This window comes from Camarhynchus parvulus, chromosome 10 (assembly GCF_901933205.1).
Source record: "Camarhynchus parvulus chromosome 10, STF_HiC, whole genome shotgun sequence".
NCBI classification, from domain to species: Eukaryota; Metazoa; Chordata; class Aves; order Passeriformes; family Thraupidae; genus Camarhynchus; species Camarhynchus parvulus.
In genome coordinates, this window is record NC_044580.1 from 6812122 (window position 1) to 6881788 (window position 69667).

At 40.4% G+C, this 69667-nt stretch overlaps 1 protein-coding gene across 4 annotated transcripts; it reads right to left on the reverse strand.

Annotated features, from left to right (window-relative positions):
• Positions 1–6632: 6632 nt before the first annotated feature.
• MYZAP (myocardial zonula adherens protein) lies at positions 6633–59615 on the reverse strand. 4 transcript variants are annotated; one of them, XM_030955494.1, is made up of 15 exons: positions 56255–56379; positions 50433–50522; positions 41839–41997; positions 39424–39516; positions 36955–37068; positions 35949–36101; positions 33088–33213; positions 32098–32226; positions 30246–30331; positions 28014–28119; positions 17730–17813; positions 17207–17307; positions 8572–9249; positions 7693–7915; positions 6633–6912 (listed from the first exon to the last, which is right to left on the reverse strand). In XM_030955494.1, exons 1-15 carry the CDS (start codon positions 56336–56338, stop codon positions 6775–6777), a joined length of 2364 nt encoding a protein of 787 aa, XP_030811354.1. In that variant the 5' UTR covers positions 56339–56379; the 3' UTR covers positions 6633–6774. The 4 variants fall into 4 exon arrangements, with proteins under 4 accessions (XP_030811354.1, XP_030811351.1, XP_030811352.1 ...); XM_030955491.1 differs by lacking the exons at positions 6633–6912; positions 7693–7915; positions 8572–9249 and adding an exon at positions 12912–15477 and having other exon boundaries at positions 56255–56338; XM_030955492.1 differs by lacking the exons at positions 6633–6912; positions 7693–7915; positions 8572–9249; positions 56255–56379 and adding exons at positions 15375–15477; positions 59536–59615.
• Between the last annotated feature and the right edge of the window lie 10052 nt (positions 59616–69667).

A 69667-nucleotide genomic window follows, 5' to 3' on the forward strand; every position in this document is an offset into this window, starting at 1 on the left:
ATAATATTTATCATCAGCTATCATTTAAGCAGTCCTATAATCAGTACAATGCCAACTGAAAGCAGTTCTGAGAAAGACACATGAAACCAAGGCTTAGGAACTTCTAATCAATATAAAATAACCTGGGTCAGTAAAGAAAATATTATTACATATAAGAAAGGCTTTATGAATCTGTGTGGCTTTGGTTTAGTTTTTTTTTTCCCCATAAGGAAGAAGCAGGGAGAAAGCCAATGACAAAATAATTTCACACATAATTACAAATGGAATTGATGGATCTGTAACTCTGGAAACCAGAATTACATCAAGACTTTTATAGTAACCAGGAGACAACACAGACCACTCGTAACAGTGACTTAAACAGAAAGAGCTTATCACACAGTCCCTGAAGGTTTCATACATTCAAATACAAATAATGGCCAAAGAGCCCTGCTTACGTATATACATTATCTGTTACCCAAAATCAGAGGGTTCATTTTGTTGTAGGCAAATTCTGGAAGATTCATTTTTAAAGATTTGTAAGAAAACAGAATAAAATCAATGTTAATTTAATATAAGTGGCACTAGAGCTATAAGGTGGCTGAAGGAAAGAGTACGAATGCCATTTCATGTTTTTAAGTTAGTACCCAGGTACTAATACCAGGTTCCTCTCTTGGTGAGGAATTTTAATTCTCATTGATCTATAAGAGACAGGCACCTGACAACTTCAATGGAAAACTGCTTAAATTACTTGGGAATGTAAATCTCATTGACTGTGTAATTTACTCTCCTTACAGTGTCAGTTTGGGAAGGTGTATCCACCTACCAGGCAAAGCCCTAACAGCTGAGCATTCAGCCTTGCAGAGTCTCCCTCACAAGATCTCCTACAGATGGTGTCACTGCACCTCCAGACTCAGTTGTGACTCAGCAGGACAAGGTTTGTCACAGTATTTGGGCCCAGGGCAGCACAGGCTGGGCAGGGCAGATGACAGCTTCAATTCAGAAATGGGTGCAGAAGATCTTGTGCTGTTAAGCCAGAGCTGCAGTACTCCCGCCACTGTCTGACTACTCTCTGAGTAAATTTAATGTGTGTGTTACTGTCATCAAGTAACAATTGAGAAAACTTTTTTTCAGGAAAAAAAAGAAGAAAAAAAAATGTACAGAAATTTTACAACTGAATTTTCTATTTAGAAGTGTGTAAAGAATATCTTCTATCAAGTACTCAGCTTCAGAGACTTAGCAAACCTTGGACTGCAACCACTTGCCACATTATATCACTGTCTTGATCTAATAAGCAAGTACATTAATACCAGCTGTGTGGAGAGAGGGAGGAAATAGGAATATGTTCATTAAGCATTATGGCTCCACTTATATCCCTCAAGATTTCAGTGGAGATCTGCCAATTCATGCATGACACAATTACAGTCTACAATATAAACCTGAAAGAAAAGCAGAGAGGGTGTCAATACAAATTCCTACAAATTTTCCTGTCAAGAAACCACTCTTAAACTTACTGCTGCAGGACACATTCACTCATATTTAGGTGATTAGAAGTGAAATGCTTAGTTCAATGATTTTAGCAAGTTGAAAATCAATTTGCTTCCCACACACGTTTCACTGGGTTCATTTGTGTCTCCTCACATCCAGTAACTGGTTCACAACTCTTATTCACAAATTGCCTTGCACACAGAGATTAAACAATACACAGAGCCAACATCCCAGTTCAACAGAGCACTTGCACATAAACGTTCCTAAAGGAATCCAGCTTTGACTTCAATTCAGTATTACAGTGAAGCTTTCATGCTTCACCAAATCAAAGGGCAATTCAGTGAAAGCTTAATAACCAAGTGATCTGAACAGTTGCTTTAAACAAGAGATTACTAAATGCCTCTAAAGCTTTGCATACATAATAATAATAATTACAGTGGATTTACAAAGGAGTCAAATGCTGTTGTGCATCCATATCCCATGAAAAGTGTGACTGGAAAATGTTTGGGCTGTAGTCAGCTAACATTTGCCCACCACAGTGGCAGCAGTGACACAGCACTGCAGAGAATGAGAACAAAACACAGTTATTAGCTGACTGAAAAACAAACAATACCACAACAAAACAAATGTATTCACACAGCTGTCTTTTCTACTTCCCTTTCCCTCCCAGAACGTGGGAGTTCATAACCTAAACCCAAACATTAGGAGACCAGGAAATCTCAGTGGTGATCTCCACACATATCACCTAAAAGCAGTGAATTTGCAAAAAAAACTGTAAACCACAAACTAAGGGAAACTAAGGATCAGTTAGCACCTCCCTGAAACAAGGCCACAACATGCAACACCTACACCCTGAAAATTTTGTCCTTATAAAATACTTTGGAGAAATTATGCTTCTTTCTTATCCTGCTCTGGAAAAGAAGCAGGGCCGGGAAAGCTGAGAAAAGCTGTCTTTTCCAACAGGAGAGTCCACAGGACAGGACACAGCTTTGTTCCAACACAGTACTCCCTCTGCTTGTCCTCTCAAAGCCATTCATTTTCATTTGTATAAAAGGCCAGTTGCAATTCCCCTGGCCCAAGTACACTCCTTGCTGGCACTACCTTGCCAAAGGCAGAGGAGGAGCCAGACACCCCCCAAACCGTGCCAGAGCTGGGTCCTACTACATTTCATTTTCACTTGCAAAACCCAGCACGACAATGACTGAGGCTGCAGGCTGCTGGAGGCCGAGCTGGCTCTGCAGTGGAGCTGCAGAGGAGCAGAGCAGCAGCCACAGGCACAGTCACAGCTGGGGCTGCTCAGGGAGGCCACGGGGAGGCTGCTGAAGGCTGCCAGCTTGTGGTGTGCCTGCAGATCCACACTGAAACCCCACACTGCTGCCCGGGGCTGCTCAGGGACCACATAGCTCTTGCTATGGCTTCTGATTCTTCAGTCAGTAGTGTCTGGGTATTGTTCTCCCTGACTCCTGATACTGTGTCCCTGTGGCAGATTCAGAAATTCCACGGTTTCCAAGTTCTGTCAATTTACCAGCCCTGTTTCCTCCACACAGGAGCTCACGCTCACTGTCACCGACTTTTTTTGATCACATGGCCCTTAGTAGTCCACAAGCCAGAGCACCATCAACATAACTCTAAAAAACAGGAAAAGCAACTGTGTCTTTTCTACACTTAGTGATTCTCAAGTTTGCCAAAAATAATTAAAGTCTAGCAGTATTTAGGCTTTTCTTCAAATGTTATTTTCTAAACTCCTAGCATAAATTTCTAGGTGGCTAAATCCTCTAGATGATGTTATCACCATAGCAGGCAAACCAGACTACATGTTCTCTCCCTTAGGAAAGGTCAAAGCTGCTGCACAGAAAATCTGTTACAGGGCTTTTCTTCTGAGCAGTTTGGGAACCCGGTGCCCCAGCAATGCAGAAACCAAGGGCCTACAGCTGGTGCTGCACAGATCCTGCCTCACCTGCTACAGCTCTCTGACCCACAGGCCACATTTAAGCTGTGTCTCTGTACCATCTCTCAGACCTGCAAGATTGGCCAGTTTTAGGTCTCTCAGGTCTTTCCTCATCCATTTGCATCCCTAGGTTTTTTTTCCCATATAGCAATAGCTTCCTAGCTCCATCTCCATGTTTTCCTTGTAAAGCACTGAAGCAAAAGAGTTTCCATTCTCTTCTAAATTTTACATAGTCAAAACAAAACATTATTCACATGAACAACTTCAAAATATATTATCCATTCTTTATTTTTACTGTGTTAACAGCCCATTCCAATATAGCAGTCCATTCTCAAAACAGAGAACAAGCTCCTCAGCTCTCAAGATACATTTGGACATGATCTGGAACAGGGAAACAATGAAATACACAACAGCAATACCATACTCAAACAGAAATTTTTTTTCAATGTGACTAAACCATTTAATGATTCATCCTTTCATTATCCAGCAAATCCTTTCATGATCCTCTTGTGCTCTAACCTTTCATAGACTTCAGGATTGCACATCCTCAACACAGGACTCTTTCAACCTGACTTTGCTTTCTTATCATTCACAGAATCTTAATTCAAAGTGCACACCTCTGCTCAAAAGCAACAGCCCCCAGGAAAGCTTCTAGGTTTTGCAAACATTAAAATAATAAATTAAAATTCATACCTTTAGCTTCATTTGGTATTCACACAAGACTCCACAAGAGCTCCCCAAAACAGCTCTGACCAGCTGCTGATTGTTTAATGAGCACATAATGAACTTCACCTGTTACCACAGTGATTGCCACCCCACCCTACCTCCCCTTAAAGGGGAAGTTTGCCCATTCAGGGATCATTTTGGCAAAAACCCAACATGTTGAATGCTATCAAAATAAAGGTCAAGAAAACTGCCTCTAATTTACCAAGTTTAGAGAGCAAAAGTATGTGTTAATAGCACAAAAAAAAAAAGAGTTGGTTTAGTTAGCAGAAGTCTGTGCTCAGCAGAAGCCTAGGTAGAGGTAAATCTGAGTACTCTAGAAAACAAGTCCCTAACTGCATAGCTTTGTTTGAATTCCTTCAGTAAAGAAAAGCCAGCAGAGAGAAAACACACACACAGCACCTCACAGAGGTGTGACAGCACAGTCAGTACAGGATAAGGGCAAGGATGCCAACCAGGGGAAGAGATGCAAACAGCATGGAAGTGGTGATTTATGTTTCATGAAACAGCAGGGGGAAAGCCAATACAATTGTGAGGCTGCTTGTCCTTGAGCAGTACAAACTGCAGTCATGGGAGGGCTGATGACAAGATGCAGCTGGACAAGCAGGTGGCAGCATGGAAAGCATTGATCTGAGAGATGAGCTGCACCCACAAGATCACTCCTCTGGCCTGTGAGTCAGAGCCACGTGCTGAACAGAAATAGACACAACTGAGATCCACTGGGTCATCAACAGGGATGCTGAGGGATCAATGTGAATGGCTGAAAACAAGCCAAAGAACTGTGCTGACAAAGGCAAGTGATGGTGAGAAGCTGGGAGGATGAAGAAGGAGCATAGACAAGAGAGGAGGGAAAAAACCACAAGTATGAAAAGAAGGTAGAAAGGTGAGAAGGCCTGAAAATGACAAACACCTGACATCAAATCAGGAAATAAGGAAAGCCTCAGGAGAGCAGTCATGGCAAAACTACAAAGATATTGAGGTCTCTGTGAGGTATTCAGGGGACTGAGGCACGGTAGGAGGTGCACAGCTGGTATTTAGATGGAGTTCCAGAAAGCAAAGTAAGATAGCAGTGGCAGGAGTCAAACACAGACACACACAGCAGCATGTCATTGGAAAGGGAATGGGTGGTGCAGGGAGGCAGAATATGGACTGGGTTCAGTGACAGCAGGTAAGCCTAATAAGAAAAAGGGAAGAGCATGATGAGAAGCCAATGAACAATGAGAACCAGAAGGCTGCAAGAGGAAAGGGTTCAGCAAAGAGCAAGAGATGACCTAATCAAAAAATATCACAAGTAGCTTAGCAGCAGTTCCACCTGTCCAGCTGCAGTGCCAGGGTATGGACTGTGCCACAGGGACTGCCCAGGAGGGCTTGTGGAGCACTTGGGAGAGTTCCTGCCTGCTAGGGAAGTGCTGGCTGCCCTCAAGAAGTGGCTGAGACCTTCCTCCCACATTTTCATCCCATGCAGCTTTTTCAATGACTTGCAGCTGGAGCAGCCTTGGTTTCCAAAGACATCATTCCTGCAGGAACATCCAGGAACAGCACTGCACACACAGCTGTGGCAACATCTTGGAAAACAGGCTGCCAGGCAATACAAGGGATCTCTGAGGTTTGTTTTAAGGAACTGAGCTCAAACTAGGCTCAGAAAATCCTAGTCCACAGTGAAAATACCATTGTGAAATACTTGTCAGGTGTGTTCCTTATCTTTCAAAATTCGTATTATTATTCATGGTCATGTAAGGAAGGTTGTTTTTTTGTCTTCAAATAACAGTCAAAACTTAAAAATACACACAACACTTCCTCCAAGAAAACCAGAGGGTGGATCTCTTAATTTACAGTATTGGACTATGAAAAATAGTACATCCAAAGTATGAAAGCAGTGTACAAAAATATAGAAAAACATAAAAATCTTTAATAAAAACAGTGAAGTTTCAGATGAACTTGATCTCTTGATGTGCTTTGCCATAATAACTAAAAACCAAACAGCAGAGTCCCTTAAAGCCCAAACAGAATTTGAGTAACAAAATAACTTTAAATTCTTAGTTATTTACAAGGTAAGGGCAGCAAGTGTTATTTTAAGGTGCAGGCAGAGAAACAAGTTCTCTTGTGGTAAGAAGTTACCTTACAAAGATCAGGTATTTATTCTAACTCTCTGGGCAGGTATTTTCACCATACCATGAAAGGTAATATTAAATAGCTAAAAGAAGTAGCTCACATTTATACAGGACAAGAGCTTTCATACACGTGAGCAGTTCACAGGCACCTCAGCTTTCTTTAAGGACATTTTGTGCCAAAGCCCTTTGCAATCACATTTCTGCACAGAAGAAACTTTCTCTTATAGCTGACCCATCCTAGCCTGCAAAACTGTATTAGAGAGCTTACTTTGCTAAAGCTGAGAATGATGGGGCATTCCACAAGAATTAACTGCCCCAAGTCCTCAAAAACAGTCCCCAAAGAAGACTGATAAATAATTGTGAATGTATATTTATGATGTCTATACTGAACCCTTCCTGGAGCTCTCATATGAAAATTTTAAGGAAAAACTGACAAGATGAAGCATTCTCAATATTCAGGTTTGGGTTTTAAGAAGTACTGCATAAAGATCAGTTACACAGCTCATCCACAGACACCCTTCCATGCATTCAGTCTTCTGCTGAAAAATAATCTTCATCTCTCACTTCTCTGTATTGCATTGAGGCCTCCCCCTCTGGTTCAAACCTGAGCATTTTTATATTCAGTCTCTCTGCAAGCTTCTGTGCTGCAAGCTTGGCTTGCATTTCCTATGTCAGACAAAAAAAGACAAGGTTAGAAAAAGTGTTCATTTGTCATTCCCATGAATAAACTAATATACTAAAATATAAACTTGACATCATCATAAGAATAAGAATAGTAGTAGTAGTAGTAGCATCATCAGTAATTCCAAAGTGGGCTTAATTAAAAGTTTTAGCAACTAGCAAAGAAATTCCAGTTTTCTTTTCACACTTGTACATAACTATGCTATTAATATTTGACTCTTTTTAATAGGAGTTGAAATTCTCCGTGTGGTAGCCCTCACCTGAGATACAGTAGTGTCAGTTTTAACAGAACACTTCTACAATAGTGTCTAATTTAAACATTAGCCTGACACTACCTGGAAAGTCAAAATCCATTATAACAGAATTTAGAAACTCAGAACCTGGATTCTTCAGACACAGAATAAATAAAGGCAAATGTAGATACTTGCATATTATAATACTGCTAGGCCTTCATTTATGCAAGGACAAAAGCTCTGTCATCACTAATAGGGAAAGTGTACATTTAAATTTCTAGTTAGAGGTGAAGTGAGTGCAATAAGGTCAGCATATTAACCCACATAGATTTTATTTAATGTAGGACTAACACTTTCAGAGAGCAATAATAGATTCTTTAATTGTATCACGAAAAGAATCAAATACAAGACAAAGTGCTTTTCCTCTAAGTCTTACCACCTCGATTCACCTTTATGCAAAGATCCCTTCATCTATTCTGTTTTGGGAGTGATCCTGGTTATATAATTTTCAGACCAGATTGTAAATTCATACCTCATAAGCTTCTTTTTGCTGTATCTGAATTGCTATGGATTCCTCTATGGATAACAGCTTGGCAGGGGAGTGGTGAAGTGGTGGCAGTCGAGCTGCTGTGATGTCATCCAAATGTTTCTTATCTCTGAGTCTCCTCTCCTCTGGAGGAACTGGAGAGCCCAACCCCCCGGGTGATCGACTGGAAGAGGAACCATGAGATGATCCACTCTGCTCTCCTGATAGTCTGGAAGACATAAAACACCTGTGCTGTGATCCAAAGTTGCATCACAAGGTTGAACAACTCCAGTTTCAAAACTTACTTTTAACACCTAAGAGTTGAAAATAAATCTGAAGTGCTATGAAAACACAGACAAATAAAAAGTAAACAGCACTCAGAGAAAACAGAATTATTTCTCCACAGAGAGACAGTATCAAAAGTTGCTTCTGACAATGAACCAAACTGGTTTGCTGATTTATTAGCAAACTGAAGTAGCAATGCTGTGGGAGTCACACAAGGTACCAACTGTTACTGCTACCAGAACAGACAACATAGACTGCAATTCTCCCAAAAGTGCAGAAAAAGCAAAACACTTCCAGCTATTAAAGTTCTACATGCTCCAGAACTGATCCAAAAGTTTTACAACTGCTTAGTAACTTTGCACCTTAGCTATGAAATTCTATGAAGATTCATGACAATTGTTTCAGATGGGTGGAATGAAACCACTGCTCAGCACTGAGATTCTGTGGCATTTAAAGCTACAGAGCCAACATATGAACCTTGTGTGTCATGAGACTTTAAATCTCTTTAATCATCACTAGAAAACAAAGCCATCATGCTTGTTCTGTACCATTTCCCATTTTATGCACATACAAAAGGTTTTTCTATGTCCCAATACTCACGCATTTGTTTTAAATTTGGGTTTTTTTATTATTGGATTCTTGGCTCTGGCCTCTAGGACTTCAATATAATGTGGTGTCTTGGGATGCTGACTTCCAAACACATTGCCCTTGTGTTTTGCCACATCCTGCTCTTTTTCCAATATTTTTTCACTGTTTTCCCCATCTGCAATTGTAACTCTTTGAAAGGCATCAACCAAGGCTTCTTTACTATTGTCCAAAGCAGCTGTACTTTCTGTCCCATCCTCAGTGTTGCTCTGGGACACTTGCTGATCACTGTTCAGGTGATTGCTTGTGGCTGACTTGGAGACATCTTCACAAAAACTATTCTGATGTTTTGTAACAGTCTTTACTTTATTATTTTTCCTCTGAGTCCTCTGATTTGTGGCATCTTCTTCTGCCTTCTTCTCCTCCTTTTCAGCAGAAGTGTCAGAAATGTCCTTAATGTTAGCGTTTTCATTAATGACTGAGGAATCTGCACTCTTCACTGTGTCCTCAGTTAGGACAACTTTCTGTTTGCTTGTGTTAATCTCCTCCTGTTTTGCTTGAAACTCCAACCTGACAGCAGATAACAGCTCAGCTGTCCTGGCTACTTCTTCCTCTTGGGAAATGGCAAGCCTCAGCTTTTCAGCAAAATCAGAGATCTTCTTACCCTTATCTGGAAGCCTAGCAATGAACTTCCTAAAACAAACAAACAAACAAACAAACAAACAATATTATAAACAATCCTATTTCAACCTGAGATACAGAAGTTTTATTAGAATAGCTCACGGGGCAGGTTTCACATTGCCACATCAGCTTTTTTACATACTAAACTTCTGAAACACAGCAAGATGCAAAGCACTTGCAGCACAGCACGACCTACCTGCTGTCAGTGAAATACACGAGCCATGAAATGGTTTGGGTGGGAAGGCACCTTGGAAATGATCTCGTTCCACCCCGTGCCACAGGCAGGGACACCTTCCCGCAGGCCAGGCTGCCCAGAGCCCCACAAAACCCTGAACTCTTGCAGGGACAGGGCAGCCACAGCTTCTGTTCCAGTGCCTCCCCACCCTCACAGGGCATAACTTCTTCCTTCTGTATCTAATCTAAACCTACTTTCTTTCATTTGAACGCGTTCCCTGCCTCGTCCCTCACGACATACTCCTGCAAATGGTTTTGCCCCATCGTTCCTGTACGCTCCCCTCAGGTTCTGCAAGGCCGCAATTAGGATACCCCAAAGCCTTCCCTTTTCCAGGCTGAACAATCCCAATCCTCCCAGTCTCTCTTCACAGGACAGGTGTCCAACCCGGTGCCCGCGGGCAGCAGAGCCACACGGCCACGTACAGCTGAGCGCTGCCCGCAGCCGCAGCGGCTGGAGCCCGGGGCTACCCGCGCCCTCCCCGGCCCCGCAGACGCCGAACGGGAGCGGGCGGTTCGTCCTCTGCCGCCTGCAAGGGGACGGGCGAATTCGGCGGGAAGCCCGGCCCGCTCCTCAGCACCCGCGCTCCGGCTGCCCTCACCGGTCGGCCAGCAGCCGCTCCTGCCGCCTCAGCATCTCGCGGAGCTCGGGCAGCGCCCGCCCGCGCAGCCCCGGAGTCCCCGCCATGGGCACCCGGCACAGCCCCGCGGGCCGACATCTTGCCGGAAGTGACGGCGCGGCGTTGGGGCCCGACCTGCTCGGAAGGCGAAGGACGGCGCGGCCCTGGGAGAGCGCTGAGGGCTGCGGCACCGCGACAGCGCTGAGGGAGGCGCTGGGGGCTGCGGCACCACGGGCCGCTCTGCCCCGCGCTGGGGACCCGCCTTCATCCTACGAGAATCGCATCAGCAGCTGGGAAAGCTGCGATGTGTGCCCTGCACGGCATGTGTGACACGTGCGGAGCAGCGGTGAAAGCCTGTGGGTTTGAGTTTGAGAGCAATCTGACACCTCTTAGCAATTTTTTGGGTCAGCTCTGCAGCAGACTCTGACTTTTCCCCCTCCCCAGAGACCAGTCTGATATTCTGTCGAAGTTTCTCGACGTCTTTTATCTGTTGCGCACTGCCTGGATCATCCGTGGAAAACCCCCTGGGGTTTTGCCTAAGATTAAGGGAAATCCCTGAGTTTTTCTCAGCGGGAGATCCCCCGCAGTTGCAGGACACAAGTTCATTGAATCGCTGCCTCTTTTAGGCAGGTTTAAGTCACGCACCTATGTTACATTTGTGCATCGTGCAAGAAGGAACACTTGGTCCTGCAGGTAGGAGAGAGTGGGGAACACGGCACGGAAACTGCTCCTGCCAGCAGGGAAATGAGAATCTAGAAGGAATAAACTCATTAGACCACTGCTCTCACAAAATGTTCAGCTGCTTTGTGACATGTACAGAAAAGCCATTTACAGAGGGTTCAATTTATGTGCTAAACTGCATAAACACAGAAAAAAAGTAAAGCAAAAAAATGAAGAGAATAAAGTGTTAATAACATGGCTTCTGGGAATCACACCTGCTCATTCTGTACTTCACTTTTAATACTGTTCACTAAGTCTGTATTTGTCCAAGTTCACTGGGAAGGAATATTGTTCATCTGTACAGTTTGGGAGTGTTAAATTTTGGAATAACATTGTCTGTTTATAGGTAGCCCACAGCTCCAGAATGATGAACAAGTAGCTGAAATTTGGAAGGTGCTGGAACAAATACATTGGTTGTGAGCAGGTTGGCAATATCTAGACACCATGCAACTGAGACAGCATCAACTTCAGTACAAACTTGAAGAAAGAAACATAGGTTTAGTATTGTAAAAGTTGTTATTTTCTGCTTTCTTCAACCTTATAAAATGTTACTTCTTTTCACCAGGAAAAGGAGCAAGAGAAACTTTTGATTGTAGGGGTTTTTTTTGGGGGCAGGAACTTCCTTTACAGTTTCTCTGCTCAGGAATATTGAGGAGGAGGAGGAGAAGAAACAAGTTACTCATACAGTGTAAATCATCCCCAAAATAACAAGAAAAATGGTATGAGTATTTAGAATTTAACTGAATAATTTTTATTGCATTTTGGGAAAAAAATAATTTCTTATCAGCATGATGCAGCTTTGTAATAATTCATTTTATTTGCCTTAAAAAACAACTCCTCCCTTAAACTTATTAAAAAAAAGAAAAAGAAAAAAGCCCCAAACACTTCAAAAGCAAATCTATATGTATTTATACCTGTCAACATACTGGGAAGCAACCATCAGATCATTGCATTGCCTACATACCACATGCCTTTACAGAATATTGTAACCTCACAGATGTTCACTTCTATGTATTTTCTCTTTAAATCAACAAGTCCATTTTTATTTTTAAAATATTCACATACCTTGAGTTGTAAATGGCTCCTGTGTCCTTCTTTTCTTGTGCTCCTTCCATGTTGTGCTTGAGGCAGGGCTGGAAGGGCCTTAACTCAGGTCTCTCTGCACTCTTCTTCTTTTACACATGCAAATAGCCCCAGGGGCTGAACAAGAATGAAGTAAAATGTAAGTGGAATGAAACTCTCAGCATGTCCATCTCCATTCTGTGGAGCAGGGAGTTCCTGTGCAGAATTACACACTTCATGCACAGAGAACTTACTTCTCATCTGTCCATATGCAGAAATGTTCAGATGTCAGATATTTAAAGCTCTCTGAAAAGCATCCGTGTCCAGCTCCCAGAATCCCATGCTGTAGGTTCAGCACCAAGCACTGCCCATCTCAACAAGATTTTATCAGGGCTTGTTGGCAATCTGAGCTGAATAAATAGGAAAGCATTATTTGAGTTAAAAACTTGACATTCTTCCTGTGAGCATTACAAACCTGTAACACTGTGACTATCGTGTTTGCACAACCTCTTCTTTAGTTGACATGTAGATTGCTTTATTTTTATAGTCTTAAAAATAAATCTCTATTATCAGTAACTGGATATAAACTGTAAATCAAGATGTGCCACAACCATCCCAGTCTCATCCTGCTGAAGCCTGGAGAGCATCATCTCAGATGGATTCAGATGTTATCTGGATGATCTGAAGCTGTTGAGATTTTTCCAAGAGCTGTGCTGCCCAGTTTTTGTTTATCCTGTGCAAGTCAACAGTTTTTTATTTCATGAAAGAGTTCATCTACTTTTGTGACTCGGCTTTGGGAGTCTTTAGCCAGGGAGTGCCTTCCTGTTCTCAGGAGCCCGTGTGCCAAAGGAAACACCGACAGGAACATCGAGGCTCCGCAGGAGCTGCTCTCCAGTCCCACATGTTTGGAACAAACAAGGTTGTGAACAGCAAGAGTCTGCAACCTTTTAAGGTAGGTTTATTTCCAAAAGACTGTTGACACAACAGAACAACAAGTTTAAATACAGTGTTTATTGCAATTTATCCTTTTCATGTCCTACATACCGGATGTATTAAAAGCATACAATGTAATACATTATTTGTACAGCATATATGAAAAGTGTATCCCAAAATACTTTCCAGAGTATCTGGAATAAATCACAAAAGAATACTTATCGTGGTACAAATGCAGTCATACAATTGACTTACATTTAGTGTACTTTCTGGGACCTTCCTATATGGCTTTTATTGCTTTTTACAGAAATTTTACTAGTTTCTAACGTGATAGTACTAATTAACTCAGTCTCAAATTGAGAAAATTTATCCAGAAGTGTTACAGTCTTTTCAGTCAGGTTTGTTATTATCTATGCTACTTTACATTACTGCTCATTTGACTGGAAAGCTCTACATTTTCATGTAACACAATGATATAAATACAGTTCCTCTCCTGTTCTTCAGTTACCAAATCTACACCAGTAGTCCAATCAAGTGATAGTCATCCGGCTCACTACATGTCAAAATGCTCTTAAAATACAGTTTTGACTTTAGTCCTTATTTGGTTTAGAAAAAAATACTGTATTTCATCAAACAGTCAAGACAAAATTTACACAGAACGCCTTTACAGTAAAAGCTTAAGGCCTTGCTGCATTCCTCGTAAAGTCTTGAGCAGATTATCATAATGTTGCCAGTCTCAGAGTTAAAAATAGCTTGCAGCATTTTCAGGAGATCCTCAGGAGTATATTAAAAGTAGAATGAACTTCCTTTGAGTCTGTGTCAAAACAGCATTTTGATACTTACCCTGCCCTCTACTACCATTCACTGAGCACCTCACAGTCATCAGGCTCTGTTTCCTGACTTCTGGCCAAAATCAGAGGGGTAAAGGATTTTCACTTTTTAAAACTTGTCAGTTAATGTCTTTTACAGCAACATGCATTTCCTTTTATCTAAAACTACCACCTTCATCCATTCATCTTAAGTTTGAAAGTAATTTTCACAAAACATGGTCCAGAATTCAAGTCCTGAATTACAGAGGGACACAGAAATGCTAAAAAACATTCTGTAAGACCTAAAGTTGTATCCCTAATGGACATTAATATACCTGTTGGGATTAGTTTTTAGTGTCTTTTTCTTCAAAAACAGATACTGTCCAAATATTTGCTGTTATCAGCCACTAGATGGAGATAAGATTTCATGGGTACAAAGCTTATCCCTGAAATCAGTTACTATTCATCTTCTTGTGTGTTCAACATTATTATTTTAAATACAGCTTTAGTAAGTGTACTTGATTTGAATAGACAGGACTGAATTGCATTAGGCTGGAGATAAAAGCAATCCCTTTGTGAAGCTCTGTGGCAAGGTGAGCACCTCCTGGGATTGACACTGCATGAAATATTGATCATACAGAACCTAAGTTGTTTGTTTTCTGTTGCAGGTACTGTAATTAGAAAGAAAAAAAATTCCTTCATTCATGTTAACAGAATTTAAATAATACATTCCTACTTCATTTTAAACTCATTAAGAGTGGAAGATGAAAACAAGATGTAAATAATACCCTATATATATATTTAAATTAGTTCAGTACTAGATACAGTCCCTCCTGCTGCTACTTTGAAGCCAAAGATAAGATTTTAAGTGGTCTGGAAAAAAAAAAAAAAATTAGTACTCAAAACCCCAAATCCTGATTCAGGATTGCTATTGTTGTTGGAATTGCAAGGACTGCTGCAGGTTGCAGTAGGCAAACTTTTGTTTAATGAAAACTCCTTCTTTGAATGGAAAAGTAAATAAATAAAGTGTCAGGGATTTTCTTACATAATTGCTACTGAAAGTGTCACCCATGGTCACTCTGTCCTGTGACTGAAGAAGTGCCAACCAGTGCCTCCGTCCAGCAAAGCAAATTCCATTATAATCTGCTCTATCCCTTACTGGTTTGAGCAGCAAACACAATATTCATCTGCCATGTGTTGAGGGAATTGTTTTAAACAGCCCAGTTCGTCTCTCCCTCCCAGACAAAGAGTGCTGGGTACAAAAGAGCTGCTCCCAGGGCAAGAGAGCCCTCAACTGCCCCAGGTCTCTGGGACAGGTGTGAGCCACCTTCACTTTGGGCAGATTTGGAGCTTCCACACAAATTCCCTGTGCAGCACAGCTACCGCTCCAGTAGTACTGACAGCAGAATGCATTAGATCTTCATTACTCAAACAGAATTACAACACAATTGAAGAAAAACAACCCAACAACTGTACAGCTATACAAGTCCTTACAGGCATTTGAAATGACACACTGCACTAGACAGCTTCTAAAGAAGCAATATTGCCTGACTGCTGCTTCGCTCAGCCTGCTGCTTCCCCATTCCCTCACAGTTAACAGCAGTAGTAACTTCAGGTACAAAGTTACCAAAGAGCTGCTTTCAGGATAAATTTAGCAAGACTCCATGCTGCTGCTCTCCTCTAAACTGATACAAACTTATCTAACCAAGCTGCAAAGGCGCAAAGATCTGCTCATATTTGGAAAGCTGGCTGAGCTGGGCTCTCAGGATGTGCTGCTCCTTGTGCTGAATTCCAGCACTCTCTTGAACGGCGTGTACGTCCTCACCGGCCTCGGGCTTTCAGGAGCTCTGTTCTCAGAGCTTGTGCTGTTCAGGAGACAAGAGAAAGCTTACAAGAGAAAGATTACAGTGTAAAGGTCAGAGTATCACACAGCTGTAATGCCATGGCAGTGAACTTGTGCCCTTGTGTTGATATTGACTGGCTAAAATTAAACTTATCAGTGCATTTGGTATGTTCCATATTTCTTTTCTACAATATTCTATAAAATTCTATATAATATTCAATAAAATTTCTTTTCTATAATTTCTTTTCTATAAATTCTTTTCTATAATATTCTTGCCACAAAGAGTATTTGATAAAAACCATGCCAGATACTGACGTGTTTACAGACCAGCATTTGCTGGTCCTCACAGTGGAATGCCCAGCAATAAAGTTATTAGGATTAAGAGTCCTGCAACAAGAAAAGATAGTGGTATTGCATTTAAGAACAAAATCATTAAGAGTAATTCCATGAAATCTAAACTGCACAGAAGTGCATTTCTTCATAGAGATAAATCTCAAAAAGAGGAAAAATATCAGATAAGTAGGGGCTGTGCTTACATATGGAGAGGCCCGAGAGAGGGCAACAAAGATAGGTTTCTATTGACAATCTGAGTGAAAAAAGTGTATTTAAGGTTCCAAAACACATGCCATTAAAATACACTCTAGGCTGAACTCCAAAATGAGTGTATTTTTAAATTATGAAGTAAATTTTAGTTTGTCTGCTGATTTCATAAGCTAATTTACATTCCTCAAACTAAACAATTCAATTTGCAGAGCGGTTACAATGAACAAGTTTAATTATTGGTAATAAAAGTAAAGTGAAGTGGTCCTCTTTATTTTACTGGTTTGCTTCCTGTTTTGCCCTTCCCCGTGGGGCCTTGTGGGGAACACTGAAGTGCAAGTGCAGAGCCCTGCTCCCAGAGCTCAGTGCCCTGCTGCAGGCTCAGGGCAGAGAAAGCAGGGGAGAAGGGGAGGCACTTTCACCCAAGCTTCCCAAAGCCAGGCTCAGAGCCACTGGCACCACACCCGGGCTTTCCAAAGCCAGGCTCAGAGCCACTGGCACCACACCCGGGCTTTCCAAAGCCAGGCTCAGAGCCACTGGCACCACACCCGGGCTTTCCAAAGCCAGGCTCAGAGCCCTGGCACCACACCGGGCTTCAAAGCCAGGCTCAGAGCCCTGGCATCACACCCGGGCTTTCCAAAGCCAGGCTCAGAGCCACTGGCACCACACCCGGGCTTTCCAAAGCCAGGCTCAGAGCCCTGGCATCACGGAGCAGCCGCAGCGTTCCGGGGCAGCCGCGGCGATGTCAGGGCGCTGTTACCCGGCAATCCTCCACCCCGGGCCTGGAATCTCCAGATTGCCGCAGCCCTTTCCTGTGGGTGTTCCCTGCTCTCCAGTGCTCCCGGTCACACCTCCGGGCACAGAGTGAAGTGTGCACGAAGCCAGGGCTGAGCAGCCCTGGGCAGAGCTGTCCCGTGTTCGCAGCGCTGCCGGCGGCCACTGCACCAGAACGTGCCACACCTCACTGTCCCCTCTCTGGCTTCTCGACTTAAATTGCATTACTGGCAATAACTATGCCCCACGAGTTTGCAGTATGCTTGCATCTTTAAGAAAAAAATAAATCCTAAACCATTAGGATTTAATGGTTAACTGCACCTAGGAGTGAAGTGCTCTTTTAAATTCCACAGTCCACTCAAAATGGTTCACTAATACAACACTGATAAGGAACATTATGAGGAATTTCCCTACAAACAAGCAGAAAAAGTAAATACCTGTATGGAAGATCACATTCTACACCAGTATCTCTGGTCTCTATATTGGTCTTTTGTTGGTTTTCCATTAAGTAGTCCAGTTTATCTTGCAATTCTTTATTCTGGGAAACAGTAATTTTCATCACATGTTTATTTTATTTATGGTAATTAAACAAGGAAATAAAATTGCACATTGCTCTCTCCCTACAAGAAACAGTGTAAAAGTATGTATTGATAAAATAAAGGAATCCTTAGTTCTGGAAAGAATATGAATTAAACCAACAGTTTTATTCATTAGCTTGTGGTCTAAGTCATTATAAAACCATTAGAAAATTGTAAGCTAAGAAACTTAGAGTGAATATTGAGACTTTATTGCACACACTTCTGACTGTATGACTGGTGTCATATGTTTGATTTCCATTTGAAGAACAGCAAATACATATAGTAATTGTACATCCAGATAGCACTGGATGACATTGGTTCAAATTAAATTGGGTTTCATAAAATAATCACAATAATGTAAATTTAAAATGTAATGCCTTACCTCACATTCTAAGAAAGAGATTTTGTCTAAAAGCTGTATTATAAATAATTCCTTTTCTTTTACTTTCTTCCTTAGCATTTCAATCTATGAAGAAAAACAAAAACATTTAGTCTGATGGGGATGGGAAAAGGAAGAGAAGGATCTAGGTATCACAGGAAGAAAACTTATTTAATATTATTGTTCAGAAACAACTGAATACCTGTAAGTATTCACAAACTGCTTTAATCCCTGGATTAGCTACCAAATTTAGTGGACTTTTACTAAAGTGAATTCATTTTGCAGAACAGCTAAACTGAAATCAAGGAACACTCAGAACAGATTCATTTTTTTCTGGCAGTCATTGCAAGAATGACCATTTCTGAATACTTTGGTCAAATCTTCCATGCATTCTCACCAGTCACTTTTTAACTCTGTATATTAAAATCAAAGCTGTGAACAAACACTAACATCCTCTTCACCAGTGTAAAATTTTTCAGCATATCTGGAAACCAATGATTAATATAAATATTCCCATCCTGCTAAAGGAGAAGGATAAAACACTCAAGGCACAATAATGAAAACAATACTCTCCCAAAAATTTACTGCTAGAAATTATAAAATATTTAAACAAAAACATACAAAACTGTGAAAAAAAAGAAGCAAAACAAATACACATATTGAACTGAAAAATGAAAAGCTGTAACACCAACTGAACTTTAATTTAGTCTCCATGAGTTTCAAGTATCACATGTCACTGACACAATGATCAGTTGTTACTTGGAAAAGCTAAAACATAAACACCATACAGTGTTTTCAGCTGAACAGTTACAGAATACAGGAGTGCTGTCATCATCCATCTTTCTCAAAATCAGGTCTTTCCTTTTTTCCCCCTTTTAAAGTCCACAGAAAAACTACACATGTCAACTTGTAGCATTTTCAGAAAATCTTAGAACATACCTCAACCTTCATATTTAATCATAACTTTGTTTAATAGTATGACTGAATTAAGTCAGTTATGTCTTCCCTGGTTCAGTAGCTTCAGTCCTGCCAATAAACTCCACTTTAGAAAAGATAAACTGTTCTCTTAGGACTTTCAAGTGGTTCTTCTCTATTAATATTCTCCTACTATGCATATAAGGAAATATTACTAACACCAATAATCAGCACCACACAAAGAAGCCCAAAGCCAAGCACAGCTGTGTGATCACACTGGCACACAGCCATTCTTGCTTGTTATTGAAAATAATCAACTCCATCCGCTGCCTAGGCTGGTTTTTATATCAAACACAAAACATTTCTGTTCCAAATAAGTGATCAAACTATCTGTCATCCAAAAGCAAGACAACTCTTGTGTTTCACATACATTTACCTTAACTTATATTCATTCTATGATAGAAAGATCCTAAGATGTGAAATAAACTGACAGTAACCATTATGTTCACCAGTATGATGTACAAATAGATTTTGCGTAAGTTAAAATTAAAGTTCTGCTTATTTTTCACATTGGCCACAGAAAGACAGCTCCCTGTGGATATTTTTGAATTATTTTAATTAGAATAGTCGGAAGGCGAAGATGAGCATGGACACCTTAAAATCTAACAGAGAATACAAAAAGGAAGACTTTGAGAAACAGCTTCCTCCCCTTCCCAAACACAGAACTGAACTGCAAAGCGACATTTTGTATTTTGGTGAGGATGCTCCAGGGAGCAGCAGACTGAAGCATACACAACAGTACCTCCAGGCTCTCTGTAACATGTTTACATAGTACCAGCCAGAACCCATTAAAACCATGCCCTTGCCCCAGAATTACACCAGATTTTTAAAATCTGCTTTTTTTTTTTTTTCTCCAGAGAATATTGTAGTATATCATCACAAGCTCTGTGTCTCAGTCTAGCAGCCAGACAGAATGGTGTGGTTAGACCATGCAGGTTACAGAATGATCAGGCTGTGAATTGTGTAACCTATATAAAACCCTTTGGTGGATCTTTAAACATTAGGAACTCAGACACAGCCACACATCCCAAATACATTTCAGGAGAAATAAATGCAGCAGTGAGGCTGCATTTGAGGTGCTAAAATGAGAGGCTGTTGGAGCACCAGGAAAAATGTCCTGCAGTCCTGCTCCCTAGACACAGCAGAGCTCCCTGTGAGGCCACTGCAGAAGGAAAGCAGGAATTCTGCACCCCCAGACACATGGCCAAACAGCTGCCTCAGCAGCCACTGCAGGCCAAGGGCTGAAACAAGTGTCCTGACACAGATGACACATTCCAGCACAGTAATTTACTATAAAAATAAGTTTATTTACTGGATAAGGACTTGAGTACACATCATCTTATGCCATTAACATCAGGAACGAAAAAGCTGATTTGATTAATCCTTGAGAGGGTATGTCACAGGGAACCAGGAAAAACAGGAATAACTCTAAGAGATTATATTAATATATTAATATATTATTATATTAATTTTTAAAACCCCACAAATCCACATCTTGAGAATTTCTTTGTTTCTAGAAGCTGCATAAAGCAAGAGAACATCTAGCAGGTGTCAGAGTAACAGATTTTGACTTTGGGTTGAATACAAGATAAGAAGGAGAAGAGGAGAAGCAAGATGGGTCAAACACAGCACTCAACTCCAGGCCTGAGTGGTGGCCAGAACAGTCAGAAACAAGTCAAAGACTCTCAAATTCCATGGACTGACTCTTGTATCCAAGCAATTCCTGGACTGATTTCAGTATAAAATTATCATCAAGATGTTCCTATGTTTTCTTTGGTCAATGCTCATGGTCTATAATCCGCCTCACCATTGCTGCTGTGTCTGCAGACTTCAAGAGTTTCTGCTCACTGAACTCAGCAACTTTATCCCAAACCTGGCTTTTGCACAACTACCCTCTCAAATTTCTTCATAATTTTCTACAAGCACTATTCAGGCTCTCTCTGCCAACCTTCTCCAGAAATGTCCAGACAGACTTTCCCTAGCCCTTAATTCTTGACCTGACATTGTTAGAACTCCACATTCCTACCTGTATTTCTGTAAGCTTCCTGTCTACATTAAGCACTCAAACAAAACTGGCAACCTACTCAGAAATATCAGTTACACTTATGACCTGCTCATTCCTTTCAAAACAGTTCTGCCAACAGTACTAGTGTGACTTTAGCAACTCTGGGCCACACAGTCACCCTTCTTCCTACTACTGCATTCTCTCTTACCTCCCCAACCCACTGTATCCATCGTTCCTGCTTTCCCTTCTCCAGCTGGGAGACATCTGACTATTCCAAAGCTGGGGAGAGAAAAGCTACAAGGCCCAAGCTGCAGTTTGTAATTTATCTGGTGTGCCAGCAATGCTGTGCTCTCAGCCCTTCAGCCACCCCACCTCAATCCCTGGCACTTCCCTGCTGGGCAGAGAAGGGGCACTGAATCTCTCCCCATCCTGGCACAATCCATGAAGTTCCTGCCAGTGGTGCTGGGTGTGCAGCTTGCATTTCACATACCCACTGCAATTTCCAGTGATCTGAATCAGCATGCAAGGTCCAACATGGAATGTGAATCATCCTGAATTTATCCACTGACTCAGGATTAATATGGTGGCTGACTTCTTTTTTAGATCTCTCATCCTTGTTTCTGCCCTACTGCTGTCACCACCTCTATGCTTTTGCCTCCTTCAGAAAACCTGAGGTCATTTCTCAAACTGCCTCAGTCTTCAGATTGTCACTTTTTCTTGCTGCATCTCCCAGAAAATTCAATTCTTCTTGTCCATCCCATTGATGAAGATCTCTTTATTTCTCATTTCTGCTTCTTATAGATTCTCCAAATACCAAACAATTGTCAAGGTACTTGAATGGGCTGTGTAAATACTAAACTTTGCTTCCCTAAGATGCAAAGTGAGATAAAAGAGTCAACAGCATTAAACTGATCTCATGGACAGAATACCTAAGAAGAACAGTCAAGAGAAGAGTCGGAGAACTGCAAGACCTAAACGAAAGAGTCTGTAAAGAAATGCTGGATATGTGACCAATGGTATTAGAATGAAAAGTCAACAGAATTACAAAGCTATTAAAGCAGAAGGAAAAAGCATCTTGAGAGAAAAGCAAAATTGTTTTTAAATGTAGAGCCTTTATAAAGAAGGCCTGAAATAGGAAACTATTTTATTCTATGTAACTCAGATACAGATTTGGAGGCATTAAACTATACAGTGATCTGCTTGATTGGAACAGATCCATCTATTAGGTAAACTCAGTCACCATTTACCACTTAACAGTATTATCCATTAGTTTAAAATATTTACCAGCATATAGTTTTAATATATATAAGTATCGTATTATTCAAGTATACCTTTATTTTCCTTATTCATCCACTATTAATGTACTGGGCATCAGTAACACCAATACAGAGAAACGAACAAATTAGTCAGAAATATGACTGCACAGGACAAACAGATGCTACACAGCATGCACAAAACAAGACAGACAAGACATTGCAACATCAGCCTGAGCTCGCAGAGGTAAGTTCTGTACAAGGAGAACAGGATTTTCCTCAGTCCTGTATTTCACTGGACCTTAACTGGTATTTATGAGAGGCTAGACAAGAGCTGAAACTTTTTCAGGGAGCATAATACAGTGAATAGGAATGAGCACCTTTGCCTTTTAATCCTCCTTAAATCACATGAACAACTTACCCACTTAAACTTACACTTCGTATTTTAAACCTCACATTGCATTTACAGAAGAAGTAACTGACTGATTTAGGTTAATGCACCAACGTAGAGACCTTCCTAAATGAATGAGCTCCATGAACACATTATCCAGGGGTTGATGTCCATGTACTGCTAAAGCAGGGGCTGACATGTCCTAATGAGTTACAGACATTGGCTCATTGTGTGCACATCAACCCACCTCGTTAAGCATTACCTTAGCAATGGGCAAGTTTCTAATTTGTGACTTGGCCTGGCAATTCCCAGCTGAAAGTGCTGATGTTGTGCATATATAAACCCTCTCACCAAATACCAGCAGTGATTCTACTTCTGCCAACAGATAAGCATTGTACTGCTTGCTCAAGTCCACTGAGGAATGCCAAACACTTGTACTGGGGAAGGGGGGAGGAGGGTGTGGGAAGTTATTCATGTTCTGTCCTTTATCTTCTTCCTCCAAGATCACAAGGTGTGTTTCTCTTTCTACATTTCTTGTTCTGCATTTTTGTTGTTGTTTCATTTTTATGGCAGGTACTGTGGAATGCAGATCTTGGTTAATGAAAGTTTGGCATCTGTTGTTGGTAATTCCATCTTCTCCTCCTTCTCTGTGGTTTCTCTTACATGACCTTGAAACTGTTCTTCCATATTAAAAGAGGGAAATTTCACCATATATCTGAAGTTGGAGTGTCTTGATACAGATGTTTAAGTCTTTTTTGGAAAAATTTCTTCTTTTTATACCCCATTTGTGCAATACAAAGTCTCTTCTGTATTTGGGATATCATTTGCTCATTAGCACTGTGTCCATTCATGCAAGTATCCTCCCCGACAGAACAGGAGACAGCTTCTCCCTGGTGTCTGGTCACCATTTATTATCCAAGGAATCTGAGACTAAAGTTGGAGAACAGCTCATGGGCCATGACCTAGAGACAGTTCAATTCAGTTGTTAGGGGAATTTCGTGTGAAATCTAAGTTTTGTAGGTAATTTCTTGGCATGAGATCAAATATCCTTTTTTCTTCAGATCCCTTCAGAACAGCTTCCTATATCTGCATCAACCCCCTTGCCTTGCTTATAAAATGTAAATGCTAATTTCCTTCCCTCCTCTGCTTCTCAACAATGAAACAACATTACATATAAAATAAGCTTACTGTGCAATGAAATTGCAATGCATTTCAAAGTGAATTGCATAAATCTCAAAACTAAACCTCTCTTAAATCTCTCCAGGTTTGAAATTGAGATCAAGCTACAAAATAATTATATTGCTAATTTAAAATCTATGTTTTGTATTTCATTTTTCTTACATGAAAGTCTCATTTCCTACAGTGGCACAGACAGGATGAACTGGTTGACCCATCAGATAGATACTTAGAAGAGAAGCTTTTACCCCTCTCACAGAACAAGAGCAATTTCAGCCCTGAAGGGAACAGTGTGGTAGCAGCTTCCCATGCCCTCCCATGGTGCCTCTGTGCCTGCATCTGCCTGCCCAGCCCCATCTCTGCAGGGAAACTCCTCAGTGGAAGGGCCTGAAGTCTGTGTGCCTCTGCCTTTCACCTGTGAGTCTCCCTGCAAATTCTTCCTCTCATCAAACTGTCTTTTACCTGGATTGCCTTTGGTCTATCCAGCCATACTTTAAGACAGCTACAAAGGCAAGGGCTAAAAAATCTGAGCCTTGGGTGACCCACTCTGGCCATCTGTCTCTCCTCACTTGTTTTTTGAAAGCCTGTGATATAAAAATAGTATGACAAAAGGGCTGGGTTTTCTAAACACCTGCAAAATGCAAGTCCTGCACTTTTAACTGCCAGCACTGCATTTAAAGCATACTACACTAAGCTGTGAACAAATAGATTTGTTTAACAAACAAGTTCAACACAGGGATAAATCTGTCAGCCATAAATCATCTGCAATCTCTCTCTAATGAGAACATGAGGCTTTAAGACTATGCAGGATAACTTTCTGCTCAGCTGGTGGACTAATGAGCAGCAATTTTTGCTCTCACAGAAAAGAATCCCAATGAGGATGAAAAATGTGTGTGCATGAGAGCTAACACACAGAGGTGTTGAAGGTCACCAACTCCAGAAAATTTCCATTTTATTTCTTGCGTTTATTTTTCTTCTGAAAGGTATTTTCTAGGCTTCTATTTAATTTATGACTGCTTTGACTGGATCAAGTTGGAAAAGATTCTATTAATGCCTGAGATGGAAGGATTTCTTTTCAGAGGAAAAAAAATAGAAGCAATTTTTTTTTTTTTGCTAAGGAGTATGAGCACACTGAATTGTGAGTGTCCTCCTCTGCCTGGGCTCAATTCCCTGGATCACATAACCATTGCATTCAGTACCAACATGATGAGATCTATGAAGAGGAAGGTGTTAATGCTCTTTACCTCCATGGCCTCCTACATCTGATGCTTCTCTGGCAGCATCCCCTTTCATGCCTAAGTTAGAACTGACCACCACCTCCTAACACATTTTTAAATGCCATCAAAATAGCACCAGAGGTGTTAAGAGTTGCCTACTGCATCACAAAACTCCATTCTAAAGCTTCTCTTTCACTCCCTCCTGGCTGCTTGCTGTTCTTTTCCAGAATGCCCTGCATCTGTGATTTGCAAACGATCCGTCCTCTTTCCCAGAAACGGTTTAAGAGCAATCTACTCCATGATTTTTTCCAGCCACGAGATTCATCTCAGTACTTGTCCAATTTTGACAGCTCTCCGTACGAGTTTGAAGCAGTATATCTTGTTTGTTCAGCATCCCTTTGAAGTGATGTTCATTTCTCCAATTTCTCTGAATTGGAGATGGTAACAGCATAAACTTGTTGTGATTTACACTGGAAGAGTAAAGCCCTTATTTATACTTCAAACTGGTGTCCAATATATGAAGATTAATTGTAAATTAAGCTCATCCTGTAGTCAAGCAAGTTTAGGCTTTGTCACCTAGCAGCTCAAACTGTAGCCCTGTTTCAGCTTCAATTTCTGCTGATAATTTTAACTACTTCCTTTCCTTCCACTTCTCTGCTGAGTTTCCCAGGTTAGCCTGTTCTCACTCTATTGACTGCCACAGAGAAGCCAAGTGTTTTAGAAAGAAGCTTTCTAGCTTTTGAATCATTTGGTTATTCTTTCTCAATTATTTAAATGCAAGTTATCAATATCATTATAATACCTTCATAAAACCTAAGATGGCAAGTTACTTCACAGATACCAGCCATGAAAATAGTGCAATGAGTAACAGGGCAGGTTTTCATTACACTTTTCTTGATATTCCTTGCCATTACATTCTGCAATCAGTTAAATTTAGTGTAGGGAGGATGTGTGTTTAAATATACCCTGATGAACATGTCTTCCGGGACTTAAATAGTAGTGCAATCTTCCATATTTGCTCTAGCAGATATTTTTAGTGCTGCTGCTCACTAGTTTTCAACCTAACTTCAGAACAGACTCTTCAGATAGCATTCCTTTTCAATATTTTTGTTGCCAACTTTTTAGCTTCTATGGCATAGTTAGCAAGTGTTTGCTTAAAATGAGCCAAAAAATACTTCTCTAATATTATGAAAAGCACAAAATCATGAAAAGCACCACATGCTTGGATAGTTGAGGACATATATATCTGCTTGGATAGTTGAGGACATACATATCTGCAATGTTTTTTCTCTTGCCCCATGGTGAACAGCTACGCCTCTCTACATTATTAAAACTGCTATTTTTAGGCCTTTAATTAAGAGTCTAGTTTAAAACAGGGCATGCCAACTATATTTTGGATATTTTCTCAAACACAGTACAAACACAAGCAACAAATAGCACAAAATTAAGAAACAAAGCCCCAGACATTAAATGCCTGATGTATTTGGTATCACCTGACCTGATCAAACTTCTGGTAGAGGAGTCTTTAGCTAGCTCACTAGTGAAAATATAGATGTAGCTACACAGGTGTTCATGCAGAAGGAAGCTGAATTAAAATAAAAATTAAAACACACAGGGTCTAAAGGAAAGAGCAAAAATATCTCCCCTATGGCTAGGTGGCAGTAAAGACTCATAGAGGTTTAACTGAATCTGAAAAGCAGGCAGTCAGACAGCAGTTAAAAGCAGACATGTTTGACAATTAATAGTGACTTGGTCACCTAACATTCGTTAAATAGGATAATCAGATGGTCTAGAAGGGCTTTCTGTGTATATGAAGGCACCAGCAGAGATACATTACAAGTAATTAGCAAGCTAAACTTACCCATTAAATCTAATATTAATGGAATCATAATCATTGGCTCAAGAATTATATGTGGTTTTATTCCAAAATAAAACATAGAGCTGAAAGGACTTGTTATACCGATGCAGCCCACTAGAGGTCAAGTTACAACCAGAAGTTTAAAATATATTTAGTAATAAAGGGCAAAATTTAGGCCACCATCCTCATGTATTACTAGATTCATTCAGGGTGCCACATATATTATAAATCCTTCAGAAAAATCTCTGGTGTACAGAGATACAAAGCAGATTAAATAATTGTTCCCATAATCAATTATATCATTGTTCTCATAATCCATTAATTAGATGGATTGGATTATTGGACTGGAGAAACTTTCTTTATTAAAATACCATGGTATGAAGACTGTAAATTCTGTTTTAGACCAGCTAGGATGCTTAAACACAGTGATAATGGTGAACTAAACTAAAACCAAAACCTCAAGACTTGATATGTCTGATACAACAGAAGAACTTCAATCCCTCTGTGTAAAAGACACTAGCATCACACATCTGATCATACAGAAGGGCTGTATCAGAACCTTATAAAACTAAGCATATGTAAATACATGTAAATACAAATGCAGAAAGAATGCCTTAGATTTGAGTGGTTTCTAAACATTTGATATCTTGAGTGTATATGTCCAGATACAAATCAAAAGTATCTCATGAGCACCCATCGTCTGTGCAGTAGGAGGCTCATCTAATAGAGCTGTCGGCTTCGTAAAGCTCCAATTTAAACTTATCTATTTCCTATGTCATTCTTCCCACTTGGACAAACAGAAATGTTTGCAATTACAGCCTTCTGACCACAGAGCAGTTTCCTGACACATAGGTAGCCTGTAACCTAAAGCATCTATCCAGCAAAATTCCACTTAAAATTTTACAGGAAATGGCAGTAGCTAAGACAATGTCCCCATACCAGGGTAAGAAGAGATGAGCAGTGAAAACCTGTACTTGTTCACCTATTTCTGTGAGGAATCATATTAAACAAACAAAAAAAAGCCCTAAGCAAAACCTCCCAAAACCAGAAGAACAAAGCACTAAAGGTCAGCTTTTGCCTTCCATTTCTGTACAGGAAGGGGACCGTTAATGACTACACTGCATCATATCAGAGGTACCCTCTGAGCTGGAAGTTGTGTTGCATTTCCTGAACACCCATGAAGAGGTACAGAACTAGTGTCAGCCTAAAGATCACAGTATATAACCCACAGCCACTGCATTAAACTGCTTTCATCTACTCTTTCTGCTTCACTGGCTCCAGATGCTTAACTCAACTTCCACTGGAACAAAGGTGGCAGAAGGCAACTACACAAAGAACACAGTTCTCTTTGGATTATGTACTAAAAGAATCAGTGCTCCCCAAAGACTCTGGGTTGTTTTACTACATCTCACCTCCTCAACCATATGCTTGACTTTCTTCTGCTGGCAGTGGACCATGTCATCCAGATGCTTGATCCGCTCTCTCAAGCTGGCTGCTACCTCCTCCAAATGCTGTGACCTGGCAAAACATGCAAGGATCAAGCCTGTAAGTGGGGAGCTATGCAGTATAAGCAGAACAAGAACAACCCTTACAATCCACCATAAATCAGGACAGGCAAGTCAAATTGCACTGACAGATGTCAAATTGTCCAAAGTACATTTTAATGTGATCTTAGTCCAAGTGGCTGTCCCCACCCAAGTTATCTCACCTTTGTCTTGCATACTGACATGCTTACTCAGAGCCTGAAGTGCTGACAATTAAACAATGTGACAAAACGCATCTCAAGGTGTGTTTCCCTTTAGTGAAAGGCTTTTACACAACTAGACCTTCAGCTTCAGAGAGACACATTTAGCCTGACTTACTACTACCTGCAAATATTTTGGAAATGTGAGCTAAACAAAAGCCAGGAAGCAGGTTTGCTTTCAAAGCTGTCTTACTGCAGGGGAGCCTTGAGTCAAGAATTTGGCAGAGCTGCCAACAGCAGTAGAATGCTAACTGGAATAGTATTAACTCCTCAGCAGTCAGCAGGAATGCTATGAATGGTTTAAATTTGTCCATACAACTCTTCAGACAGATTCTCCATTTCTTCAAATCTGTTTAATACAGAAAGTGAACTCCCACAGAACTCCTGCCACAAGTTGGTTTGGCAGCTTGTCAGAAAAGTAGCTGTAGAATATGCAAGGAAACCAGAGTGAAGCTTTTCTGTAAGTTTTTGTCTCTTTGGCCATGGGAGTCTCCATTTTTATCTGCATGTCCAATTCTTAAATTTTGTCAAAGAAAGCAATTTCTTGCTTACAAAATAAACTGCTGTACTCCTAGGTTCAGGACTGGACAGAATCTGAGAATGGAGGAAGGAAATCAAAAACATAAAGCCTTTTTTCATCTTGGTCTGTGCACAGCAGAAAATAAAACTGTTAAAGCTGCAAATAGAAAAACCATTCTAAGACAAAGCAGCAGATGGCAAACTGTAAGACGTGATTCCAGTGAATGACTGAATTGTATCCTGTTTCCCACAAAAGAGTCTCTATTAACAGTGAAGTACTCTGCAGAAATGTAACTGCAGCACTTTGACAAGGACTCAAAAAATTCAAAGCATTGCTGCAGGTTTTTCAGTTGTGTGTATTAACATCTCATAAAACTTTATATTTTAATTGCAATTGTAGCACATATTTTGTATCTCATTGGAAGACTCAGGATCTTAAGCATTGACAGCAACGGAGAAATGGAACAGACGTCCTTCCGAAGGTGGAGCTTGAGCGTCTGATAAGGTTCAGACAGGTAAAGACAACTTAAGAATAAACCAGCATCATCTGAACACAGATTCATCGCTTGCATGGCATAGATTGCAACTGTGAGCTTGCCTGCATTGCACAAATTCCTGCCTGAACACTGCCTTTACCCTTTTACTGCAGAGTAACTTTTCACACTGAAAAGGATTCACTGAAGCAAGAAGTGTCTGTGTTATTCAGAGGTAAAGGAAAACAGCAATTATCTTTCATCTCCATATTCTATGTTGTATGTGAGCGACATCTGTTCATTTGAAGTTATTATTTTAACAGGCTGCTGTGAAAAGCCATTCTTACTCTGAAACCAGAGAAGCTGATCACAGATCAATACAAGGCACTGAGAAGCTCTCAGTAGGGACCTCCTTTCATGTTTATGCTTCCCAAAGAACAGCAGGAAGCCCAAAACCTTAACACTTAATTTCTGGGTGCCACAGAACCATAAGTAGTAATCAAGTACTATAATTCAGTCTCTGGTTATAATTCATCTTTACCCACTGAAGCAGTGTCATACAAATCTTTGAGTTTAGCTAGTGAAAGTATTCATAGTCAGGATCATACTCTTCTGAATTTGGGAATGCACATTTAAGAAAAATGACAGATATGTCATAGCTTGTTCCACCTACAATGGACTCCACACATTTGCACACAACTTTTCAGAAAACATGCATGAAGGTGGTCATTCTTGCAAAAAATAATTGTCTTGATATTTTACATGTCAATAAACCTACATTCAGATGGACAATCCCCACCAGACTGCAGTTTTAAAGTTAGAAAAGGCAAAATTCAGATGTCCACAAAAACAAAAAAACCCACGTTTCCTAGCAATAGCAGAAGTTCCACAGGCAAGTTATATCTCACCTTTCACTGTCAGAGCTGTTTTCAGATTTTGCTCCAGATATTTGTAGTTCATTTAATTCAAGTTGTTTTTTCAGCTGGTGACGTTCCTAAACAAGAAAAGTTATCATTCAGTTCTCCATGTATCAAAATGTAAAGGCTTCACAAAGCATATTTCATTGCAATTCAAAACATCATTTGTGAAATTAAAATAGAAACTGATTAAACAAAATTCATGCATTTCCTATAGCCAAGGAGGACAGAATACATAATAATAAAATCATTTTCCCAGTGATGCATGGAAACAAGATTGGTTTTCAATTTCCTATATGAAGATGTAGAGCTGTACTTGAAACTGATTTTTTTTTCAATAAAAAGATGAGTCATCAAAATATTTAATTACATAAAGTCAAATTGTTCACATCATCACTCCAAAAAGATCTCCCAATCCAAGGCTGAGCTAAAAGATACTTCTGCATTTTCTTCCCCCAGAGTATCCCTGTTTATTTTTAAGTGCCCACCAGTACAGTGCTTGTGAAGATCTGTGAGGAGTTAAGGTCTGAGTCAAACAAGTTAACAGAGAAGTGTGTGTTATCCACCTTGATGGGATTCAGCCTCACTGGGTGAGTATGAGCCAGGTAAGAGCAGATTAAAGAACTAAAGTGAAGGAACTCCTCTGTACTTGTGAACTGTATGCAATCCTACATTCACTGCATAATACTTAAAAGCTGTAGGCTGAAGCCCAGATGAAGTTAATGGAGCCACTAGAGGGGCTATTATTAGGTTGAGTAATTTCTCAGTGTAATCATTAATTCTACTAATGGATTTGCAAGCATTAGACAAAAGGGACTCAATGCACATTAGACTAACCACTCAAGCCAAAAAGACTGGCTTATAAAAATCTATTTCTCAGTAGATACTGATATTTAATATGTACTACAATAAAGTGAAATTAGTGAAAAAATCCACTTCATTGGAAAGAGCAGAGGATTGTACTCCCTCCCCTGACTAAAACACTCTCTGCTCCTGTATTAGAGATAGTGAGGCATGAATCTTTAAAGATGAGATGCCAGCTATTGAATGAAAGGAGAAATGCCAAAGTACATCCAAGACCATTTCACAGTCACTGCAGCCAAGGCTGCCCTTGAGCTTCACATTCCCCAGCAGCCCCTCCTTGTTGGTGAGAACAAGGTCTAGAACAGCACCTCTCCTCACTGGCTCCTCTATCAACTGGAGAAGGAAGTTATCATCAACACATTCCAGGAACCTGGATTGCTTCTGCTCTGCTTTGTTGTCCCTCCAAATGATGTCAGGGTGGTTGAAAATCCCCATGAGGACCAGGGCTTGTGAACAAGAGGCTGCTCCCATTGTCTGTAAAGGGCCTCATCCTTCCAGTCTTCCTGGCTGGTAGCCCCCCACTCTGATGTCACCTGTCCCTGCCCTCCCTTTAATTCTGACCCTGTAGGTTCTTCATCAGCTTCTAACCCATCCCCAGACAGAGCTCTGTGCACTCCATGGACCTACCACAGCAACACTGCTAAGAGACTCTGGGTCATTTATGATTATTACTTGATTAGGCTTAAGACACCTTGCACACTGAAGAGACACTGAATGGTTTTTAAATTCTCTCTTTAAAATAATGGTTCATTTCCTATATAAATGCTGCCCTGTAAGAACCACCAGGAAGAGAGAACCACCTCCTCATCACAGGGTGTCTATGGCAGTCCAGGTGCATTTACTGATCGAATACAGTAACAAGATGCAAACAGCAATGGTATGTCACTGAGCAGAGAGCTGAGCAGCAGAACAATAACATCTGGAATTTCCTCCATGCACTTGGTGCATTTCCTGTCAAGGCAGCAGTCAGCTCTCCTACCTCTTCCATGCGTTCAATCAGCCGGTCCAGCTCACCAATTCTCTGGTCTTTCTCCTGTATGCTTGTTTCTGTAATCTGCATCTTCTTGTTTGCCTCTTCAATAGCCTTCAGAAGCCGATTTGTTTCCTCCTAAAACAAGAACATTTACAGTCACATTAGAATCTAAGGTATTAATGAGGAATAGTTCTTCTTCTTTTTGGCTCTAGGGCCAGGCTAACAGCTCTTAAAGAGCTCAAAGCTTTTCACTACACCTGCTCAGAAATCTGGAAGAGTTATGACTCTGAGAGTGAATTATATACAGCAAAAGATTGGGGGTACTTTGAAATACACAGGTATTACTAAAGCATCATTGTGACAATCCAAGAGAAACTTTTACCCATTTCTTAGATAGCTTATTTCCCTTCCCTTTCCTCAAGGATGCTGTTAAATAACAGCATGAAAAAAATATGCTGCTGCAAAAGACAGCTTGGCCACCATAGCTGGCCATGTTCAACTTTGTACTTTCCTTACATGTAAAGCAATATGAATAAAAAGGAGCATCTATCTTCAATCTCCATCATTATCTGACTCTAGAATTTTAAAAAATGCAACAACTGACTGCTCATAGAAAGGTTTAACTTGGGGGTGGAGGGAAATTTTGGGACAGGAGAGTTCTTGCTCCAGTAGCATCCAGTGAAGTTGTTCCCTTTCCCCTTCTTAAACTGTCACTTGTTAAAACTGGACATTATGTTTTCCTTTTTTAGAGAATTGGAAGTTTAAAAAGCCTACTTACCCTAGTTCAGATTTTGAAATCTAGATTATCATTGATATTATTATGTTTGAACACATGTTTTTCTTAGTCCTACAACCCCAAATGTTTGGAAAGCTTAGTAACTATGGCAGACTAATCCCAGAGACAGGAGTGAAGGAACTTGCATCAACTCTGGAGTATGAAGTGATTGAAAAATGGCATCCAAGCTAACTCTGCTCTTACAGACTGGCTCTACATACCAGGAGCATTTCTTTCTCAGCCTTGTGTTTCTGTTCCTCCTCTCGCATTTTTTCCTCATACTGACTATACAGCTTTCTGGTCATCTCTCTCATGACTTCAGCATTGGCTTCCTGTGATGATTCCACCTATGAGAGAGGAAGGTTGCCCCATCAGTAAGTACAGTACTGCTGGCAGCAGGAGAAAGAGAGTTCACATGATGAGAAAATAGGAGTTTGAGGTTAAGCTCCCCCTTGTTATAAAGCTGACATTGCAAAAGTAGATTTCCATTTGCATCAAGACCATTTACCCCATTCTGCCAGAATCCACATAATTTGAATCTGTAGAAGCTACTGTTCCATGAAGTTCCATGTAGTCTGAAATTAGCTCATTTAGTCATTGCTGATCCAAGATCAGGCCATGCCTCGTTGCTGATCCATTCCATAACAGCCTCCAAGTCACTTGGTTTGTTTCACCATTGAAATGACATTGTATCCCCCAGCTCTACTGAAGCATAGACTAGACTCAACTCCTCTTTCTAAATGACCATGAACACTCAAAGCAATACTTTACAGCAGTGACCTCCTGCAATCAAACTGAAAATTAAAATTCTCAGGTGTTTGGAAGGGTTAATTTTTAACAACAGAACCAGAAACTACTAGAGCTATGGGGAAGAGGGCAGAATGGTCATTCAGAGACAGGATTTCCTGTGTTGGCTGAAAACACTGACTTAACCACACCCTCAGTAATTAAACACCAGATAGGATCTTCACATCTTAGGTCCATCTACTATGTAAACCACAATAAAAGTGAAGTAAAACAGCTAGTACAGAATTTAGTTCTCCTCCTAGAGATGCTGTGAATCAGCCAAGATTATAGTGAAATGCTGGGGATGCTACAAAAGTGACAGGAAGAGGAGGAATAAAGTGCTCCCTGCTGATCACCACACTTAACACAGCTACAAAATACACAGTTCTGGTGATTAAGGTTTTGAGTTGGATTTTTTTTCTATTTCATTGGGTATATCTCGCATGGCAGAAACAAGCTTGTTTAGTACCCTGTAGGAAAACAACAGTGTGTTTCATTCTTTGAAAAGGGATGAGCCCTGAAGAACTCCACTTGTACTGCAATTGTCCCCTCTGTCATCTCGCCTAGGCCAACCCTGGGGCACAGGTAGTGACCTGCACTTCATGAGAGGGTGTGGAGTTAAATGAACCTTCCACATTTCAGGAAGCCTGAAAGAATTGTATCATTTAGAGAAGGCCAATCATCAAACCCCAGATTCCTTAAGATACACTGAACTGGATCATGATCTCTGGCTTTATCTCCATCATTCCTTCCCTTACACCTTGAGCAACAAGGACAGTAAAAAGAAGCATTAAAAAAAAGTAGATGCATCAGGGCATCTGTTATAATACACTTAAGCAACATCTCCACTCTAAGTTACTACAGATTTATGAATAAACCAAACCTCTTTAATAAGCCCCACAGGTACGTTCTCCACCCAGACTGTAATCATAGTACACAGTAGTTACTGCTTTCCAACACTAACCTCCCAGATGCCACACCATCCCCTTACATTCACTCCTGGAATGAATTCCCAGAACTCTTAGCACCTTTTGAGACACAATTTTATATTTAACTGTCAAAGGCAGTAATGAAGTATATTATTCACTAACTTGGTACTAAACCTGAAAGTGTGAGGGCAAAATTTACACTTTTGCTTTGTAAATGCAGGATGCAGAGCATGTATTCTGCAGAGCTTGACATGCTTGAAGATAAACAAATCCTTACGCATTCAGTTGAACTGAGATGAGCTGAGCTGCAGTTCCTTGCTCTTAGAAGCAGACATACCTTTTCCTGACTTGCTGGGGCATGTCCTTAATATTATAGTGAAGTCCAAATTTCTGTTTTAAAATCTTAATTGCATCATCTTTGCATCTGTTACTGGTTTTTCCCTCTTTTTTTCTGCTGACAACAACAGGGGCAAAACACAGCTACTTTTACAGCCTATAGAGCTTCACTGTGAGAGGAAAGGAGAACATGAAATGCACTTATGTTTTCTTGTTTAACCATTCACCATTAAGCAGGAGTGCTAGTCACTAGCAAAACAGCCAGAAAGAAACACCTTCTCTAACAAGATTAAACATGAATATAGCTGCAGTCACCTTTATTTCAGAAACTTCATCAAAAATAGAAAGAAATTTTTCAAAATTTGACAAATTCTGATGCAGTACTATATCCCGATTGGTCTACTTTGAGCAATTTTAACAGAGACGAAGGTTTTTGGGGGGAGAGGGTATTGTTTGTTTTATTTGGGTTTTTTGTGGGCTTGGTTTTTTTGAGATTAAAGGAATACATTTGGCTGATGAGGGGAAAACATGGTCAAGCTTTCTGTCATATTAAACCTTGCAGTTTGAGTTTTATTCCCTCGCATTTCTCTGAAAGAAATGGCTTAATTCTCTTTTGAAGATGCTTGCTGTTACCTGCTGACCACATGCTCATAAGACTTAACAGACTACCTATTAAAAATGGTGCAATACCAAAGAAATTCAATGCCAAGAAATTCAGGTAGCAATGTGCAGAGTTGTAATATTCTTTCACTTAATAATTATGGACACTAATAACCATTTAATGGTTTGAATTTTCACCTGCCAGCATCTCTGACTCTTATGTTCCATCCCATGTTACGGGAAGACTGCCTGTCGCCAGCTGAGATTCTCTGTTATTAAACCAGTATTGATTCACAGGAACAAGGGAGCTCGAGGGCATGACAAGGGCATGAAGGACGAAGAACCCCTTACAGATAAGGCCAAGGAATTTATTTTAAATCCATCTAATGCCCTTACTGTGCAGTATTTTTAGGGGAGTTTGTATACCTCACCTTTAACTTCAGTAACTGATTTTCAATTTGTGCTGTTTCCAGTTGCTTTTGCTTCTCTCTCAGCTTTTCCATAGATTGCTCATGTGTATGTTTTAAATTCCTTATTTGTTCCCTTATGTCTGTGTTCTCCAATGTAACATCCACTAGAGTTTTCTAGAAGAAAGAGGCAAAGCACATATTAAAAATCAGAAACAATTTGATGAATTAATATAGGCAAGATATTATGAAAGAGCACATTTAAAGAGCTTTCTGACATTAATGCAATGTGAACTGTTCTGCAAGTTTTAACATTTAAAATTATGGCTTTTGGTTTTGCTAGAAGGTGTTTCTGTGAGGAGCATACTCAGTGAAATTGACTCCTGGAACACTATTAAAAAAAAAAAAGAACACGGATACATTTCAGCATGAATAATCTTCCCTTCTCTCTGAGGCCCATGCCATACATACAAAATGCAGTGGACTGAAAACATGAAAGTAATGTACAAGAACATAACATTCTTGTTACATACAAGAAAGCAGGGACATTAAGTTGTTCAGCTCAGATATATGGGAATTTAGAAGTCTTTAAAAATTAAAATTCATTCCCACCTCATCCCTCCCCCTGCATTTCACAGGTATGTAAAATCTCACAATTGTCTGGCACCCAAACATGCCACTTCATTTCTGTTACCAACTGAAGGCAGAACTAAGTCAGGAGATGCACCATTTTGCACTATACAGACCAAATCACATTTTCACCTTAGAGCCTTCATAGAGACATGACTTGTGGTATTAGTCTGCTGCATATCAATATCACATTTTTGCACATTATTTTTAAATTTTTTAAACACAAGAACTTCTGGAACATTTTTCTTTGGTTCCTAAATTAGATGCTTTAGATATCCAAGACAGTACTTTATGGTGTTCTTAGTGTTAGAATCTGTATCTGTCATCCATATTTTCTGTATGCTTTGAAATCCATGTTAGCAAAGGCAGCTGTGAGCTGGGAGCAGCTGTGAAGATGTACCTGCAAGTCTATTGATGCTGATGTCAAGGAGCTGTTCATTTCGCTAAAGCTATCTAAGGCTGCAGCCTGCACTCGCACATGATTCTCTAAGGATTCCTGATGAGCATTTGTCACCTGAGCAGAGAAAAAAAAAAAAGTTGTATATAGTTTATGATCAAGTTTACCTATTCCTTTTAAGAGAGCTACCGAAGAAAAAGATGCCAAGGTCGTTTTCACAGTACTAGGATGCTTAAAATATACAGGCCTCAAAGTATAATCTTCCAAACAAACAAACAAACAAAACTTAAAATTCAAATAATCTAACAGAAATAAGGCATGAGTATCTAAGTTTACTGTTAGTCTGAAGTCACTGTATAAGCTGTTCTTTTTGAAAGGACAAGAGGACAACTGGCAGCTGTCTATTCAGACAGATTATATACACAGAGTGGGCAGATTGTAAAAATTCAGAGTGAAAAGCAGAAGAATGCAAGAAATAAGGAAATCTAGAACTGTGAATTGTAGAAGAGCCTTAATTAAGAAGGAAGTGACTAATCAGGTACATAGAGAAGCAACATCAAGAAGACATAAGGAACGAAGCAGTACAAAGCAGGAAGGGGAAGCCAGAGGGCTTTGTTGTGTGAAAATTAGTCATTTTCGATAGGTACTCACACACATGCTTAAAAACTGAGAGGAGGGAGGGGAAAGACACAAAATTACATCATCCAAGAAGAGACCAAAACTCAAACAGTGTAAATAATTGTGAATGATCCAATAATAAAGAGGAAAAGATTGTTACTAACGAAAGCCAGCCAGGTCACATTCTTAGGTGGACCAGATTTGCTTCTTGAGAAAAAGAGAAGAACACCAGCGACTGATACAGGGGACAAGTGTGCAGTAACCAAGCCATACACAGATTAGGTCAGCACAGGGAGTAGAGGACAAGTAGTCACTGTTAACCTTCCATAAATGTGTGCTCATGTAAAACAGATGAAAGCAGAAATGCTTTGGATGGATTAAGAAAATTACAAGGGAAGAACTTGTGAGAAGAAGCCCAGGGCAGGATACTGGAAGAGCAAATTTCAAACAAACTTTATGAACAAAAAGTTGTCCAGGAAATTGGAAAGATAAAAGCACAGTGATTGAAAGCTGAAGCAAAGAGTACAGAAAGGATTTTAAACAGGATTCAGAAATAGCACAAAAGACAACAGTCATGTAAAACCAAAATCAGCTCCCAAATAACCAACCAAACAAAAAGCTCACATTATTAGGAAGAACAACACTTGTGTTTCCTTTCAGGCAGTCCAGAGTACTAAAAAAAAGGGAAGGATGTCTCCTAATGTGCCATTTATGTCAGAAGGAAGCTTCATGAACTGTTAATTTGCTGGAGAACTAGATATTCTGTCAGAGCTGGTCAGAAACCCTTAATTAAAGAAGCATTTCTGACTCATGCAGGATTTCTACTGGTCTGACAGAAGTTCTGGAAGTGCAGGATATCGTCACTGCTATTCAGTAAAGATCAGCAGCAAAGACGACAAAGCTGCACCTGAATCAGCATTTACCATGCTGGGGGGAGAGTGAGTCTTGTTGGCAGCATTATGACTATTTAACACACTTTGCAGAAATTGAGTTTTTTCTCTCTCTTCCCCTCAAGTCAGGGCGATTTTTTTTTTCTATTTTTTGAGACCAGTTGCACAGAATGAAGGTACCAGTTTACAGCAAGTTCTGATTTTTGTACCTAATACAGCATGCAGGGAAGTGACAGCCTCCAAATGAGGATGGCAGAAGGGCACAAGTCAAGGTCCCAGTCCCTTGAAGTTAGAATACTTTTAATTGCCAAAGCTTCCTCTGAACCAGGGCTGTGAAAATCAATGCTGAACATAAATTCAAAGCAAGTTTTCAGGGAGATTTTTTGGATCAAACAACTCAGCAGTTTAACATGAAGGCTATTTACAGAGTGCAACAGCTTTTATTGCTAAAGCAGCATATCAGAAAACAGACAGGTCATTGAATGACCATTGAAATGTTTCCTTAAAAACCAAAAGGTTGTCATTTTTAGCACTTTAATACCAATGAATATTGCTACTTCTTTTACTTAGTGTTTAAACAACAGAGTCAGCAAAACAGAGCAAAGTATTGAAATAACTCCAAGTTTCTCCTAATTATCTATGTCATTTATTTGATTCACCTGCAAGCTGTTACATCCATCTCCATTAATTACCAATACACACTGGCAATGGTATCAAAATCATTCTTTTATTTCCAATAATTTCCAGCCAGTTAGTAATTTCATATGAAAAAGCATCCCTGTCCTGCTTTACCTTCCTGGATGGAAAAATAAATAACAAAAGGAAACTACAGATATCACATAAACCAGTGAATTGGAGTGGTTTAGGAGATTAGTTCTGCTCTGCTAAAGCAAAAGAAAAGTTTCTAGATAACACTGGGACAGTTATTCCCATATGCTTTCCCTGCAAATGAATGGGTACTTACTTTCAGTTCATTTGTAAGCTGCTGTATTTTTCGTTTCATTTCATCATATTCACCATACATTTTCTTTCTTACTTTTTCCAGAGTTGCTCTCACCTGGTGTCAGAAAAATCAAACGCCTTTATCAAAATTTTGGATTATACTTTTCATATAGTAGGACATGATTTTTTTCTCTATGTTCTTGTTACTTTCTGTAATTTCCATTGTTAATCTACCACTGCATAACAGCAATTTGTTCTCAAGAAAATGACAAAAACTTAAGTCTGAAGACTTGTCTACGTAGGGATGATACAAATAACTGTCACTATGAGTAATTCCAAACCTCTCTGTTCATGCTTAAGCACTTGTAAATTAATAATTTAGATAAATTAATTTCAATTAAATACCCGTAATTTATTCTAACCTGATTACTAAATGAATTAAAGGTAATTTGATCATATATTGTTTTATTTCTGAAAAAAGGCACAGACTTAGTGTACTTCCATACTTTAAAAGTGGTTGGTTTCCCCTGGGTATCCTTTGCAGACAAACACTTTTAATTTCTTTTACACTTGTATCTAACTAAACAACAAACTAGCTTACATTTACCAATGCAATTTCAAATCTGAAGAATGGAGAACTTTATTTCAAGAACTATGGATGCAAATTATTCTTTGCCTTTCTAGGAAAAAAAAACCCACTCAAAAACCCCCCAAGTTGGCTTCCAGCTTGGCTTTACATGCCACTGCAGTCATGTTTGCCTACAGCTTATGTAATTCAACCTCTTTTTTTCCCTTCCTCACCTCTACCAAGCACAGGCTGATTGCAGATCATTTAGGTCAGTGAGTTTCCTGTGTCTGCACAGCGGGGTGAGGGCAAACCTTCAGCAGGAGATGTTTTTAGCAGCTCTGCACAGAATCCCCCCACGGCCTCCCAGAAAGAGGGGCACTGGCCACCAGAGCTATGCAGGGAGTGCTCCCTACCCACGGGCTCCCTTTGGGATGGGGAGGAGGGGAGGGAGCTGACTCCTGCCCGGCACTTCAGGAAAGCACCACTCACCCTGTGCCTCCCCATGCACAAGCACAGGTACACACCCTCCTGCAAGATGCAAATTTGACTCAGGCAGAGGAAGCTGTCAGCAGCTCTGACATGGCCCATCATTTTTGGTCTATCTGAGTCAGCAAATACATGGCACAAGCTGAGGACTCTTGTTTAAAACTCTGCTTTTAAAGACAACACTACTCTAGCAGACCAAAGATCAAAAAGTAGCAGAGCTGAACACCAGAAGACAGAAGAGCAAAAGCCAGCACGTCTCCTCCCCTGTCTTTCCCACTTTTTCCTGAAACCATCATTACCCTGAATGCACAAGCAAGACATGTAGTTCACCTGGTGTGATGTGTCCCTCCATAAAGGACAGACAAGGGCAGGGAGATGGTCCCAGCCCAAGCAATCCCCAGGTACCACAGACAGTGCAGTTTGGGGAGCTGGCCCTGCTGTGTGCCTATTCACCTGTCCCTTGACACCACCCCAGCAGGCCACAGAAAATACCTAGGCAGGAAAACAGCAGCCAAGGCAGCTTGTGTGCCTCAGCAGCACCGCAGCACTGACAGACCCTGCCGGTCCCTAACCTCAGCTTGAGAGTGGTGAACACCGGGAGTGGCAAACTGGGAGTACCCAGGGAGAGAAGCAACTGCTGATAGCCACAGAGCAGGCAGGCAAGGAGCACACCTGATACAGTGCTTTACACTGCTCCCTTGACTCAGGGCTCCTCCCTTCTCTATCAACTCAGTTTGCACTTGAATCAGTGTGACACAATAAGCTCGGACCAACAGCCTCCTGGGCGGTGAAGGTGGATGGAAAGAGGTCAGATGATTTGCCCTGAGGTAATTAGGGTGTTACTGCCACAGCCTGAGAGCCAAAGACCAATGGGCAAAGAGATGCTGAGTTTCAAGAAGGGAAAAATTTCAAGCAGGATCAGAAATGCATTTTTTGTTTTTCAGGTGATCTTCTGCCAACTGTGATAAATGAGCAGGCACAAAGAAAGTAGTACAAGACATCCTTATTAGGCTGACTATTTTGAGGCCGCCCCAAAATATACCCAAGTGACTTTACTATGTCACCTAATTTAGAAGCCTTTTCAAAGCTGTGGATTTTGGGGTTGGGGGAAGCAGAGGAAGAGAGAGACTTTATCCTTTCAGGTGTCTCCTTACATAGCTTCTTCCATCAGCAAGCACAGTTCCCAGGGATAGAGCATGCTTTTTTCCCAACTCAGATACTACCAAGGCCAGCCTCTAGCTTCAGAGCAGGTTCCCAGTTCAAACTGAGATGTTGGGCTAGACATCAGTCATCCCATTATACTCTCACAGCTCCACATATATGGAAAGATATGGATATATGGAAAGGGTATTTAACAAATTTTGAGGTGAAAGTGTAACTCACTTCTTTAATGTAATTCATCTCCTCTTTCAGCTGATCAGCTGACCAGCCATAAACCACCATTTCTCTCTTATGGTTGTTGTCAGTTCGGTGCACAACACCATACACCATCCCATGAGAGAGCTTCCCTGGAGACATCCCATTTGGTACATGGTAGAGCTCCTAAAAATGTAAAAAAAAAAATCAGTACTAGAATAAAAAGAAAAACAAATAAAACCACAGTAATTTAGGGCCAGGAGAGACACCAATTATAGTGAAAGCACAACAGTACATATGAACACTAACTCCCAAACATCTTGGAGTCAACCTGTCAGCCTTCATGTTTTAGGAAAGAACAATGACCAACTTACAATTGATAAAGAATACAGAGATGTCTAATTACCACTGCCTTCAATAGAAGTCATGTAGGCACAGCTAGAGACAACAGGCTATTTGTACAAGGAGAGGTAGAGGAATGTAAGAAAAGGTTAAACTGGCTTATTTTCATTCACCACCCGATGCTACTTTTCTGCATTCTTGCAGAACACCGTCAGGTCTCTAGTTCTCTCTAAACTCTTGCAACCACAGAAGTATCCCTCATTTCCCAAACTCCCTGCTGCAGGAAACAAAAATTCACAAGTTTACTCAAAAAACATGGAAAGTTCTAAGAAACTGAAATTAAAACATTTAGGCAGTGCTCTTTAAAAGAGAAAATAGCTGTTTCTCTTGAAGATAAAGCAGAATTTGGAAACACAGCTGTTACTGATAAGCTTTGCACATTGCGTTTGAAAGGTCAGTTCCAGAGAAAAATGAGGCATAGATTGTTTTACTGAACTTACTTCTTATGCTGGATATACCAGACACAGGTCCACTTGAGGATATTTATTACATTGACTTTAGAATATGTTTTGTTTGGTTTTTTTATTCTAAGCATCGTCTAAATACCCTCTTTGACACCAAACAGAGGCTTAAACAGACAAAGCTCAGCATCTTATATCCATCTCCATCCTAGAGACCTCCAGTCCTTACCATGACAGTGAAGAGAGGACACCATCTGCAGCCTAAAGCAGCAGCACTCTCAATTTTTAGGAGCCAAACCAACACAACTATGCTGGCAATATAAGAATAAATACTACTTTAGGTAGGGGGAAAGTTAACAGGAAAACTTATTTGTATTAAGAAAAATTGACAGACATTTGTTTTATATTGTGTCCTTCCCACATGGCACTGACTGATTTTCCTCAACACTGTAAATCCTACACCCTCTTCTTTATCACATCATTAATAGTTTAAGCATGTTGCTGAAGTTCTGGGTGTGTGTGTGCAGGGCTGGGCAGGGAACAATCACAGAGCAGACACCCAATAAAGAATATTTCAGGCATAGACCAACAAAGCTGTAAGCCTTCATTTGAAAAGAAAGCTTTAAAACCACTTAATGAAGAAAACATTGGGCAACCAGCCCTACCTATACATTATGTAATTTTGCACTTTGAAAACATTATATGCAAAACTTCATATCCTCAAAATGAGATGTTTCATAATTATGTATTATTGGGGGTTTTGTTTTGCTGTTTGGATGTGCACAAACAGAAGTTCTACACCTCATACTTAGAAATAGAGAAATACAGAAACCAGATGGGGACATGACTCAAAATTATTTTGTGTTTGTTTGCTTCCAGGGTTGTACAGTTTCTTTCATAGTTCATTGCAGCTCCTCCCTTGCATCTGGAAAAAGGGATTACACACAAGTTTCCATCTTCCTGATAACAGAATGAATAATCACTTTGATTGTTTAGAGGTTACCAAGGCACCAGACGCAGAATTCATAAATCCATACCCTTTGCCCATGATCACCCATTTTTAATGAGGTGAACAGCTGAATACCAGCAATACCAAGGTCCTTTGTGCCTCTGAAACATTAGCAGAATTGTCTAGAGTGCTGTTTGCAGAGCTCTGGCATAAAAATTCTGACCAAGATCCTTATTTTTAGAATATTATGAACATTCCTAAGGAATGCTTTGAAGGACGCCCCCTCTCCCAGCCCCCCCACCCCCCAAGAAAGACCTACAAATTCAGCCCAATGGGTTTGCAGCTGGAGAATCACCCATGGCACTTACATATGTATTTCAGAGATGAACAGACACTTAAATTTCCATTATAATGGACAGTACATGCAGGATTAGGTACACACAAAGGCAGACTGGTTACATGTCTCTTGCAACAATGCTAAACTTGCCTGTTATCTGTATGTGCACAAGCCTCCTAAGATGCCTTTGTTACTTCTCTTTCATAGGATTAAAGGACTCTCCATCATCTGTTGACTGTTCCAGTTCTATGAGCTACTTAAAATACAGGATATTGTTTTTACCCTGTCCTTATTCTTCCTTTGTATCACAATCCCCAGACAAGTGCCTGTTAAAATTTCAGCTCTTGCTTGTTTTAAAGATGTGTGAGCCAATAGCTACAAAGGAACTGTTCTCATGTTTCCTTAACCTTTTTCATTGCTGTTCCATTCTAGCCATGCTTATCTTCTACTCACCCTTTTCTGTTTAGTGACTCTGAATTTCTTCTCAGTGACCAGTAGTTTCAGAGTTCTGTATAAAAAGCCCCAAAAATCGGCTCACCTGATGCAGTCTTCTCTTAGAAGAAAGGTTACAATCAGAAAACTCCTCTGAATGCAGGGCTGAGATGGTTGCTTTGTTTGTTGACTACTTTTTCAACACAGCTTTGCCTCCAAACGAGGCCTTGCTGAGTAGCTCAGTTCTCAAATATCTCCACAGAGCTGCAGCAGTAAGCATGCACTGAGTATACTTCTGCAGTCTGCCTCCTCTCAAGCTACTTTATCCACCTTTGTCTGTTATTTTCCCTTCGCTGTTTTTCCATTTCTGCCTTGTTCTCTCTTCTTCCTCTGATACATCCTCTCTGCCATGCTTCCTTTCACAAATCCTGCATTTGCCACATGCTCAAGAACTATGTAACAGTATTTTAAAGTCAAATACTTCCCATTATTTTCCTCTGTGTCCCATACATACCCACTCTCAGAACTCAGATATTTTTCCAAGCAGGTCCTCAATGGTCTCCACTCTTATCTGCAGTGAGGCATCTCAGTGAAGATAACAGTGTAAGTAAATACATGGAAGAATTTAGGAGCAAGTAAATACTGTAAAGCTAACCAGAATAGCATTTTCAGATGGAAGGGTTCATTAGATTAATCAACCATTGCTGTTTAAGGTCAAAATATCAGCCAAATCCCTTCTAATGTGAGCTCATGATCTGAAAAGGCAGAGTTAGCTTAACCAGTTTGTGAATATTTCTTTAGCTTAACCAGTTTGTGACTATTTCTTTGCGCCTACAGTCAGTTCTACGAGAGCCCAAGGTGACAGCAAGGACACGTGGTGAGGATGATCAGCCTGCAGGAACATGTCCTGTCTGTGCTGCAGCCACAGACAGCTGCACTCGGTGTGATCACACAGTATGCACCAAAGAAACACAGACTGTCTTTACCTAATAAATATTTAAAACAGAAGCCTACACCCCAAGGTTGCAAAAGTCTTGATAATTACCATGCATCCTGTTTATGTCTCTGTCCAAGGAGGCAGCACAAGTAGCATGAAAGAGGTGAAGACGTTACAAACCTAAACCCTAAATTTAAGTTTTTAGCTGTTTTTTCTATGGCCCATGGTTTTATTTGCATTACATAAATAACACTGGGGGATCATCTGCTTCCTAATCTACCAGTTTTAGAAATGAAAGTCAGATAGGCTTATATATTGTACTCCCTGCCCCAAAATTGAAAGCAAAAGCACAGAAGACACATATTTTTGAGAAAAAAGGACATCTAATGTATTGCTTAACTCAAGTCTGTGTTAAGTATCCCTATGGCCTTAAAATTTTCCTGACTCATGATCTTCTGTTTACCTACACCATCAAAAAACTGTAAACAAGAATTATATCAGTCAAGCAAAGCTTTATCTTTCCATTAACCGCCACATTCCAGACGTTTCTAAAACATCCAGTTATCTTTTACCTGTTCACTAGTTACACAAGGAACAAGAATATTCCTGCTGTTACTGAGGTTACATATTTTCTATTCAGTAAAATGACATGTTTATAACATTGAGCTCACCAAGAAAAGTTACTGTGCTCTGACAAAAGTTAGCTCTGTTTTTATGTCCTTTCATATTCCTCTACAGGCCATAAAAATCATGTTACATTTAGGAATGTTTTACATTAAACTAGTATCACAATAGGGAAAACATGCCACAACAGACATGAGTGTTCTTTAATTCATGAAGAATGCAAGAAGCATCACTGAACACTTTCCAGCTTTGAAGCTCCTTGAGTGTTGAATTTAGGTGTCCATCTCAAAAGAGAAGTGCCAGACATTATACAAAGTGATATCTAACCCCTGAAATCTGTACACAGAATGCCAGTGTTTACATACTGGGAAACTAAGATACCACAAATACAGCAGTAACCTCAGAATTCAGTAGAATTCTTTCTGTATTTTTTATGTAGTGCTGGTTTTAACAAAGGTGTTGCTTAAATAGTCTGAGTCAAAAATCAAGAGACCAGTGCTGGAGAGGCTGAGAAACAGTAACATCACCTGTAGCAGATGAACCACATTTTTTCAGGTACAAGTTCTGCTCTGCTGACAGGAGTGGGATGGCAGCAGCAGAGAAAATAGCTGTCCTAGATTCCATGTGCACCACAGCCCCACACTCACTGTACTCATATTCTTGAACCAGGCCTGACAAAAGTTTCTGCTTGATTCTCACCATGATGTACAGAAGCAAATTCCCCTTCTGGCTTCTTTACAGCCCACTTTTTTTTGCTGGGGGGAAAAAAAGTTTGCTATGCTTCTGTATTCTTGCTTAGGAAGTAAAAAGAATTCCACTTCTTAGTTGTGATGCTTAAACCAAGAACATTAACGTGTTTGAGGATACATGCAGCCAAAGTACCAACCTGAGTTTAAGACTAAACACTGCTCAAACTTGGCTGAAAGCCACAGACAGTAAATGACACAAATTTCCAGAGTGTTATCTCATTTTCATTCTCTTGTCCACATATCCAAATGAAAAAGAAATGTCTGTCTATACATATCTTCACATTCTGCCCTCAAAACCTTAGCTACAGCTTCCAATGACACTTTCAAATTTAACCATGACAGTGAAGAAAGAGACTGATGGATAAAAACAAGCCCAATCCCAAACAGGGACAATACAATTGTCTGGTAGCCCTTTATTATGCAAGACAAGAGAGGCTTCAGGATATGCAGATTTTGCATACAATCTGCCAAGCACAACATTCCTTTGTACTTCATGGTGAAGTAAACAGCCTCACACTACTGTCACCCATTGTCTATCATGGACAGAAATAATGGAACAGAATCAGAATAGTTTGTGATTCTCCCTGCCTAAAGTACTAACAATTCAAACAACCCAACCAACCAGCCTCTACCTGTGGGTTAAATTCTCATATGCTTCTTTCAGGGTCTCATATCCTAAATATGAGTATAAAAAATTCAACCTGACACAAAATCACTCCCCCTTCAGTTTCTGAGATCAGTTTTTAACTCTGTACCATCTGCCAGCCTGTCACAAAAGGCAGGGAAAGGCCACCCTAGTACAGTATTGCCTGCAGCAATTTTCTTGCAACAAAACCACCCAGATCCATAATTTCATTTTTAGTCTCTTACACGAGTTCATTTTTATTCAATGGATGCATAGCAGTAAAAAAGTTAATCTAGAAACTTACTGCACTGATACAGATTGAATGAAATACAGCATAAATTTCTTGCCAAGGTTGGACTCCAATGAAAAAGGCTAAGGCAAGAGCTACCAACAGAATTGATAAAGAATCCCTTCTGGTCTGACATCAAGCAGCAAAACAAGTTATTGGGAGGATCAGCACTAGCAAGAGCTGCTGTGTAGTTCCTGATTCTCAACTGAAACACCTCTTAGTGGTACTGAGCCTGAGAGATGCAGAAAAGTAACAAACACAGTGAGCCAGCACCATGTCACATTAGGGCAGCTCAAAATCACCTCCTTCTAATGAAAGATTTCAAAGAGGAGATTACAACCAAATGTCACGCCATGGTGTATTTATAGTTTTCTGGCATTCCCTCTGACACTGCAAGGTCTTTTCTCTCCTCCCTCAGCAGCAGAGGCAGAGACTTGTCCTGCCCAAACAGGAGAGCACCTGCAGCCAGACTCTGACCACCTGACTTGGCTGAGAACTCCAGCAAAAACTGTGCAATCCCACAGATTAACCCTGCAGTTCATTCCTGTAAGTCACATTAATGTATTGTAAATACTAAAAGCATTTTTCATGTTCCCATTTTCTTAGGAGTCAGCAATTAAAGTCAGCACAGAACACTAGATTCCAACAAGGGATCTGATGTTAAATTTGATTCTTGCTGAAGCTGGATTTTTTGACCTTAAATTGTGAAGTGCAAGGTAGAATACAGAGCAGTTCTCTGATTTTTATTATCCCTATTTCCAAAAAGGGGCACAGTTCTCACAGGACTGTGTAAGGATTATCTAACATTTGTAAAACTTGTTCTCAAAGTGCTTTAAGCAATTTCATTAACATGAAGTCAGCTGAAAACAAGTGATCAGCAGATACATGATTACTGTTTTTAGGAGGTTTTTTAAATTAAACTGTGCAGTAAAAGCATCACAGCATGACTAATCATGAGGCATATGTGCACTGTAAGTTACTGTATAACTAATTCAAATACATAAAGCAATTGATTACACAGACAATAAAAATCTACAGGTAACACACTGCTGTCTGACTTTAGTGACATGAGGAAAAACCAGCTCACGAGCAGTGATTTCTTTTGTAGCTGCTTCCATACACAATGGCTATACTATCTGTGGGGTGTTTATCACTCAGAAATTATAAAACACAAGTAGTTGTCACAATTCCTCTGTGTTTTTTAATTGCTATGAAAATGGCTGAGTAGATCCCATCTACCTCTGAAGCCTGAGTTTTAAGTCTTTCAATTGTCTCAAAGTACTGAACCTTAGAAACTACTCAGAACATACAGTATTTAAATTGGATATGGTTTTTTCTGGTCTCAGCTTATAAGGACCCATCTCTTAAACATCACATAGAATCAAATAATGTATTTATTATCTTCATATCCTCTCCTTAACATTCTCTGATATAAAGCCCACTTGCCTTTACTTGTATTATGGGGGAAATAACAGCTCATTAAATACAGGTCCCACAGAGAAAAACATTGCTTACATAAGAAAGTCACTACAAATTGTCCAGCCCTAATCCTTAACAATTCTTTCTCATTGTCACATTACTCAGAACCATAAAGTGAATAAGGCATGAGTAAATATCTATCCTCCTCAAAAGCAAACTTGGATTCCTCTTAGGGCAATGGGCCCATAAACTTAGGCCAGTCTGAGGATTGCTGCAATCAGACACAAGCTGACAAGAGACTGACAGAGAAGCTACTTTAAGTGCTACAACTAAACACCTCTGTACAAAATGAATTATTACTATTTAATCGTGGCCCAAATGCAGTTTGCATTAAGGTCTATTTAAACTATTCTGTAAGTAGCATTTCTAGATCCTAAAGAACCAATTACTCTGCTAGACCAGTACATGAAAACCTGAGTGTATAAAAGATTCCAGGACAAAAACAACTGATAAGGAATCCTTATCTTGAGAATTTTACTTTGCAATTATTTTTATTGCTTAGAATGCCTTTCACAGTAATTTTTGCCTTTAAGTATCTCCAAGAAATTATTTCTAGTAAACCCTATTGTTGTTTTTCTTTCTCTTGTCATACTTCCTATTGTCAGACTTTGAGTCTAGCAAACTTCATCCAACTTGTTTAATTTTGGTTTATCAAAGTATAAATGTGATGAAGTTGTGGAGCCTGTCCAGCTTCCCTTTTTAGTCTTCATCCTTAAGACTAATTAAACATCATCTCTTGCAGTGAACAGTTCTCATAGAACAAGTTCTGCACCAAAGCAGATTGTAAATTTTTTTTCTGTGTGCACACTACTCACTTCTGCAAAACAAATTGCCTTCTGAACTCTTTTAAGCACATGACCTTCAAAATCCCTTTCACTTCAGAACAATCTTGAATTCTTTTATTTCTTATTTGCACATCACCATTTACTGAAATTAGCTGGCACACACAAAAATCAAGGGTCCCCAGCACACCAACTACATTAATGCTCAAATCTTGGACACGAAATCTGAGCCTACATGAAATACAAAATGCTCTTTTAGGATCAAGAGGATCCTGATCAAGATCCTGTTTAATACAGGACTGTGTTCCCAGCAGCAGTTTCCTGCTCTTTGATACATAAATATGAAATAATCAAGTTGTAAAGGTACCTCAGTCACAAATCACCTACAATCACTGTTGTTCCTCTACCACTGTTCTATTTTGCATGCAGTTTTGCCATCCCTAACTCCAAGGCTTAGACTCAAAGCTCACACCCAACTTGATGACCTTCCACATGTTCTTAAATCTTCTAAGATGACTGGGCTTTGGGCTGCCAAAACAACAAATATCAACATCTATGGAGGGCAATGCTTACTTCTTATTTATAGAGAATTTAACTTTGATTTTTAAAACTTACACTTTTCTTTCTCTCAGTTTCCTTTGGTCCCTGTTCAGGCTGTGACACTTCATCAGGTGGCACTGTTAAACGTAGCCTACACACATTCATCTGAAAGAAGAACAAGATTTAGGTGTTACAAAAATGATTTTAATTTTTTTTTTTTAAGGTTAAAGGGGTTTTTAGCTGGCAAAAAATAATTCAAGGGCATTCCCATAATTACATACCTAAAATAGCAAACATCTATTTCAATCAACAAATTGTTCTTAGGTACTCATAAATGACACTGAGAGCTAACAGAACAATGAACATAATTTTCTACTTTCTGAATTTTGTTTGCTGATGATTTGGCGTACTTTTGATCTTCAAAAGGAAACACAGAGTGTATTTTAGAGAAAATGCTTATTTTCTGCTCAGCATATAGCCAAGTATTTGATCCAAGGATACCTCAGTACTGCAACTGCACTAAATGTGAAATAGGAGCATTCTTGAAATCTGGTACACACAAATTGTTTGTAAAGCTTCAAAACACTTCAGAAAAAAAGTTCTGATTTTAGAACAGCCATTTTCTTGCCAGCAGGCATGGTACTGTTCTGTACACAGCTGCAGTTTGCCTTGCTTTGGGTTGAGACATCTTTAGTTTAATGGTGTTTTCCAAGCAATGCATTTCATACAAGAAACTTGGTTAAAAGTCCTATTCATGAGATCTTAGGTCTTCGGTCTTAGTCCTATTCATGAGACATTTTTGTGGAAGACAATCCTAAGTCCTAAGCAGAGCATAGCAAATGATGAAATGAGAAATTTGGCTGTCCAAATTCAAAGCTATCCAATACCTTCCTGTAAAATCCCAGCTGTCTGCTGGCAACAGAGAGAGCTCTTAAAGCTCTTCCTCAAAACTTCTTAAGTATCTCTTTCATTGGTAACTGTGGGCCAACATCACTGTTCTTCTACAGCCCAGCATCTCACTGATCTGGATCTCTCCAGTTTCTCCTGGACTCATGCTGAATGTGCGTCTCTCTTTCACACCCACCTTCCCACTGCACTTGTCCCAGCTAACAGCTCACATCTTGGTCATTACAGCACCTCCTTTTGCCTTGAAAATGGCAATAAATTCTGCTTACTGCATTCAGAGCACTGCAGCAAAGCCCTTCCCATACACTCCAAATGTTACCATTTCCCAATTTATTGCTTCCAGCCATCTTTCAAATCATTTAAACTGCCTTGACTGCATTTTCAAGCCTCTCTACAATACAACTTCCTCAGAGACCACTATTCAGCATCACAACTATTAGCATCACAACATCACATCCCTGTTTTCCATTGCCAGACAAAAGACTTTTTTCAACTTTTCAAACAGACTTTAATTTTTTCTTCTTCCCAAGCAAAAACAACCGGAAGAACTACCTGCAACTTCACAATTTTTTTTCTGGCATTTCTTTAAATCTGTTGAGAGGACAAATCAATAGCATTTTAGACTACTGGTATGTTCTGAACTGTATTTTAGAAATATTAGGTACTGCCTTCCATCTTCCTCTCAGTATGGTCTTTCAGGTCTGCAAGGCCAGTAAGAAACAGTGTCCTGAGATAGATAAAGTTCTTATAAAATATGTGAGATGTGTCTGTATTATAAAGAATAAAAAAGGGGGAAAGTCCATAAGAAGATCAAGGTGAAATATAACCTTTTCTGTAGACATATCTGTAAAATCAATGTTTTGTGCAGTGGCCTCATCCCTGTTAATTTATCATTCATTCATGTGCTAGAAAATCTAGAACAAGAAGCCATAAAGCCCCCAAAACTTAAAAGCAATTTATGCTTTCATACTTGCTAAAGAATACTGAAACAATGAAATGCATTTTAAAATTATGAAACTTGGTACATTGGCTTTTGATACTGATTGGCTGCTATGTTTGTTCTAAGAACACCAGACTGTTACAGAAACTGGTGATACTTCCTACTTACAGATTAGTTATCCAGATAATAATAATAATAAATTCCTCATTTTTAGAACTTATTGATTCATAAGGTAATTAACTTCACCTTTCCTCATCTATTTCCTTGTGCCCTTTCCTCCCATTAGCTTATTAAGGCTCTTTCCTCTTAAAACATTCCTGTTTACAATGAGAAGGGAAACACAGACTGGCATTCCTCCATGTAGGCAAACAAAGGCCAGAGCCATAAATACGAAATAGAAGTGAATTTGTGCTGTGCAGGAGGTGATAGATGAGGCCACCTTTTTCTTACAGTGATTTTGAACAAAGGACAACTGGACAAAAAGGAATGAACATATTGCTAGGATGAAACATTAAAAATGGCTGAAATAACTAGAAATAGATAATGACTGGCAAATCGAAGTTAGGAGAATGAGGCTGTGTATGAATCTCTGAAGCAAATAACTTGCCTATTAATCAGTATGAGGCTAATTATAGCCAACAGAGATGCAGAGTGAAGTGATTGTAAATAAGTAATTATCCCTGGACCTGTACACCAGTGAGTGAACACGACTGCCCCTCACATCACAGGTGTCACAGGACTGCTATGAAGGAAATCACAGAAGTCCAATACAGATAGCAGTCAAGTCATCACAACTACACTGGAAATATAAATTAACAACAGTCATTTGTTGAGACCAAAACCACTGTACAACAAAAGGTTGTCATCATTTAAGCTGTTTTTTCTTGCCCTTTTCACTTTGCCTTATCTATTACCCCCAAATCACTCACCCCACCCCACTCCAACTGGCAATCATAAGGATTCCAGCCTTGAAGTTGTGCCCAGCAAGGCTTGTACAGCAGTGGCACAGAACCACCCAGTTCCTTGCTAGAACAAAATTACACTGGCTGTACTCTGCCATTGTTTACAACAATAGGACTTCCTCCGCATCCCTGGGGAAACAGCACAAATGTATGAAGTAGCCATGCAGACCAGCTCTCCTAGGCACCAGATGATGCATTCTACCTAAGGACAGCACTACAGACCCATCTGATAAAATTCAGAAACGCTATGGAGATTGGAAAGGAAAACCAACAGGCACTGCTTTTTCCTCCAGCCCCCAGAAGCAGTTCTGAACACTGTACATGCACTGTTCTTGCTCTGCAGGGCTTCCTGAAGGAACAACACACTGTGCCATTTGTCGGTGAGTTTCCTTACCAAATCAATGAGCAGGCTCACATGGAAATCACAGCAAGCCCTCCTCCCACAGCAAACACTGCTGTAGTGATGCCTTAAAATGGAAATGAAATCCTAACAGGAAGAGCCTCGACTCAGTGCCAAACAGTGGCAGGACAACATGCAACTGAGGATGAAAAAGTAATTTCCAGAAACAAACTGGGCAATGCAGAAAGAAAATGGGGAGGAGAATGAGAACTACTCCAATAAGGAAAGAGCTGCAATCCAATTTCCTTCATCTGCTTACTGACAGTAAGAAAAAGTGAGAGAAAACAGGGACAGACGTGACTTCCACCTTACCTTAATGTCATTAACATTGTAACTTTGTTAGCATAAATTTTAAAAAGAAATACTGGGTAGAAGAAGAACGAGGTATCTTTCTAACAATCCTACAAGACTGCCTGACTTTTGTTTAATTTGCAGCATCTGCAGGTTTGGCAAGTCAACATTATAAATAATCTTAATTGTGCCAACATTTTATGCTCGCTCCTGGCTTTTTGACACAAACAACCCATGAGTGGCATTTCCAAAGCTCATCTGACATCATTTGTGAAACAAAGACACAGACAGGAAAGCAAAGACTGGACAGGTTCACTCCAGCACAACATGAGACCACAGAAGCTTCCTGACTGCAATGAAAAGTAATGGGTGAAAACACATTTTCATACAAAATTTCTAAGAGGCTAGTGGGACAGCATAGAGGAGAGCTACTGCAATATGGCAGTTAAGAAAAAAACCCAATCTAGTTTAGTTTAAAATGCTGAGAATCCATGGCCCAGATCCACAATCCACATGCATGTTTACCATCCTACTCAAATCACTAGGGCGCAACTTAAAACAAATACAGATGACAGTTTAAGTAATATTCTTCAGCCTCTTCTTCCCCCTTTCCAAGAAACAAAGCACCCAGAAAGGCATTAATCAGAATTAACTATAGGCTGAAATAATTACAGATTTTTTCATTAAAATTAATTCTTAAATTAATGAGCAATGCTGTTATAGAATAACCAAAGTTAGTAGTACAGCAACAGAAAAATACAGGCTATTCTACTAGCAACCAGTCTCTAAGCATTTTACAGGACCCCCACAGGAAAAAAAAAGATGTGGTTCAATATTGATCTAGCTTCAAACCAGCCCTGGAGTTCTAAATCACCAGAATTTAATACTGTTGATACTGACAAAAGAAATGGGGATAATATGTTTGTAGAATAACTACCTACTACCTTATCAGCTCAATGGCTAAAAATCCTTCCCTTTGACTAAGTGTTGGCTTTAGATCTTTGAAGGTGAAAGCAGACAAACAGTGCTTGCTTAATTTCAGTCCTAAAAAACAAAGAAGAAAGTACTTTCTTTGGTCATTTATCTGTTGATTAGCCTGCTCCATTTATGAAATCTCTCCCGTGAGATTCCACACACAATTAAAGGGCACTTTCCTCTGACCACAGGCACACAGGAATGTGACACACATCTTCTTTTATTCAGCAGTTATTCTAATTGTCTCTCTCCCCTCTTCTGACAACTCATGGTAAGGGAGCCACACTTCACTAAAAAAAGGAATAATGGCTTCCCAGTGGGTTGTAGTGACAAATTAAATTCTTACCAGTTTTCTTAAAAGAATGTATCAAATGCAGTTCATCATTCCCAAGAAATCTATCACGGGGATTAAAATAAGAAGCTTATCACCTGAACAGAAGTTCCCTTACTGTAACTTTTTAAAGAAATACTAGAACAGGGAAACTCAATTGGAACACAGAAGACGTGTATAGGGAATATACCTATGATTTTCAAGTCACCGTAATTTTTCTTATGCATGAGCAATTTCATTTTTTATGAAGACCAGGGATCTTTGTGTCAGGAAGACCACTCTGACTTTCTTGCTATCATGTAAAACCAGAGCAACACAACATTGTTCATTTTTTAGATTATGAACTCATATTTTTGAAGCATCAAAACAATAACTGCATAATTCAAGAAACATCATGGTCACATAGATGTATTTTTGGCAATGATAAGATTATCACTTTTTTTGATTTCTTTCTTCTCATGTGGAATCGACATTCACAATGATAGCAGTGTAGTTACAGAAGCAAGAAAAGGGCTATTTAAAGCTGAGTGGCTGTAGAGACATTCCTATCATATCTGCCTGAGTTTTAATAACTTTTTAAAAGCCCAACAGATTACGAGATGGTTGTTATTTAGTGCATTGATGAAAATTTTTTAAAAATCAGCAAATTACATATCTTGCCTTTGAGGAACTGATTAAACAGTTAAATTACTATTGCCATCTAAATCATTACAGTGAGCTTTCTCAGGATAGGATAGGCGAGTTCGCATTGTAAATATCCAGGCATATTTCAATGATGCGGGGAAAGTCTTCAACACAAGCACACCTTCCTCGCAGGTTTACAGAACGGGCCAGGGTCTAGAACTACAAAAGCCTTGCAGGACTCCCCAAAAACTCTTCCTTTCCCCACACCTACAAACAACGCACAAAAAGATGCTCTCGCATACCGCAAGCTTCACCCGAAAACACCGAAAATAAGGAAAAGGGGGGGAGCTGTTAAAAAGAGAAAGGGGCTCCGCAGGTAACTCCACAAGGGGGGATGTCGAACCTCCGCTTCGCCCCACGACCCCGCCCGCGGGACCTCCCCGCCGCCCCCCGCGCTGCCCCGCGCACCTTCCGCCGGGAGCGGCCGCCGTCGCCGGGCGGCCTCCGGGGAGTGGTGGCGGTCACCGTGAGTCCCGAGCTGTAGCGCAGCATCCCCGCGGGCCGCCGGGCCAGCGCTCTGTGCGGCTCCTCGGGCCGGCGCCGCCGCTCCGCCCCCGCGCACTTGGCCGCGGGCGGCCGCAGCAGGGGCCGGGCGGGGGCGGGCCGGGCTGCGCGGGCTCCGCTTCCCCCTCCGCCCCGCGGAACTCGCGGCCCCGCGCCGGCTCTCGGGCCACCGAAGCGCCCGATTTCGTCCCGTGCCGTGACACTGGGCAAAGTCGCTGTGGGACACTGAGGTGCCAGGGCAGGGTGGCATTCCCTCTGCTCACGGGAATATTGGGTGCCGGGGTGCAGCCTGGGGAGAGGAGCTGCGAGGGGAAACCCAGAAAGGTCCATCACACAGCCACCGCCGGCACTGCACAACGGGGGTTAGGGCTCGCAGGAGCCATTGGTGGCCACTCAGTCCCGATCTCCGGCACCCACCTCTGAGCACTGTAAGAGTGTTGTGTGAATGCTGAACACTGTCCTCCCCTTCTTCCCACAGCAATTCGTGAGCCACCCAGGCTGTCAGTTGTTGTCCGTGCCCCAGGAATGGGTACTAGGCTCATCAGAAAGCACGCAGATCCCAGCCAGCCTCGGAGTTGACAGGCACAAAGCCGGGGCAGCTCAGTGCATGGATGACAGCATCCGCCTCAGTGCCAAAGGTCCAACAAGGTGAGTGTGGTCTGCCCGAGCCGGCTGGCCCCGAGCCAGAGTGCAGGTGTGGACTTCAGCATTTCAGATGCTCAGTTCTTCCGCATCTGGGCTGGGAGAATGCCATAACCTATACCACTGTACACGGCCTAGGCACACAGTCTTCATCTGCAGCCTTCGGGCATCTGTCATGAGCACTACATTCCTCAGTAATCAAGGGAGTTATAAGCAAAGAAGATGCTTTTGGTTGAAAGAAATGACAGAACAAATAACTTAAACAGCATTTTAAAAATAATTTATCTCCTGTCTTCATGTAATTAAATTAAGACCACGAGTAAAGAGAGTTATGGCTACGCAATGTCCTTACCCCTTAAGATGTTAACGACCAAAGAGCTGAAGAGAGGAAATCTGCATTAGAAAAATAGAAATTGCACTGAACTATGGGTGCCTCACCCTCTCTGTGTACAATGCCTCTGCTCCCTTCTGCCTCTCAGCTCTCTGTCCCCAGGGCAGGATATTGAGCTATCGACATGACAAGGATCTGAGCAAGAGAGGAAGAAATCATTGCCCAGCGCAGAGGAATGAATGAAGGGTCTGCATTTAGTATTCAGCATCTTTTTTGCTGTTTTCCCAATTACTATTCTCTTCTCCTCCTGGGGAAGGTAATATAGCCCAAGGCAGATGAATTAGAACATCCACTTGTATTTGGATTTCTCTCAAGGCAAGATTGAGTGTTACACGATTCTTTTTGTGGCAAAGTGTCTTGTTCCTACAAACAATTGCATTTCCCTATGAATCACCCCCTGTCTTAAGTCCTGCTTGTAATGCTGCTTTTGCGGGTTTGCAGGTGGATAATAGGTGTGTCATCATCAACAGGAACATGTTCCTTCACAAGTATGTTGTCTACCCGTGGGGTTATCCCTTAGCACGTGTTCCTGGTCATTCTGGTGAGTCCATTTAAATTCTGGTATGCAGACAGCTGGTGACCTCTGTGGTTGCAGCTGAGAAGGAGTTCACAGACCTGTGAGATTGCTCTGGTTAGTTACAAGTTGTATGTTCTAGACTGTATTTCCTTCTGGAACAAGGTGTGTATGTGGGGCTGGCCAGTCGCTGTAAGGCACAAACACAACTGCTTTTCTAAGAACAGGCACAGAGACTAAACTTGTACTACACTAGGGAAAAGGACCTCCCTTCCTATATGATAAGAGTATGGCACAATAATCATTGACATAAGAGAGTAAGGCACAATAATCAGATCTCTGGGAAAATTTGCAAGGTCTGCACCAACTTTGAGAATATTGATAATTTTGATGGAAATCTTATAAGTGCAGATGAGGAAAAGACTTGTCCATGAATAATAGACAGACAATAAAAATATTATTTTCTCAGTTACATCTATTTTAGTTGCAGCTGTCCCCATTTCTTGGAAAACAGCAGAAAGGCATGTTTATTTGATTTACTAATATTAGTTTGAAAAGGAGCATTTTCATTTTAATCCTCAAATTTATATCCTCCAAGAAAAAATAACCTACATGCATGGTGAGTAGTCTCCCTATTTTGGATACTCTCAGAATCGCCTTCCCTTCCCCTGCCAACAAGGCGCACAAGTGTAGCAGTGAGAGTAAATTGTTGACTGCCTTGCTACTTGACCATGCAACCATTTGCAGTCTCTTCACCCTTGTGTAGCCTGTGTGACACCTCTGAATGAAAGCAACATTTGGAACAACTTTTTCTTCATCCCCAAAGCTCTGCCTACATTACAGGGATTATGGAGCCAACCACTTGTAGGGAGGGAACATCTGGTGCTCCCCAGGTGGCAAAAAGAAAGCTCAAGAGAAGCTGTTGAAGCAATATGAGACATACACAGCAGAGCTGAAAAAAGAACTCTAGAATTATTTTTGGATTAAGAAAGGAGAAGCAAATTTGTGATCTTCAACTTGGACAAAAGCCAGTGGCAGGGAATGGGTGACAGAGGCGTAGAAGATCATGACTGGTATGCAGAAGTTAACACGGAACAGCTGTTCATTATTTCCTACCTTTGAGAACAGGGATTTGAAGAAAACCAGGCACCACATTTCTGTGTGAAATTATGTCAGAAGATCACTGATCATGAAGAGTTTAAATGCTCCAAAAAAGTAGCTGGGTAAGCTCATGGAAAACAAGCTACTAGGGCTATGAAACATGAAGACAGGCCTACAACTCAGAAGGTCCCCAGAATGTAGGTTTGCTTTGTTGATAGCTCCCCAGTCAAAGGACCTCTGACACTCCCTTGTTCTCCTGGACAGGACTGACTCCCCACCAACAGTACTAGAGGTGACAGCTTCTAGCAAGCAACAGGTCTCCTCTGCTCTGCAAAGGTGCTCCCATGCCCAGCTGCTGCTTGCCTTGGGCACACTCTGCACATATTCATGGCTGCAGCTCATTACTCCACGTTTGCCAGTCTCTCTCACCCCCTTTGGAGGTTTAACACAGTCACTCCCTCTTTCGCTCCCTGACACTTCAGGGAGAAGGCTCTGCTTGGTTTCAGCTTGTCCCTGAAACAGGCCCCATGACCTTACCTCCTTGGTTCTGATAATCTGAAGTAGACTTGCCACAGTTTACAGCTCGTTTTCCCTGCAAGAGTCATTGTACACTGCTGGGAACCCTTCATACTCTGCTTGGGACGTGGCACTAATTTAAAGAAACAAGATGGAGGAATAGAAAGTAAATCACTACTTGGGAATTAGTTTGACTGAAATAACTCTATTCTGCTGATTTTTACAGCTGGACAGACTGCCCAAAAGGTATACATAATCATACAGACTGCTCATAGACAATATACAATATGGTGGCAGAACATAATCCAACCAGGATGCTGAGCTTTCAGTTCAAAACCTGCCAGTGCTTTCTGACTACAATGGTCCAAAGGCACAGTAGGTTAATTACACAATTACAGTACAGTATGAGTATCTGAAGCAATAGTTATTGTGAAAAAGCTAATATAATTACATAAAAACAGCAAGAAATTTAAAGCGTAGGCACCTTCTTTGGTTTTTTGTAACTACCCTGTTTCCCATCACCAGCATTACTGGAATATTTTTTTCCCAGGAGGCCCAAAGACCATTATGCTGTAGGAAAAATGAAGTGGGATGGCACAGAATCAACGGGTCTTTCTATGCAAAGCCCTTGATCACAAGATGGACATAGAGCATGCAGTACATGAAGGAGGAAGGCCTGCCCTCCTAGAACATCAGGAGTAGGTAGCCTGGTCTTACTGAAACAAATTGCCTAAATGTAGACATGCTAAAAGGTTGATTTTTTTTTAAACAAAATCTCCTGTCCATCTTCAGGCTAATTCCTGACACAGTCCAGAGGAAAAAGAAAAGTTCCTGTAACATATTATCAAGTGGAATATTAATCCTATGAGATTTGGGAATAATTGCAGTCACAAATTGTACAAGAACTCACACCTGTGGTCATTAAGGTTATAAAGTCCCGTTCGTATTGCTACAAAAATGAGGTTATAATTAACTTCTAATAGCCTTCACTTTCCAGGGGGATTAAGATCTATTCTGCCTTCATCATCCCTAAGGCATGAAACCCATTATACCAGAGATTATCAAATGGACAGATGCATGTAAAACATTTCAGAACCAGACTTAGTAAGAACTGGAGGCTTGATCAATAATGTTTTCTGAAAGCTGTTTCTTTCTTTTCTGCCAGCTCTCACTATTGTATTCTACAAACACACATTTAGCTCAGCACCATGTAATTATTAGGCTCTCTTTTTTGGATATTACAGCTCATATAAAGATTTCAGCCTGCTAATGGTAATAAAACAGACTGACACATATCAGAAACTGAGCCCCCAAAGTCAGTTGCCATAGGTGCTCTTATATGCAATATACCAATATAGAATACTGTGCAGTTTTTCTCTTGAGTAGTATTTTGTCTTTCACTGGCAAATACATTTTTGCTGCATTTGCAGCTACTGTTACCCTTTTGATTTGATGTAACACATACAACCTGAATGTTCAGCTTGGTTTAGCTACAAGCATCAAATCACTTCTCAGACCTATTGATATAACTGTTTGCTCTCATGTTTGGTACATGGCTAATACAAGATTACTGCAAAAACTCAGAGCCTTCCCTGCTGATCTCACACACATAAATCTATAATTAGGAATTACCTCATCAGGAGTTTGAAATGCAGAATACACATTTTATTTGTGCAAAGCCCTCAGGATGTATTTTATGTTATTATTTCAGTTATGGTTGAATTGAGTAAAAATTAAATTCCCAGACTTACCTGCAATAATACCTTGCTTCCATCTTTACTGCTAATGTAGAGTCACAGACTGCAATTGTAGAAAATGTTTCTTTTAATATCTTCTGCTTTTAATTGTCCTACTTTCTACTCAAAGTCTATCTTCCTGCTGAGTTCTCAAAATGCTTTTTAACTATATACCAACAAAGCAAAAAAATGCTAGATAGGTCAATAAATAATACAATACCACACGGACAGTAATTTCCCCTGGAAAAGACAGAAGGGACAAAAGGGAATGGGTTAGTCAGAAAAGCTGTGTCTGGGCATGACCACAGAGCAAGTCCATTGAAGCCAATCAGGTAATGACAATAGGATTCTGCTGTGTACCTTTATGCATCCATGTCAGTGCATTTCACACAGTTTGTACCCTGAGCAGTGGGAAAAATGAAAATTACACCTGGTTGATGTGATCTGTAGAGCCAGACTGTTAAAAGCAGTTTATAGAGAAACAAAAAATACCGCTACTAAGATTTTAAAGAAGGCTGGAAAGCCCTAGAAGGGCAAGTTTTTAAATAAAAAGGTATTTTTTACCTTTATATTTGGGAGGGCTTTTCATTAAGCATGTGTATTAAATCATAATTGCATAATTGTACACTTCTATAGTCATGATTTTTGATTTATTAAATTAAAAAAAAGACTGGAATTTAAAATCAACTGAGAAATATGAAATGGATTGAGACAAATATAGGACAGTTTAATTTATCATGTGTGTCTGTATCTGAATGAAAAGATAATTTTTCAGTCACAAATTCTAAGGGATCTAGATAGCATCACTTCAGATGTTGCTGAAGTGTATAGGGCATCAATGCAGTTCTGATTCAGCAGAAAAAGTACCACCCCCTGATTCATCTTCACCATTTCCTTTTCCATGTAGGTCTCCCATCCAGTTCACAAGTGGGTCACAGCCCATGGCAATGTGGCTCGAGATGCACATGAAATGCTGGAAGCCTCTCACTCTGTCACTCATTCTCCAGCAGCAGGTTTGGTTTAGTCAGTCATGCAAGCAGGACAGTTCAGCAGAGATGTCATACAAAAATAATGCAGCACAGGAGCAGCAGCATTGTTCACACAGGGGTGTGGCTTGGCCAGGTCATGCAATGGAACCTGTTAAGGTAGGTAGGAGAGTAGAAAACAGGCACACCCACTGTTATATTGCCAGGAACCACTGTTATATTGCCAGGCAGCTGCATTTAAAATCATGTTCCACTCCCTAGAGATAATAGCAAATGATAGATCTCTTCTGATTCCAGCCTTTTCATTTTGGCAGGAAATAAGGAAATTTTAGAGACAGTAATAAATTGTAGAGTGCAAGTTCTTCCATAGGTGTGAGGAATGTACATATTTCAGGGAGTGCGAGCATTAAGACAGGAAATCACTATATATGTAAAAGAAGTTGCAACTGACTTCTTTTAGTATAAAAGGGGAAGATGAAATATTTCATTTTGCTTCTCCATAGGAAAGGAAACATAGAAGAGTAAGAGGGCAAAACCAATATTCTGCTTTAGCTCTATCTTATGATAGAAGACCAGAATAGCAAGTGGTTGACTTCAGCCCTGCTTCAGGGTAGAGGATGATGGAAACCAGGCATTTGTCTAGAACATCTGTACAGATGCTACAGAAGTTCTCAGTTGTTTGGCTTCTCCCTTGTTTCAGGTCTGGTTTAAGACCTCCATGTTCTCTCATATCAGAATGATCTATATGGGAATTTAGCAGTCCTTAATGGACTTTCACAGCCCATTGCCTGTTCACACACACAGCTGGGAGAGGAAGCTGTGTGTGTGAACACATAAAAGTTGTTTAGTGTAAGATCTTCTGTTTGTTCTATTATTTATTTCCTTTCTACATACTAAAAATAAGTTTATTAGAAGTCATATAAAAAGAGGAGGAAGGGGAGGTATTTTAACCATAAAATAGCAGGTCATACTGACTGAAATCAGGGGACCTTCAAGAGGAAACTTTGGTCCCTCAAGCTCCAAAAGTATTGTAGCAGACTACAATACTAGTGTATCTACAGTGTGATGAAATTTTCTAATCCTATCACCCATAACTGTCTCATTTCCTATGTGCATAAGTCATCATAATAATAGAAAAAAGTGAAGTCATAATCAATACAGAAGATAATGTTGGGTCTAGCTGGACTACAGTTATTAAGAGGGAATGTAGGAAGGACTAAATAGTTAAGGTACTTAATAATAGCTGAGCCAGCATGACTAAATATTACCTAGGGGACTTCCCTCTAAATTGGTCCTAGAAAGGAAATGGATTTACACACCTCACCACTTATTTATTTGGTCACACACTCTATATGTGAATCTGGATGGCCACTCCCCAGATTTCCCGTGTGTCATCCTTCAGGATGCTGCAGCCCAGAAAGAGATAAAAATTTCTGTCATTAGCATTAACTTGAAAACTGCATTTCATTGAACAATTAGCTGCTGTTCTTTTTCTCATAACCTCCCTATGCTTTGGCATTTTACTGCAGTTCTGGCCTACCCAGGTTACTTCTTTGAGGAGTTTATTACAGGATAATAGAGCACCATTCCCACCTCAGGAAATCTTTGAGAGGAGTTACTGAAAGACTGAAAAACTACCTGAGTGGCTGGACTGACTAACACATGGAATTCTATTCAGCCTCCTTGAGTTGGCCTAATAGGGCACATTTTCCTATATTTCCTGCTGGGGCAGAATTGTATCACCTTGCAGGAATAAACAGAAATGGCATATCAAGAGGTGTATTTAAATTCTCTGTTGCAGCTTTGCATGGAAAGCAAACAGTATAGGGCTGCTGTATTTATTTCAAAATGCAGATTCTGCAAGGGGTATTCTTTTTAAAATTCACACATACACAGTCACATGCATGACAGTTTGGATGTAAGCAGAGAAAACAGATACAAGAGGGGTATGGATAGCAATGAGTGCTTAGAAGAGACCTGTCTGAAACACCAATTCTCCCTGGTACAGAACAAGAACAGAAAGACACCAAAAATCATGACAAGAAAATTGCCCTACTTGTGCTCTCATTTTTTACTAGCATCTGCCTGATAACTGAGAAGTAAATGGAGATGCTCTGGATATTAATGTGGGTTAATAGAATTAAAGTAGCCCAAAGGAAATATCTTATTGCCTTTTATAATTAACCTGGAGATCCACTGCTGCCACAGGTCACAGAGTAAAGAAGCCTTGAAGGAAGAGATTGATACACACGTGGTTGTGGGTGGGTTTACAGGCTCAGCTTTAGGTCAGGCTGAATGGTGAGCTGGTTGCCATGAAATCAGCCTGAGTTATCAGCCAGATTTACCTGAGAGAGACTGACAGCACTCTCTGACACAACTGACAGTGGGGGAAGGAAAGGAGGGGATCTGCCTTCCTATGGGGCCCTGGGAATTGGAGCTGTTGAAAACAGGATGTTAGACCATCAGTCTGCCCCTGGAAATTTCTATAATCCTACCTTTTAGAGAAACATTTACCCAGTGATTAATATAGTAGCACAATATCCAATCCTCCTCCCTCTACAATCCATAGCCAAATTCCCAGTAATTTCTACTTCTGTAGAACAGAGGTTATAATATATTAATAGCATGCACTGGATACATTGAAAACACCTGATGGTTGTTCATCTTCTAGCTTGTTTTTAGTAAACCATATGGAGGAGTAACAAACACTTTCAAAATCTTAATCCATTGTCCTATGACAGTGTACTTTTGCTAAAGGATTAGAATGGAAAGTACACAAAAGTATTCTGACAGCAGACAGGTTAGCAAGGTCTTATTGAGCCATTTTGGTACATTTCCCACCTCTCATATGACTGGAGTTAAAGAATCTCAATGAATTTTGGAGTTTTCCTCTGTTAATACATACATTTAGTATTTTGATGGAGTAACAACAGAAGAGAGCACAGACAAAAACATTCTATAGAATTTGACATTGGACAAAAAATGTTAAAGTGCCCTCCATAACTGTATTCCTGCTGAACATTTCTGTAGATTTCTCAATATTGTTTTCCTCTCCTCGGCTTATGCAAAGGACAGTGCCCAACGTGGGCGTAAATTGCAAAGGAAGATGAGTATAACTAGAACACTTTATGCATCCTACCCATACAAACAAATCTTCCTGTTTAATAGGATGCCTTTTCTGCATAAATATGCTGTAACCATAAGCAGGATTCCATCATAATTTTGAATAATTTCAGTTTAAAGGTGATTTTCTGACAACAAAGGAAGCATCTAGAAAAACATATTTGGCTGAAGTTTTGACCCTGATGGGAACGTGACATAAACTTCCTCATCTCTAGGCTGGATGTCTGCAGTGCAGGAAAGGCACACAAGCACATGTACAGATGGTATGGTTAGATTGATCTTTGTCTGGCATAACTCCAGCCATCACATTTTCATGAATAATGGGTGTTCTTACCAGCTGTGAACTTCTGGGTTTTGATAAATTATCACCATCAACACCAGTGTGTCTAATCATGCTGTATACTAAAAAAAAAGTACCAATTTTTATTATCCTTGCTCTATTCTGGAGGTTGTCACCTTGTTACAGTGTCACTGAACAGTCAAGATGAGATACTCTGAGCTTTATCTGTCCTTCATAAATGAATTTCTTCAGACTCAGAACCATTCAATTTTCTGTCTTCTAACAGAGTTATGCAATAGTATCTGAGTACTTACAGCACCAACAATTTTATGGGAAAGCACCATCCTCCTTCTCACATCAGTCACTTCATGCACCTCAACACCTTGAATGCTACTTTGACTGTGCTTCTACACGGAAAAGGATTTTTGTGGAGCAGCGTGTCACTTTCTGAACAGACTACTTCCTGAAGGGAAACCTGGCAGTTCTGTCTCGCATTTCAATAGAGAATTGATTTCCACGGAGGAGGCACCGAAGACGCCCCCAGCCACTCAGGGCCAAGGGCCGCAGCCGCCCCCTCTGCTGCCCCCTGCGGGCCGCGCTCCCCCGCGCCCTCTCCCCGACCTGCTGGAGTTCAGCCGAGACTCCACTGCAGTTCCCAGTTTAAGATTTCCAAAAGTCTTCCGTCGAAAAACAGTATTTTTTTCCTCAAGAGCCAGAAATTCCAAGCTCTGCTAAGCACATAATAGTTTCAGAGGAGCAGCAAAGTTAATTGGGTGATAATATCCCATTTTCCCTCTACATTACTTCTAATTCGTAAAAATGGCAAAGGTGGTAAGAAAAATTGCACTGACAAGATAAAGTGCCAATCAAAGTTAAAACGTGTTGCTTGTTTCTGGCTCTATCTCCACTCAGCTCATCCTCAGAGCATCCTCCCAGGGCTCACAGCTGGCAGCTGGGCACACTCACAACTGTGGTAAGAGGCACAGTTCCTCTATGCCTGGTTGGTATTTTTATATACTTGAAAAGCTAAAATGACAAAGCTTTACAAAAGTTTGTGGAATAAAAGCTCAATTACATGATATCTAGTGCTCTAGAATCTGCAGGCATAGGAAGTGCAGGACTATTTAATCTCTCAGAGTGGAGACCTATTCAATGCACTGGTGCTGACACCCCACAGAACAGAGCTGACTGCACAACCAACTGAGCTTCCTGGTATCCAGTTTCCTCCCTTCACCGGCACTGGCCTTCAACTGCAGCTGCTAACATAATTTAATGGCACATTGACATGGATGGGTGCTGCAGTTTAAACACAGCCTCCTGAGGCTTGGGTAATCCAGCATTGAGCCAAAAGCACCTGCATTCCCTGGAAAAGCATTGTGAGGCTTTACAGTAAGAGCCACCAGGTGAATACAAACACTCACCAAGAGGCAAGGTAAGCAGATACTGCACAAGTAAAGAAAGCTCCTTATTTTGCTCAAATAAAGCTGAAAGACAGGTGTTTAATGTCATGGCCACAGTGCATCCTGACATTTCCTGTGCTACCACCCTGGCAATGTCACCACAGCAGACTGCAGATACTGCCTGCCTCTCACTGTGCTTGTGGACATGGTCAGCAAAGAGTGAAGTAAAATAAAATCCCAGCCGTACAGTACAGATTTCACCCACAAGAAAGAGAAGAACCAGCAGGCACCTGGAGAGTACAACTGGGACAGGGGCATTTTTTGAATTGTTTTTTCCTTTCCTATCCTCTGACCAAAATACCCCAAAACTCTAAACTTGCCAAAAAAAAATAGAATGTCCCAACAGCCACACCTTTGTGTCAGTACCTGGAACCCTGTCATTGCTGTGAATAAGGTAATATTAACTCAGTTTCCCAGACATTTGGTGGTCAGGTCTCTTCACTTCCTCTTTGGCCTGATGCATCTAAGCCACACACTGGGTCTTCCAGCAGAGGCTGCACTTGTCACTGATGAAGAAGAACCACAACTAGGAAGGGTAAGAGAGACCATCAGCCAGGCACTGTGTTAGAAAGCACAGCAGCACAGCCTGGCAGTCCTGACACACTTACCTGCACCTTTACAGGGCTGCTGAGTTGTGAGCAGCTGGCCCAGCAGGGTCTCTAAACAGAACCTGTTTCATTTAGAAAACTGAATTTCCGTTCATGAGCTTTTTGAGTTGCTTTGTTATATCCCCACAGACCATCGTTTTCCATTGTGACTCAGTAATGCTTAAGAAGTTCACATTTGGGAGGGACATTCTGATCTAAATTACAAATTTGATCTTATCTCTAAAATATGTATAATATAAACACAATATATATACATAATATAATGTATATATGTATAAGATAAACACAATATGTCCTGAAATAGCAAGGCACAGTGGGCTGTGTTTAAAGTACACATAGCCTGATTCAGGAACCTTCCTTTCTTTAGTTGGCTGATTTTACTGCTTTTACATAGTTTTATTGGACTTACTTTATTATTTTTTCCTTTCCACTTTTCATAGCCATTCTACCTGTTTCACAATAAACCATTTTCTTGTTTGAAGAAAACCAGATTTGAAACTCGCCATAAAGCAAGGAAATCTATACTTAAGGCTGTTGTTCCACAAAAAAGACACTCCACAGAGCCTGCTCGTTACTGCAGAGCCAGACATTCAATCTCAGATGTGTGCCAGGATCCTTAAGAGTGAAGGTCAAAATCAAATGACTCAGAACTGGATCCTGAGTTGAATCTTTCCTGCTGTCTGTATTTTTTTCTTACTTCCCATTATGCCTTTTGGTAGGGTCCATCCTAGCCAGCCTGCATACAACCAAGATGAAAGGAGTACTTGAAACTAGTGAAAATAGCTTTGTAACCTAACACATGAAGCACTGTTCAGAAAGCCCATTCTGCTGAAAAACAGAAGTACATAGTAGGCAAAGCAAAACTCAGGTTACCTGTAATGGAGTTACCTGTAGTGAGTTCCTCCTCTGCACTCACATAGAAGTGTTCCTACAGTTTTCCTACTGACAACTTGGAGAGCTTAAACTCTCATCCTCCACCTGTGCTCTGAATTTAAGTAAATCTTTTTATTGCCTGTTCTTCTGCTAATGGCATGAAGCTTCAGGATCTAAATAAAGCAGTAAATTGTTATTAGAAATAGAAAAAAGATCAAATGTTCCAGCTTACATAAAACAGTCCCTGCTGACCTCACATAAGGGTCACTGGTACCATTAAAGGGCTGTCATGCTGCTACTGAGGTAGGTGAGGCAAACTGACTACTGCACTTGGCCTTGCCTGCTGAACTTCACTGCCCTTCTTCTTAAGTCTTTCTTTTCTTACATGTTAAAAGAAAAACCTGTAATACACAAATATCTTTTTATTAACTCTGTACCTTCTTCTCAACAGCCCAGTGCTCCTGAGTAAATTCTGAGACGCCAATGAAATTTCCCTCAGAACCTTATGCAAAAAAAGAAATTAAATGTGTAAGAAACCTTGGCAATTTCTAAAGAATGTTGCTCTTTCAGCAAAGTCTTTGAACATTTTGCAATGTTACTTGAGAAGTACAGTTGGTAGAAATTAAGCAGCTGAAATGTGTAGCTCTACTCACAGGATAGGAAGCTCCAGTAAGTGAAAAGAATCAACATTTAATTACTAAAATATGCTGTGTGATCCAGAAAAGGCTTAAAAGCTGAAGCTATTGCACTATGTAGCTCACTCAGCAAAGCACACAGCTGGTCTGTAAAAAATTAGGAAAACACATGGCTTCTGGAACAGTTTAGAAAATAATTTATAAATCAGAACAGATTATTTCATCAGGAAAAGGGAAGAATTAAGTTCAGAAGAAAGAGGATAAATCAGAGAAATACACAGATTAATCAACAAGTTACAGTCTCATCACCCAGAATTGTGGGGGGAAAACGTGCCTGGTGATTGAACAGTAAAAAGCACAGTGATAAACTACAGTATTCGCATAGTACAGGAGTTTCCTTAAATAAAGTGCAGTGAAGGGAAACAGGTACAGAGGACAGGAAGAAGATGACA

Excerpts from the sequence above, each read along its gene's own strand:
- MYZAP (XM_030955494.1), bottom strand. The coding sequence starts at position 56,338 with ATGCTGCGCTACAGCTCGGGACTCACGGTGACCGCCACCACTCCCCGG. Across the intron at positions 33,214-35,948 it reads ATCAGTTACTGAAGTTAAAG|GTGGAATCATCACAGGAAGC; the intron begins GTGAGGTATACA and ends CCTCTCTCATAG. Across the intron at positions 28,120-30,245 it reads AACAGCTCTGACAGTGAAAG|GTCACAGCATTTGGAGGAGG; the intron begins GTGAGATATAAC and ends ATGTTTTGCCAG.